General features: G+C 53.5%; 1 protein-coding gene across 4 annotated transcripts; it reads left to right on the forward strand.

Annotated features, from left to right (window-relative positions):
- The first annotated feature begins 365 nt into the window (after window positions 1-365).
- TOM1 (target of myb1 membrane trafficking protein) lies at window positions 366-39,899 on the forward strand. Of its 4 annotated transcripts, none has more exons than XM_027967700.2 (16): window positions 366-444; window positions 18,428-18,512; window positions 21,105-21,183; window positions 22,327-22,476; window positions 22,758-22,892; window positions 23,003-23,149; window positions 26,233-26,349; window positions 28,559-28,692; window positions 30,441-30,474; window positions 30,869-30,962; window positions 31,595-31,715; window positions 34,209-34,284; window positions 36,630-36,683; window positions 37,901-37,960; window positions 38,866-38,905; window positions 38,985-39,899. In XM_027967700.2, exons 1-16 carry the CDS (start codon window positions 393-395, stop codon window positions 39,137-39,139), a joined length of 1,533 nt encoding a protein of 510 aa, XP_027823501.1. In that variant the 5' UTR covers window positions 366-392; the 3' UTR covers window positions 39,140-39,899. The 4 variants fall into 4 exon arrangements, with proteins under 4 accessions (XP_027823501.1, XP_027823502.1, XP_027823503.1 ...); XM_027967701.2 differs by having other exon boundaries at window positions 36,630-36,668; XM_027967702.2 differs by lacking the exon at window positions 36,630-36,683.
- Window positions 39,900-62,209: the final 22,310 nt, after the last annotated feature.

Consider the following 62,209-nt stretch of genomic DNA (forward strand, 5'->3'; position numbering starts at 1 on the left):
TCTTTACTGACTGAGCTACAAGGGAAGCCCACGCAAATCATTTCCCGGGTCTAAGATTGGGTTTTCCAGGTGTTAAGAGCTCAAAGGCCACGCCCCTAAATCCTTCAGGACGCGTGGAGGGCGTGGCTTAGCGAAACCCACGCCCCCTCGTCGCCCTACGTACTGCGTGACGTCCGCCGACGCCTAGTTAACCGCAGTGAGGTCATCGCCCTCCGCCTCAGGGAGCCGACACTCCACGTCCGAGGCGGGGCCTGCGTCTAGGCTCCAGACTGCCTCTGCCCCGCCCCAGCCGCGCCTCCTCGAGGACGGTCCAGCGCATCACGTGACGGGTCCGCGGCGCTGGCGGTTGCTGTCAGCTGATCCCCGGCTTGGAGGCAGCGGCAGCAGTGGCGATGGACTTTCTCCTGGGGAACCCGTTCAGCTCTCCGGTGGGACAGCGCATCGGTGAGTCTCCGGGGCCCCGCGCAGGCCCAGCGCAGCACTCCGCATTCGACCCCGGCCCCCCAGGGTACCTCCAGGTCCCGAGTCACACACCAGAGGGAGGCAGGGAGGGGAGTGAGGCTGGCGTGTCTCTCTCAGACCCGGCCCCGCCCTGCCTCCCGCCTGCTTTGATTGACAAAAGCCACTGTCCACTAGGAAGCTTCGGATTGTGATGGATGCCCACGGAAGCCAATAAATAAAGAGGGGAGGCGGGCCCGGGCGGCCGCGGCTCAGCCAATGTGCAGCTGCTGGGGTCGCGAATCCAGGCAGAAAGTTTTAGGGGTTAAAGGGACTGCGTGGTTTTTGCAGTGTTTGGGTCCCTCGATGGTTTCTGTCATCGCCTCCCCCGCACGGGTTGCGCCACCTGGGCTCTTGCCATTTCCTTCCTGGCTCGTCTGGAGTTGCGAACACGGATACCTGAGAAGGGCTGGAAGTCCATTCTCAAGGACCAGGAGGCTGGGGCTTTGCGGCCTGGCGGGCAGGCGGCTGGGAGCCCTTCCTCCACCAAGCCGGGGCTAGACGCTAGGGAGCCCACCCCACGAGAAGGCCAGGCCAAATCCTCAGGAACTGCCGGCCATAGCCGCCTCACCAGCCGGCACCGAATGGACCGCGTGGAGTCGCAGACTTGGAGCTGGAAAGGATCTTCGAAACCACCTGATTTCAGCCTCCCTCATTTCTCAGCAGATGGGAGGCCCAAGCCCTCTGGGCGAGACACAGGCTCACTCAAGAGCCCAGGCTCCTGACTCTCTTGGCACCTGTTGAGCGGAGGCTTAGTAATGGTGCGGCGTTGGCTGTCTGTAGAGAGGATCCCTCCCCAGTGATTAGGGGATAATAATGATCCCTGCCTCCTTGGGGTTGTTTAGGTTAAACTCGTTCATAAGTGTGAAGGATTTAGTGCCTTCCACGTGGCAGATGCTCTGTAAAAGAAGGTGGTAATATTTATTGTTACTGAGACACCACCAAGTGCGGGTTCCAAAATCCTGAGAATGGCTAGACAGTTGGTCTCACAGACACTCATTCCTGCCCACCAACTCAGAGAGGACCCACAGGCCATGGCCGGGACACTTCTCCAGAACAGTCTGGTTGTGCTTCCTCGCCTGAATAAATCGAGGGAAGTACTGTGAAAGCCTCTCTCCATCTTTTTGATGATTTTTAGCCTTAAGTCCAGACTGGGAAAACTGGATCTTTTAGACAATACATTCTTTTCATTCTTGGTGCCTTAGAAGTCAAACCTCACTTAAGTCTGTTAACCCAGCTCTGTGTTGAAATCGCTGCCTGTGGCTGTTTGTGGCTCTTTTGAGGTTTTGTAATCAAATGTATTCAAGAGGATGCTGTCAGTAGAGTATTTACACACCAGGAAGTTCCTGGATCTGAGAGGGGCAGCTGCTCTCTCAGGACCCTCACCCACCTGCTACACAAACAGACACACACACTGATGAGTCATTGTTTGGGACTGAAAAGAGAAGGCAGTTCATCTCTTGTCTGTATTTCTCCAACTGCAGAAACCTCTGCTTTTATCACATGTCAAATTTGAGACTTCCTACACACCCACCCCCCAAAAAAGAAAAAAATTCTGGTTCACAGGCAGCCAAATATGCCTGAGTCTTTCTAGAAAAGCTCTTTGGGACTCCAGGCTTGAGGTAGTCAAACAAAAGAGCTTCTCTTCTTACCCTGAAGGGTTACCTGTCTTGGGCAAGAAATATTCAGTCCAAAGAGCATGCTACTAAACTCTTAGTCCCTTAGAGCACAGACCGTGTTTTACTGCAGGAACAGTCCTTATCCTAGGGCTCTTCTAATCCAGGGCTATCATCAGAATCCCCTGGAAGACTTGTTAAAGCATCAAAGGCCGGGCCCCACCCCCAGAGTTTGTGACTGTAGACCTGAGGTGGCCACCAGATTGAAAACCTCCATTGTAGCCCATCCCCTTCATTCTACACTGGAGACTGAGGCCAAGAGAGGGAAGGTGGAAAATAGGACTCACCCAAGACCCCAGTGATGTGGTCAGAAAGCTGAGAAGAACCCCTCTGAGTCCGTGAAATCTGAACCAAAGCTGAAGAGGCTCTAAAAGTACTATTAAATGAATAATGTCTGCTATTTGAGTTAATACCCTCAGTATTCCTTTTCTTCACCCCCGGGGTGTGGGGGAGCAACAGCCCTGATCAGCTGTAATTACTAATGACCTAGTATGAGCTGCTTTCATTTCTATAAACTGCAGGATTGAAATAATCTCTTCTCAAGCCTGCCGACTTCATCCCCCGGTTGAGCATAGAGCCCTGTCCAGTTGGCAGCACTGAGCACAGTAGGTCGTGATGGTCTAAATCAGAGCTCAGTGTCTCTCGACTCAGAAAGTTTCCAGTCACCCATTCACACCCCTTTCTGCTTGCTGCTCCCTCTGCCTGGAATGCCTGCTGCCAGTGCCTCCTTAAAGTTCCAGGCATCATCACCTACTCCAGGAGGCCTTCGCTGACCCCTTCAAATCCAGCCGTTGTTTTTGTGCCCTCCCATCACCCTAGCTCCTCAGGCTCACTCCCTGTCTGCCTTTGGGCTCTGCTTCCTGGGTGCAATGGTGGTTATGGCAGCATCCATTTCTCAGAGTGGTTGTGAGAGTGAAGTGAGATGCTCTCTGGAGAGGGCCTGGCACATTATTAGTTTGCAGAATACATCGTCATCATTTTTATTATTTTCACTGACGTCACACTAATAAAGCACCGTGGCATTCTGTTAGTAGTTGTGCGTGTGTTTCCCCTGCTGGACTAGGCTTTGTGAGAGCAGATGCTGAATCTTACTAATCCAGACCCTAGGTACTTAGCATAATGCTGACACATGACTGGAGGGAAGAAAGGAAAGTAACAGTTTGTGAGCAAACACCAGGTCCATACTTGTATCACAGTCCTATTGTCAAGCCCAAGTTTGTGTGCTGATGTGAGGTGAGGCCAAACAAACCAAAGCGGGAGTGTGGAGCAGAGAAAAGTGTATTACAAGGGCCAAGGAAGGAGATTGGGCTGTGCATGCTCAAAGACCCAAAACCCCATTGGTTTTCAGGGAGGAGCTTCTAAAGGCAAAATTAGGAGGAGGGTGGAACTCCAGGGTTTGTAAATATCTTCTGATTGGTTGGTGGGAGGTAACAAGGTGGGGCTCCAGGAATCTTAGGCATCAGCCTTCTGGTTCCATCCAGTCTGTGGTCTCCGTGCTTGTGCAGACCTGAAGTCACCATCATCCACCTGGGTGGGGCCCCAGCTCCTATAGTAGAACTCAGAGATGTGTATCAGATTGTCAAGTAAATCCCTCGAGAAGGAACTAGGACTCTTTTTTTATTGTTGCGCTATTGTTTCTTGATTGCTTTTCCTTTGTTTCTGGGTTCCCTCCCTCCCCTAATCATTAACTGAATCTGCCTTTTGGAACTCAGGGAAGATTTAGGAGACAGATGACTTTTCCGCAAAAACAAGAAACAGGGGACACTGAAAAGCTTTCGTACCCAGAAGGGCCCCGCAGGATACCAGTGGGGATACGCCTTTTCTTTAATACTCTTCAGTCTTGTGGGGAACAGGTGTGGGACAAGAAAGGGAATAAAGTTTTGAATAAAGAAATTAATATGAAGTTGACAGAGGAACTCAGTTTTAAGGGGAGTCTGTTTCAAGCATGCAAGGTTCTGCTGTTTTTTCCAATCACCAAAAGTAAGTCTGAAGGAAGGTGTCACTTCCAAGGTTTCCCAGCTTCCTAGAGTCGGGACCCAGACCCAGGTCTCTGCCTGCAGAACTGAGGTCCTCTCGCACCCTCACCATCCTGCCTCTGGCTGGTCAACACCTGTTTGGAATTTGGAGCAACCCAGCCCTCCAGCAGCCACAGTTACTGTTTGACCCACAGACCAGCTTTTCCGCTTGTGGCGCTTGCTGGGCCCTGAATGTTTCCAGGTCACTCGTGCTCAGTCAGTCAGTCGTGTCCAACTCTTTGTGACCTCGTGGACTATAGCCCACCAGATTCCTCTGTCCATGAGATTTCCCAGGCAAGAATACTGGAGTGGGGTGCCATTTCCTCCTCCAGATCACTAAAGAATCCACTGTCAACTAAAGAATATGCACAACCTAAAAGCTGAGGCTTTTAGGAGCCCTCACTGAGAACTACAGCCTTGGAGGCAGTCTCTCAGATAGCTCTGAGGGACTGTTCCAAAGAGGTCAGGGAGAAGCCAGGAGATACAGGAGTTTTTGCTGGGGGAAGGCAGATGGAGGGGGCGTGGGGGGACACACAGTCAGACATCAAAAGATGACTGCTAATCACAAAAAGCAGATACCTCAAATTAATGTTTTAGTGCTTTTCTCTGTGTGGGAAGCTGCAAGAGTCTGGGCTGTTTGAAGTCATTCCTTTGGTTTGCATCTTCACTATCTAGGCCCAGTATACTCTTTTTCTCCATCCTGAACTCTGCTCAAGGTGCACTTCAGTGAAGGGAGGGTGCACTGTAACCAAAGGCTTGATGGCCACAAGTGCTTTTGTTTACTGAAATGGTGGGTGATGCTTTATCTATCAGGAAAGCTTCCAGTGGACAGCAGCCTATGGCTGAAAGGACCCTAGATAGTGAGTACTAGCTGGTGTTGACACAGCCCTCTTCTTCCAAGGATTTTAAAACCCATCTCAGGTATTCTCTGATGACAGCCCTGGCTGGCCGTGTTTTAAAAACCCAGTTTTCCACCTCCAGCTGTCAGCTCACCCAGCACTTTGACTGGAGGCGCAGCTGACCCAGGAGAGCCAGCTGCAAACAGCAGAGACTCTAGACACAGGCAGTGCCTGGGGACCACCCCCTAGTCGTGGGGCAGGAGGAAAGCTCAGAGCCTAAGCCTGAACCCTGGGGTGGATGGGAGAGGTGAAAGGTCAGGGAGAGCCACTCTTAGCCCCATAAAGGCCAAGCCAAGGGGCTGCCAGAAGGCATCATAGATGGGAGACCATAGGCATTAGCAGGAAGAGAGCCCCACAGGCCCTCAGGGCTGCCCTTTGGGGAGCAATAAGTGGAAACCAAACTGGACATTCAGGTGTGTTGTCAAGGGGACGCCAGGCTAGGTGGCAGAAGACCTGGGTCCGGCTCATGTTCGCTCCTGACTGTCTCGTTCCTTCTCACCACTTTCTGTTAGGGACCATCACTCTCCCTCATTCACAGAGGACTGAACAACTGAGGGGACGGTGAGGACAGCGTAGGTTGATTCTAGAGAGAAGAAAGAAATGGATGGGTACTGGGGGAGGAGTGATGGAACCGATTCCATCACTCCAAGGAGCCCAGTGCCAGCACGGTTCACAGCAGGACTGGGTGAGCTCCCCACCACTGGAGGTATGGAGGGGAGGGAGGCTGTAAGCAGGATGTTGCGTGGCTGGCAGGGTAGACTGGACCAGGATTTGCAAACTTTTTCTATAAAGGGCCAGAGAGTAAATATTTTCAATTTTGTGGGCCGTATGGCTTCTGCTGCAATCCGTTGGCCTCTGCCCTCAGAGCACAGAAGCAGACAGACAATGTCAGTGAAGGGACATGGCTGTGTTCCAATCAAACTTCATTTATGGATACTGAAATGGGAATTTCATGTAATTTTCCTGTTATGAAATGATCTTTGGAATTTTTTTTTCAACCATTTGAAACTGTAGAGAGTATTCTTAGCTTGTGGGCCATGCAAATGCAGACTCCTTTTGGCACATGAGTTTATAGTTTGCTGACCTCTTGACCAGAGGCAGAATGATTGAGGGCATTGTGCTTCAAAATGGGGTCCCAAAGCATCCCTGTTAGAGATGCTTGAGAATGCTCCAATTCTGGACCCCCTGAGTCAGAATCTCTACCACTTCCTACTCTTAGCTATGGGGAGCCCTTGCAACTTGGAGCTCCGATTCCTTGATCTGTAAGTGCTGGCACCAGGTTAGAATCCAAAATTTGTGTCTTAAGGATAACAGGGACTAATATCTAGAAAGGACTTTGAGTCAGATGGCCGCATAGAGTGTGTTCCTGAATCAGACCAGGTGGTCCAAATCCTGGTTTATCCATCATCTGCTTTGTTACCTGAAGCAAGTTACTTAACCTCTCTGTTCTCCAATTTCCTGTCTTAAAAATAAAGATAATAATAGCAGGGATCAGTCAGGATTGGGAAGTTCAGCCATGTAGGGAGGTTCTCATATGGCCAGGTTGTGAAGCACTTGGCCCAGTGCCCACCAGACAGTAATTGTCCATAATTGTCAGCTGTTGTGATTTTCCCCAGGTGTTACCATCATTGCTGGGGCAGAGTCTAAGGTCGCCGGGGAGCCAGGGTACCCACCTAGGGCCCTGGCCCCAGCACAGCCTCTGTCTGGTCTTGGTGTTACTGGGAATGAGCAGTGGCAGCCACAGTCACAGACAGGTCAGGTTTCAGGCTGTGGGGTGGAGCCGGTTTTCACTTGGGAATTAAAGCCTTTGCCTGACCCTACAGATGGAACTGGTGAATAGGTTTTGTTCCCTCCCTGAGCTCAAAGAAATAAGAGTCAAGTCCCAGATTTCCGCCCTTCTGGTTTCAGAAAAAAACAAAAACCCTCAGTCTTCTAATTAGCCTGGGGCCATCACTCCCTGAAAGGCAGAGGAGTCAGGACAAGTTAACTCTTTACCTCCTTATCAAGGAAGTCTCTGCCTAAGCTAGCTCTCTCCAGACTTCTGCCCTTTGGGTCCCACCTTTAGTTTTATTTTCATAGTGTTTTCCTTTTATTCACTTACCTTTTTAAAGTTGGCCTTATCCAGTGTAATACATCCTGAAATCATGACTTTGACAAGCTACTCGACATTAAATAGGCAACTCTAAAAATGTCTTTTGGAGAAGGTGATGGCATCCCACTCCAGTACTCTTGCCTGGAAAATCCCATGGACAGAGGAGCCTGGTAGGCTCCAGTCCATGGGGTCGCGAAGAGTCGGACACGACTGAGCGACCTCACTGTCACTTTTCACTTTCATGCATTGGAGAAGGAAATGGCAACCCACTCCAGTGTTCTTGCCTGGAGAATCCCAGGGACGGAGGAGCCTGGTGGGCTGCCGTCTATTGGGTCGCACAGTCAGACACGACTGAAGTGACTTAGCAGCAGCAGCAGCAAAAATGTCTTTATGTTTGCTCATGAGCCCACCTGATCCCAGGTTTGCTCGTGATCCCAGATGGCGCATTTCAGCCACTCGGACGTAAGTAGTCTGAATAGGCTCAGAACATAGACCCTGCATCAGAAGATTTGGGTTCAAGTACCGGCTCCTCCCCTCCCCAGGCAAGTGACAGAACCTCCAAGGGGATTGTGCCTCCACGGACAAGGAAGACTTGAGAACTGGTAGAGACCCCAGAGTGCCATGAGGAGCCAAGCAGCTCTGCAGGACCCATGGGAGGAATTGGGCTTTACACCTGTGGGGAAAGCAGAGAAAGGAAGGAGGGAATCGGGAGGGAGGAGCCAGCCAGGTCACAGAGATTGAGACCGGGAGAACTGAAGGACAGGCGGAGATGTCCTCTGTTCACCTGGAACTTGAATACACTGATGCAGGATAAACCCTGGGTTGGTTCCCTTCATGTGTCGATTTTGGCCAGGTCATGGTACCCGGATATTTGTTGTTGTTGTTTAGTCACTAAGTTGTGTCAACTCTTTTGCAACCCCATGGACTGTAGCCCACTAGGCTCCTCTGTTCAGGTGATTCTGCAAGTAAGAATACTGGAGTGGGTTGCCATGCCCTCTTCCAGGGGATCTTCCCGACCCAGGGATCAAACCGGCATCTCCTGCACTGGCTGAGCCACCAGGAAAGCCTACACAGATATTTAGCCAAACATTAATCTAAATGTTTCTGTGAAAGTATTTTTTAGATGCAATTAACATTTAAGTCCATCTTTGAGAAGAGCAGATTACCCTCTATAATGTGGGTGGGGCTCATCTGACCAGTTGCATAGAAGAAAGACTGGCCTCCCCAGAAGATGAGATGCTGCCAGCAGATGACCTCTGTACTTGAACTGCATCTGTCTCCTGCTAGTCTGTCCTGAAGATTTTGAAAGGTTCGATGCTGTAAAGAGCAAAATTGCATAGGAACCTGGAATGTTAGGTCCATGAATCAAGGCAAATTGGAAGTGATCAAACAGGAGATGACAAGAGTGAACATCGACATTCTAGGAATCAGCAAACTAAGATGGACTGGAATGGATGAAGCAGAGACATTACTTTGCCAACAAAGGTCCGCCTAGTCAAGGCTATGGTGTTTCCAGTAGTCATGTATGGATGTGAGAGTTGGACTATAAAGAAAGCTGAGCGCTGAAAAATTGATACTTTTGAACTGTGGTGTTGGAGAAGATTCTTGAGAGTCCCTTGAGGAGATAAGTCCTGGGTGTTCATTGGAGGGACTGATGTTAAAGCTGAAACTCCAGTACTTTGGCCGCCTGATGCGAAGAGCTGACTCATTTGAAAAGACCCTGATGCTGGGAAGGATTGAGGTCAGGAGGAGAAGAGGACAACAGAGGATGAGATGGTTGGATGGCATCACCGACTCGATGGACATGGGTTTGGGTGGACTCCAGGAGTTGGTGATGGACAGGGAGGCCTGTCGTGCCTGGCGTGCTGCGGTTCATGGGGTCGCAAAGAGTCAGACGTGACTGAGCTGATACTGAAGCCTCCACAATAGCACAAGCAATCCCTTAAATCTCTCTATAGACAGATAGGTACATAAATACATACATGCCTACATACGTCAGTAACATCTTTTGCATTCGAGTTGGGGGAAGAAAAAAGAATGTCATATATGCCTTGGCCAGCCCCTTCAAACCTCTGTTTTCATAGTTTTGCTCCTTCTGACCTGGATGGTTTTTCAAAAGCCCTCTTTCAGCAAACTGGAATTTTCTTGAGTTTAGGTGCTATAGTTAGCTGTATCAACTTTAAAATTGTGGGTTGCCAAAGTTACGCCTTCTGTGAGGTATTTTTGTGTTCCTCTTGTGGCCTGTGGTTACAAAATGGCAGGGGAGAGGTAGCCAGGGTTTTGGGGAAGGGTGGCTCAGCAACTTAGGAGAATGATAGAACTTTCCACGTTGAATCTGGAAAGGGCTACTCACTGGAGAGTGGGCTTCAGGACAGTTTGCTGGCTGGGGGAAAAAAAGAATGGTTTCTGCATGTATGTGATTTAAAAAGCTATTTTGGGGGGATGCTTGAAATTTTCAAGCAATGATTTGGGGATTGATATTTCCAGTTGGTAACGTTTGTTTGGGGGCTGGCTGTTGTGCTGGTTGGGACGTGGGGCACATGAAGTGCCTTCTCCCATTTCCTCCTCACATAACCCTGAGGGTCGGTGCTTTAGTTATTCTTTCCCCTATTCTGCAGGAGGGGAACTCGGCACAGGGAGGTTAAGGAATTCACTCAGGTCACACAGTCAGCGAGTGCTCCCGTGAGGACTTGGACTGGGGTTTGTCTGTGTCCAGATCCCACTCTCCTAACTTTCCCACCTCATTGCTTCCCCTTAGAACTGACAGGGACCCAGCGGGTTTCCTTTGCAGTGGAAGTGTGTGGGTCCAGAATCCGTGTAGCTTGAGTGTGCTCATACTTCTTCTTTCTGCATTTCTGCACCCGCCCACCCCCAGCCTCTAGCGTATTGGTGTCCTCCTCCTGCTGGACTGCATGTGACAGAGCACGGTTAGCCGCTGCCAGCACTGCCTCTGTTACCAGAGGAGGAAACCTTCCCTGGGAGCCGCCAGAAAGTTCCAGTAAGCTCAGAGGCCAGCACTGGGCCACAGGGCCTCTTCTGACTGCAAGGGAGATTGGAACACCTAAATAGAGGACACCAGTGGAGAGTGTCTTTCACAGCAGCAGACTCTGTAGGGGTCAGGTCCATACCGCGGAGTGAGTAAACATCTCACGTAGTCCCAGGGTGAGTTAACATAGATACCGCCTCCCATGTGGACAGGTGCGTGAGTTCCCACAGTGCGTTTCCAGGAGGACAGCACAGCTGGCCAGTGTCCCAAGGGGATGATGGCTAGAGGTCACATCCAGAGTGGAGTGGTCACAGGAACTGAGGATGTAGCGCGGAGGTCAGATTAAAGAGGGACGTGGCACTTTTTAGGGCTTCCCAGGTGGCACTAGTGGTAAAGAACCTACCTGTCAAGGCAGGAGACATAAGAGACACAAGCTCGATCCCTGGGTCAGGAAGCTCCCCTGGAGGAGGGCATGGCAGCCCACTCCAGCATCCTTGCCCGGAGGATCCCATGGACAGAGGAGTCTGACGGCCTACAGTCCATGGGGTCACAAAGAGTCTGACATGACTGAGCTGACTGAGCACGCACGCAAGGTAGTTTCTAAAAATATTGGTAGGACTGGGACTTCCTGGCAGTCCAGTGGTCAAGACTCCACACTTCCAATGCAGCGGGCAGAGAGAACTAAGATCCTACATGCCACGTGGCATGGGCAAAAGAGTTAAAAAAAAAATTAAAAGTTCATAGGACTGCCAAGTGGAAGGAAGATTAGGATTTCTACACAGCTGCTACTAAAGGGTCTACAAGGGCCAAGGGTGGGAGTAGTTCATTTAAATTAAAGTGCTCTAAGGGCTTATTGTCCTGGTGGATATGGCCTCATCCTTCATTCAGTCATTCATCAAACACGTCCTGCAGGTTTTTCACAGGCCTGGTCATCCGGTCTGGTGTAGAAAATTCCATGACTCACAATCTCCAGCCTGGAGCTCACAGCCTAATGAAGGAGACGGAGAAACAAAGCAGTAGATATTGCAAAGTTACCGTAACACTGAACAGAGCTTGTAGTTTTGTCTGCGCAGAGTCCTATTGGCCCAGCATGGAGGGCAAGGCCCTCTGGGGATCCAGGCAGGCCCCATAAGAAGCAGGGCCCAGGCAGAAGCCCCGGGCAGTGGGAGGAGGAAGTGGGGAGAAGACCAGTCTCACACCACATCCCGCCACCAAGCTTTGCGGTACCCTGGCTGCAAGTGACAGATAGATACCCAGCCAACACAGCCGAGCCGGCCCCACATGCTGGGCTTACCTGGCAAGAAGTCGGAAGGTGGGAGGTTTCAGGGTTGGTCTGACAGCCCGCAGATGTCTTTCAACACCCAGACTCTTGGTCCTGGACGTGTCAGCTTTGTCTCCTGAGTGTGTCCGCTTCTCAGCCTGAGCTCCAGGCACCGTGCTCCCATGCTGGCTCCCAGAAGTGAAGGAAGGAATGAGCGAGACAAAACTCTCCCCTCCCCAGTTCAGCCCCGCAGACACCCCATGCTCCCCAGGGATCAGGACTAGGTGGCTTGCCCACTCCTGGACTGGGCACTGCCAGTGGGTAGCGGGGTTGTTGTTTTGGGTGGGGACAAGGGAGGAGGTGCTAGGGAGCAGGCTAGGGGTGTCCATGCCTGATTCCTTCCGTCCCGTGCTGAGGACTGGTCTTCCAGGCTGTTGGCATCACTGCCCTTCTCCTCTGGCTGCCTTGCTCCCTCCAGGACCCTCAGCCCACCTCCAGCTCCTGGATCTTTCCCGGTCTCAGAACAGCCTTTTCTCCCTCTTTTGGGCCCTTCAGACTGATCCTCAAGCCCCTTGTCGCTCCTCTTCTCCCCTGAGGTTTCATCTTGGAGTCTTTCATTCACCTCATGTTCTTCCTCTCCCAGAAACGTCCCTCCTTATCTCCTCCAGCCCAGCAGCTCATGCCCTGTGCTCAGCCCAGAAGGTACCTCCTCACTGGAACCTTCCCGGTTCTTCCTGCAGGTGCTGACCCCTCCCTGCGGCTCCCCAGTGCCCTGGACTGACCTCAGTCACATCACTTGTCCTTTTCCTCTAAACACATCTCTCCAGCTGTTTTCACTGACTGCTGTTGGGCCTCCCCAAGGGCAGGGATTCTGTTCATCTTTGTCCCTCTGGCACCTGGTGCAGGGCTGGATGAACAGGAGCCGCTCAGAGTGTGTCGTGGGAGGGAGAAGAGACGGGCAGGAAGAGGGCACCTGGGAGGCAGTGGGGAGGTGGGCAGAGGGGGCAAAGGGGCGCTGGGCCAGCGATGGAGGCAGACGTGGGTGGGGAGAGGGGCAGGGAGCAGAGGGAGGGGTGAGTACTACTTACAGTGAATTCCAAACAGCATATCATTTCACTCATAAATATTTCTGTGTCTTTTAAGGATATGGAAAAGGAATTGTAGTCAGAAACAAATGAGCCATAGTCACAGTACCATTACACATCTTTAAAAAAATTATGCTGATGTGTTTTTCAAACCCTGAAAACAGTGAAGACTAGAAGGGAGATCTCAAGGGTTCACCATGGCTCCTTTGAGCGATATGAGTAGGTGCCGTGAACACTGGAAAGGTGACAGTTCCTGAAGATCAGGTGGCCTGTGGGCACCCTCACAGGGGAGCTAGTCATAGGAGGAGGATCTGGAGAGAGCCCGTGGGCGCTCTGGGTCGAGCCGACGCCTCATGTCACTGCTTGCTTGATCATGCTCAGCTACCTCACCTTCTATCCCAGGTCGGTGAGCCCTGCCCCAGGCCTGGTCACGGTCAAGGTGGGACTTGAGCTGTCGGCCTCGCCCTTTAAGACACTTCATTACTGTTTGCAAACCGTATTTCATTGAATCTAGAAAGAAAAATCTACCAACTGAGTTCTGACAGGTTGTTATTTGTAAGCCACATCCCAGCAGCAGAGGGGCTCAAGAGTGGACAAGGGAGCTTAGGTCAGTGAAGCACGAGGAATCTTCCCCGGGACACAGTAGGGACGGGTGCTCAGCAGCGAGGTGGCCTGGAGCCTCGGCTGGTCCTTCCACAAACATTGGCTGAACCACTACTCTCTCTCCCACCAGAGAGTGGGCCTGGAGAGACAGAGATGTCTCCAGAGCTCGGCATCCAGCCAAGGCTGGCGGGAGCAGAGCAGAGGGGGAGCACACAGGTCCAGACCCCCCTAGACCAGCTCTGCATCCCCACCCTCCACTTCCGAGTGTGTGTGTGAGCTGTCCCCACACATGGTGTGGGCTGTAGGGTGGTGACAGGAGAGGAGGGTCCGAGGCTGACTGGCAGGGAAGGCCGGTCATCTGGTTGCTGTTGTCCCCAGTGCCAGTGCCGAGGGGCAGGATGAGCCTGGCACGGTTCACCTGGCTGGAGGCACGCTGCGGGGCTAACACTGGGGTAGGGCCTTACAGGTCTTCCCGCTGGCACATCTGAATCGCACACTCCTGTGCTTGTCTCAGCACCTGCTCTTTTCTGTCCAGGCGTTTTCCCTTCTGTGATGCCTCTGTGGCTGCCCACCAGCCTACAGACTTCTTGAAGGCAGGACTTGGCCAGCTCTGCTCACCAGTGTCTCCCGGGGCCCGGATGGCACGTGTTCAGTATGTCTGAGAGGCACGCAACCTAGTAGCTAAGAAACTTTTGGGGTTCAAACCTCTGCTTTGCGACATGCACGCTGCATGACCACAGGCAAGCCACTGGCTTCTCTGCTCCTCGGTGTCTCCACCCTCTGCCTTAGGGGCTGTGGTGAGCGCAGTGGAGCTGATGAGAAGTGTAGGGCCCGGGGCTTGGTTGTGCTGAGAAGCTGACAAGTGTTGGTGGTGAGGGGTGGGTTCTCACCATCTCCTGTGACCTGGTACCTGCCTGGAGGGGAGCCAGGTGCCCCAAGCAGAAGCCCTGACGTGTGAAAGAACAAGGGCAGCTAAGGGAGGGAGGAAGACCACAGCAGATCGTGGCCAAGCTCGGCCTCAGATGTCCCTCTCAGCCCCTGAAGAGATCTGGTTTTCAACCCTCGGGCAGTGGGCTATCATGGAAAATATTTAGACAGAGAAGAGCACTGGTTGGATTTATGTTGGGAGAGGAGAGTGTGAAGGTGATATTACAGGGCTGGGTGGGAGACAGGCCCGGAACCAGAGCTGCGACCGTGATGGCATAGGTGGGCACCTCTGAGACACATTGAGCAGCTGGGCCCCTGGGGACCTGGTGACGGAACGTGCAGGGTGGTGGGGAGGCAGCTCTAGGCTGCTGCCCTCGCGCTGACCTGGCAGGAGGCAGTCAGGGGGACGGGCACCCACAGTGGTGACCCACAGGTCCCCTGAGCCCCACAGAAATGGCCCCCTACGAAGCAGGGCTTCCCCCATGGCGGAGAGGGTGGGCTCTCCAGAAACTCAGGGTGCCCCCGGGCCAAGCAGGCTGGCTCCAGGGGCCTGCAGCTGGAGACCGCAGTGGCCGCCATCTGCTGCTCCCATCCCAGGCCATGGTCATGGGGCTCAGCAGTGACCTGCCGCTGCTCTTGAGCTGATGCACTGCACATTGTCAGGCCGAAAAGTCCCGTCGCCTGTAGGGGCGGCCGTCTTCTCCCAGCTTCGCAGATGAGGAAACCAAGACTCTGAGGCTCAGACCCTTGCCCGGAGTCTCTGAGTTCAGAGGTGAGGCCAGGCTTGTCTCCTCCAAAGCTGTGCCACCACTCTGGCTGTACCGGCACCAGCCCCACACAGAGAGGACAGACTGCTGAGCAGACAGACAGACGCCCCAAGATCCCAACCTCCACCTGCCCACCCGCATGATAGCCGGTGATTCACAGGGCCCGGCTTCCTCGGGAGCTGGGGGACAAAGGTACGATCGCCCCAGGGCCTCCAGAGGTCACAGCCAACAGCAGAGAGCTCGAGAAGTCAGCTGTCATTCTTTTGGAACTAGTAACCATTGTCAGTGTTTTTATTCCGCCTTCTTAAAATAGCCAGCTGAGTTACTTCTGCGGTTAAAACCAAGAACAAAACACACATCCCCAGATTCCTGTGGGTTTAAATTTCTGCCCTTAATAGAGCATACCCCTTGGACCTTTTTGCACCATTTTTTCTTTTTTTTCTTCTATCTTTTTCTTTTTTTTTAATCATCTGGTCAAGCTGCTCAGCTTATGGGATCTTAGCTCCCTAACCAGGAATAGAACCCGCGACCCCTGCATTGGCAGCACAGAGTCTTAACCACAGGACCACCCCACCAGGGAAGTCTCTGAACATCTTTATTGAGGAAGTCCTAGAACTATCCCAGCCCTGAAGGGAGGGGTCTGGGCACACCTCCCTTCTGCTAGAATTGCTCAAATGTCTCTTGTCTCCCTTCTGCCTCTTCCTCACCTCTTACCTGCTCAGACTGACTGCAGCACCCCCTTTACCCCAAAACCCTTACAAAAAGCTCCATCCTCCAAGTGGCTCCGCCCACGGCTGGCACTCAGGAACTAAAGAGCTTGGCCCTGTGCTCAAGTTGGCGTCAGACTCACGCTCCTGGGGTCCCACTGCACCCACCCTGATTCCTCAGGATGGCTTTCTCTCTCTTATAAATGTCCCATCTGCCCCCTCAACAGTCGCTTCTCTTTCCAAAATGATCATAATCCCTTCTGAGACCCAGGAGGAGGGAGGTGCTGTGGTTTTCAGCAGTCCCTGGGGGAGGTCATAGGGAGGAACCACCGAGGGCTGCTGGTGGAGCCAGGGTCCAGAAGGAGGGGGCAGATGGCCTGAGTGGTCTGGGTGCATCCTTCTGGAAAAGCAGAGTGCCTGATGCCCAGTGAGACATAAGGGCAGAGGCAGCTATAACCACCCTCCCTCACCACCGTGTGACCTCTCCATGCCTCAGCTTCCCCATTAGTTAGACAAGGGCAGTAGTGACACCTTATAGGTGCCAGGGCCCAGTCACCTTCTTTATGGAAACAGCTGGGTGTTACCTAGCAATATAACTTGGGAAGTGAAAATATCACCATTGTGGAAGAGCCTTGTAGGTCCAGCGGGGGGCTAAAGGACCTTTGAAGGATTTGGGAATGGATGGACACAATCACTTTCAAGTTCCGGAAAGTTCACTCTGGATTAGCATGGAGGATGGGTGAAGGGAGCAAGGCGGGGAGGTGGCCTGGCTGGCAGAGAGCAGGGCGGGGAAGGGAGGGGCTGGGATGGAGAGAGCATCCAGGGCTGGAACTGGCAGAACTCGGTGGATCGTTAGAGGCAGTCAAGACTTGGGTTGATGAGTCCTTCGCGCCGTGGGACTGGGGGTCACTGAGATGTGGCTTCTGAAGGAGGTGCTGTTCTGCATGGTTGATCAGCCACTGCCTCCCAGACCCTCGAAAGTAAGACCCGGCCCTCCCCTGCCTGGGGGTCACTTGTTAGCTCTTTCGGTTCTTCATATGTGGTTCAGTAGGCATGTAAGTCTCAGGGGTAGGGAGTGTGGCCCAGAGAAGCCACACCCAGGACATACTTGTGGGATGAGTAAGTCCCTCTTCCACCCTTTTAAAGGGAGCCGTTTGTCATCCCCTCCCACAGCCCTAACCCAGGAGCCAAGCAGCCTGCCTGCCTCCAGGTCCATACCTGGATGCCCAGCTGCCTGGCCCATGTCCTGAGCTACCCAGGCCTCCATCTAGCCTGCAGGACCCAATGGGGCCCCAGGGTGGAGCTGAAGTCAGTCTAGTTTCCAAATGAAGAGCATGGAAACCACTGTTTTAGGGATCTGACTATGCCAGCCCAGCCCAGGCTCTGCCCCACAGGATAGGACTGCCTGCCGGCTGGAGGAGAACCCTGACCAGTCTCAGAGAGCCTACTCATCTGTCCTGAGAGCTCGGCCTCTTTGAGCGCCACAAGGCAGGGACCATGTCCATCTGTCCACATTGCACCCCCGGCGCCTAGAGCAGGCCTGGCATGTCACCCCATGAGCAGGGTGGTGCGGGAACCTCCCCTGTGCCATCGTGTGTAGTAAGCTCTGGGTGCCTGGTCCACTGGGGCTCCTGGGAGATACCCCGCTGCGCAGTGCCCGGGGGCGCACCGAGGCTACAGGCAGGAGCACGCCTAGCCTGGAGCCGGGCTCTCAAGCTTGAGAACTCAGCCATGACTGGGGATCTTGACTAGTGTCCTAACCACTGATCCAACCGGTGGAAAACACTCATGTGCGTGCTTGACAGACGCGCAGGGGTAACGCGCAAGGCAGACTCTTGCCTGAGATGAGCAGGGTATATGCGCTCTGCTGGAGCTTCTTTTAAAGCTAGGTCTGTGTGGATGGAACCTAGAAGGTGCAGAGGTCAGAGAAAATAGGCAGTGTGAACGCAGGTTGGCGCTTTGCTCTTAATGTTTTTGAATGTCCTAGAATTTTCTCTTCTTGTTCATTGTCCACCCACCACCTCTCACACGAGAGCACATTGAGCAGATCTTACAGCAGAAGACCTCTAAACACGGCCTCTCCCAGCCTGGAGAATCTCGTAGCTGGCTGCCTGGAGACCTCACCCTAAGATCCAGACAGACAGAGTGGTTGCACACCTTTGTGAATATGCTAAATGCCACTGAAATGGTGAATTTTACTCTGTGCGACTTTTGCCTCAATTTTAATAAGAAAAAGACCCATCACCACTTACAAGCACCCGTTTGGCACCAAGTATCCTGTCGATGCTGGTTTGCATTACCAGATTCCCCTGGGCGGTTCTGCAGGGCGGCTCGGGGTCCACCTCTCTGTGGATGAGCTGACTCAAAGGGGAAGGCCGTGGCCAGGCCTTGTGGTAACAGAGTCGGGATCTAAAACCCCGTGTCCTTGGCTCTGGAGGTAAAGAACATCACTGGGAGATTTGAGAGGAAACTGAGGAAAAGGAAGCTGGGGGCAGGGGAGGCAGATAGATTGACTCTCCATTCGATGTCTTTTTGGAACTTTTTATACTTTGAACCTCAGAAGGGATTCCAAGTCCAAAGGTGATTAAAAAGGCAAGAAAGAACACTTATTTGCAGTATAAAACCAAACCTTGTCTCAATATTGTCATGTCAGAAATAAGCACACTGAGGCCAGGCCTCTGAATCCATCCGCTGCCCACGTGGTAGACTCAGCCAGGGCTTCCCTCCTGGCCTCACATGGCTCCTATAGGAATTAAGAGACGAAATGGGACGATGAAGGTGACACCATGTACATGGTGCTGGCCTACCTCGGTGCCCAGAGAGCAGGCACTGTCCTCCCCACTCCCGCTCTCTGAGTTTGTCCATCTGGGACCCCTGCACACCTCTGTGACCTGCAATTTCTTGTCCTCAGAGAAAGCCACGGATGGCTCCCTGCAGAGTGAGGACTGGGCGCTCAACATGGAGATCTGTGACATCATCAACGAGACCGAGGAAGGGTGAGGACGGCGGGGGGAGAGGGAGGCAGGCGGGGCAGCCACTGCAGCTCATCTTAAACATTTCAGAGCCGTGATCTAGTCTGACCATCTCATCGAGTGGGTGAGAGGCCCAGAGATGCCGGGTGTTCAGCCACCCAGCTGGCCCCTGGATGCTTCCCACCCAGCAGCCACAGCACAGCCTACTGGCTCTTCCAGGGACATCACCTGGGCAGCATCTTCGCAGGACAAAGCCAGCCGGAGGCTCCTAGAATCTGGAGGTGGCCCCGAGCCCCTTTTGCATGCCGTGGGAGGGACAGTGCATCAGGGATGCCTAGCTTCCCCGTGAGCAGGGACAGACTTTCATTTCCTTAAGATCTAAAAGCAGCACAGAGGGTCGGGATCACAGGGAGGCCAGTGAACATGCAGCGGAACTGAGAGAGGCTGGGCAGAGTTAGTGTTTCTGGAGCACAGGGCACGGCCTCCTGCTCGGGGTCAGGGCATCCCACTGAAACACGTGGTGTGGCGGAGGCGCCGTGGTCCCAGCTCCTGGGCTCTGACTAGCATTGCTCACTGGCGTGTGACCTTGGGCAAATCACTGTACCTCCCCAGGTCTTTGTCCTCAGAGACAAAGCTCTTTTCTGTCCAAGGCCCTGAGAGGATCAGAGAAGGGTACAAGGTCACTGTCCTTCTCATGAAAAACCAGGGATGAGGTGGGAGGGGTGTGATGACCACCGCCAGCCGGAGGAGCTACCAGAGGAGGCCTCTGTCTGGAAAATGAAGTTCAGCAGTTGGAGCAGGCTCTCAGCGCTCCCCGCGTTTCTCCCTGCAGTGGTCCAGTTGCCCGGCAAGGACTCCCTCACCATGTGGAGGGAACAGACAGGCAGCACCAACCTCAGAGCCAAGGAGGCTGTGGGCGTCTGCGGCACACGGTCAGGGCCAGTCAGGAGCGCTCAGTGGCTGCCAGAGCCTTCCAGTTCCCCGGCCGTGTGTCCTGGGCTTGCCAAGCTGCTGGGTGGGGACACAACCTCCTGCGTCTGGACTTCTGAGTGTGGCGGAGTGGTTGGGCAGGTGGTAGGGCTACTGAGAGGACTGAGGCAGAAAACCTCACAGAGCCTGGTTGTGAATGTCGAGGCTGGAGGTCACTGCGTGTCCTTAGAGAAGCAAGTCCCCATCTCGCTGTTGACGTCAGCAGAACTGGGGTCATACTTGTTCAGGTGCTGTTGATGTGAGTACCTCCTGAGTTCCAGGCTCTGCACAAGGCCCAGGGCATCCAGCAGTGAACGGGGCAGACACGACCCTTGACCTCACTGAACTTGTCATCTAAGCCTTTGTCTCTTGTCTACTGCTGCCTTGGGTGCGGCCTTCTTGTCGTCCACTTTGTGCCCTGGCAGAGAACTAGACCCGCAGGCCCATAGACTAGGACTAGACTCATAGACCCGTAGCCACAGGACATGGGCCAGAAATGCTGGTTCCCAGTTCGGCGCCCCTTCTCTGGTCACTCGGTAAGAAGTGGAGGCTCGTCCCTTCAGAGCGCTGACGTGGCCACAGGTGAGCCGCCAAGCCAGGAACAGAAGCCAGCTTCTCCCAGGTTGGAGCCCCGAGGGCTGCTGAGGAGCTGCCCCAGGGCATTGGGTTGAAAACCGCCCTCACGCCCCAGGGGCAGGGTCCCTCACCGGCCAGGGCCCTGTGGTCCTTCACCCCTCGTGTCCCCTGTGTCCCTGCCGCCCTCCACGCAGGTCTGTTCCCAGGAAGCCTTGGCTGCCTCCTTCACTCCTGTCAGGGAGCCCCCGTCGGGGCTCCCGACTCTCGGGCATTGCCTTTGATGGGTTTGGCACTGACAGCCCAGCACGTCCAGCCAACAGTAGGACAGCCCCTCCCCGCTCTCCCCAGCCTAGAAGTATTGCTTAAGCTCCTGCAATGCACCGGGCTCCGGGAGGGCAGAGTGTCAGAGGAGAAAGCCGCCCCCGGCCTCTAGGGGGTGTCCTCTCTAGCTGGGCAGCCCCCGGGGTGAATGCAGCCAGGAGATGAGGACTGGGAAAGGGTCATGAATCAGCAGGATTTCAGATGGGCTTTTACTCGGTAGGTGTGCAGGTTGTGGGCCACAGAGGCTTTTAGGCCGGAGCAGTCCAAGCAGTGTGGATATCCCCTGCACAGGGCTGAGGGACAAGGATGCGGGGTGAGGCGTGCGGATGGCCGTGGGGTTACAGGTGGAGTGGGGAGAGCAGCTGCCGTGCTCCCCTCCCTGCCGTGCTCCCCTCCCCACCGTGCTCCCCTCCCCACAGACCTCGCCAGCCCCTCCCTCACCTGCCACCACACGCATGGCCTCCTTTCATTTCCTCCCCACCTGGGCCGGGTCCAGACTCCTGCCTCTACTACCTGAACCACTTTCCCCGCTCCTTCCAGCTGAAACCATCTCAGGACCTTCACACTCATCTGTGGGCCTTGGAGAAGGTGGAGGCTTCCCTGGCTCCCGCACCCACCCACCCCTCTCCCCCTGGGTGGGTGAGAGCCATTCCCGTCTCCCAGCACCTCCTGATCTCAGGCACACAGCCTCCCTGTTGGATAAGGAGGTTCTGATCTTCTGCCCATCCTTCCTCTTGTCCTTCTGCCCAGTCCCAAAGATGCCTTCCGAGCTGTGAAGAAGAGAATCGTGGGGAACAAGAACTTCCATGAGGTGATGTTAGCTCTCACGGTGAGTGCCCCGTCCCTCCATCCATGGGGGACCACAGTCCACCAGGGGCCTGGCAGGACTCCCAGCCACCCTGGGGCCCTTCTTCCAGGTGGTAGCAGTTCAGTCACTAAGTCGTGCCCAACTCTTGTGACCCCATGCACTGTAGCCTACCAGGCTCCTCTGTCCGTGGGATTCTCCAGGCAAGAATACTGGAGTGGGTTGCCATTTCCTTCTCCAGGGGATCTTCCTGATCCAGGAATTGAACCCAAGTTTCCTGCACTGTAGGTAGATTCTTTACCAGCCAAGCTACGGGGCTGTGAGCAAAGCATTGGCCTGTCTATACAGCTGGCCAACATGGAGTGACAAGAGAGGCTATTTGGAAAAGTTCTTTCCATCCTACTGGTGTGGGGAACAGATACATGGAGGCCCACAGCCCTCCAGGGCACGTCATGGGACACCTGGGCTGAGGACCTGCCTGGTGACACAGAAGCTCAGTGCACACAGGCCTCTAGGGGGCAGTACCCAAGTTGAGTTCCAATTGACAACTTGGACTAATTGGCCTTGAGAAATGAACATGATGCAAATCTCAGAGGCCAAGGCCAGTCCTTGCCCACAGCAGGGCAGGACAGACATGAGCTGGAAGCCTGGTGGTCAGGATGGGTTTGGCTGGGGAGTGGGGTTGGGAGGACTCTGGCTCTGCCTCCCCCAGGCAGTACTTCTATTTGGATTAGTCCACTAAACTGAAAGCAAAGGCAGCTCCTGTCAGGAAGTAGGGACAGGGATAGGGGAGGAAGTTGAACACCTTTTTCCCAGGCCACAGGGTGACCATTTCAGTGAAAGTTCTCTGCTTTCTACCTGAAGAGCCACCTCCCTCTAGATTGTGCTCAGCTAAGAGGCAGCCTCAGGACAGGATTCTGTGGGCACCAAGGCCACTCAGCCAGGGACCTCCAGCCAGTACTCAGCCCTCTGCCCACCCCAGGCTCACCCCAAGCCACCCAGCCCCTGAATCCAGCCTTGAACCTGCTCCTCCATGTCTGGGTCTCAGTTGAGAAAGCCGCGTCCTCTGTGGGGTCTCTATGCTGGGACATGGGTTGGGGGTGAGGGTGGGGTCCTGGGTGCCCCCCGTCCTCTGCCAGGTGCTCACAGGCAGCACACGGCACCCAGGTCTTGGAAACCTGCGTCAAGAACTGTGGGCACCGCTTCCACGTGCTGGTGGCCAGCCAGGACTTTGTGGAGGGGGTACTAGTGAGGACCATCCTGCCCAAAAACAACCCACCCACCATCGTGCACGACAAGGTGCTCACCCTCATCCAGGTGAGTGCGGGCAGCCCGGGGCAGGTGGGGAAGAAGGCGCCCCCGTCAGTGCTGCTTTTTGTCTGTCCACTCCGGTTTCTCTCATTGGGACCATTTTGCTCATCTGCGGATGGGACTTCTGAATGAGGGAGCCTGGTTGGCAGAGGCCTGGCTGTCCAGGTGATGCTGCCAAAGGACCAGCGAGTCCAGGAGGGAATTTCTGCTCCCTGGGGGTGGCAGGCAGGCTTGCAGAGGAGCCACTGAGGAGTGGTTATCAGCCCTGTCCCTTTGTCCCCTCTCAGTCCTGGGCTGACGCGTTCCGCAGCTCGCCCGACTTGACAGGTGTGGTGGCCGTCTACGAGGACCTGCGGAGGAAGGGCCTGGAGTTCCCCATGACTGACCTGGACATGCTGTCGCCTATCCACACGCCCCAGAGGGTGAGGGGCAGTTGCAGGGGTGGCGGGGGTCACTCCAGAGGGGGTTCTGTGGCTGTTTCCTGGGGGGTCCTGACCTTCCAGCCTTGCTGATTCAGCCTGTTGCCTTCTAGACCGTGTTCAACTCAGAGACACAGTCAGGACAGAATTCCGTGGGCACGGATACCAGCCACCGAGGGGACTCCAACCAACACACCACACCCCTGCCCACCTCAGCCCTACTCCCCAGCGACACGCCCATAACGCCAACCCCTGAGCAGGTAATCAAACCTGGGTCACAGCCATGCAGGTCAGGCCATAGGCCCGGCACCTCCCCGCACATTAGGGAGGGGGCCCTGTCAGTGTGGAAGTACTCCAGCCAGTCCTCAGGCAGCCCCACAGGGGCTCACTATTTGGGAGATGAGGCTCAGAGAGGTCAGTTAACTTGCCCAGAGCCACACAGCGCAGTGAAGACAGGGCCAGGATTCAAGCTCAAGTCTGTGACTCCGGGCAGGCTGTGTCCTGCACCTGGGCCCTTCTCCAGACTGTCTCCTCTGGGGAGGCTTCTGGGCAACGCCAGGAAGAGGAACGACTCAGCAGACGGCCCCTCATCCACAGCAGCTCCACTCCCTGCAAGGGTTTGCTCAGGTGCTCACGTAAGATTTCATTTGAATAGAGGTTCTTGCTAAAATAATGGTTCTCAAATATCTGCACAGAAAAAATGTTAAACCCTTGTCTCACACCATGATACTTCCCATCAAGCCCTAAGAAGAGGATTGGGGTTGTATGTAGTGTAAGATCCTGGAGGCCAATCCTGGGCAGGGTTTTCTGGCGCCCCATGAGTAACTTTGCAGGACTTCTTCAGACCATGCCACTTGTCCCTCCTGCCCCTGAGGCCAGCACCATTGCTTCTGTCCTATGAGGGACATCCACAGCCATGCCCAGCATCTCTGGGTGTTCGGTCCGTTTACTTGTGGATGGGAGTCGTTCATGGCCTGTGCACCTGGGGTATCACTTCTGAGGTGTTTTACAAATGTCTACGTATTGTTTAGCCTCAGAAACAAATAAGCTTACCAACAGCCTTCACACTCAAACCTATTTAATTCTGTACTTCTAGCAAGTTATGAAGTCAATCCCCAGAGTTACAAATATTACTAGAAAAGTTTTCCTAATAAATAATAGGCCCAATAATAAAAAGTGCATAAATATTGTAAAATCACCCTGTGATCCAAAACTGATCTCAGTTCAGTTCAGTAGCTCAGTCGTATCCAACTCTTTGCAACCCCATGGACTGCAGCGTGCCAGGCCTCTCTGTCCATCACCAACTCCTGGAGCTTACTCAAACTCATGTCCATTGAGTCGGTGGTGTCATCCAACCATCTCATCCTGTCATCCCCTTCTCCTCCCGCTTTCAGTCTTTCCCAGCATCAGGGTCTTTTCAGATGGGTCAGTTCTTTGAATCAGGTGGCCAGAGTATTGGAGTTTCAGCTTCAGCATCAGTCCTTCCAGTGAATATTCAGGACTGATTTCCTTTAGGATGGACTGATTGGATCTCCTTGCTGTCCAAGGGACTCTCAGGAGTCTTCTCCAACACCACAGTTCAAAAGTGTCAATTCTTCGGTGCTCAGCTTTATTTATAGTCCAACTCTCACGTCCACATATGACTTCTGGAAACACCATAGCCTTGACTAGATGGACCTTTGTTGACAAAGTAATGTCTCTGCTTTTTAATATGCTGTCTAGGTTGGTCATAACTTTCCTTCCAGGGAGTAAGCGTCTTTTAATTTCATGGCTGCAGTCACCATTTGCAGTGATTTTGGAGCCCCCCAAAATAAAGTCAGCCACTGTTTCCACCGTTTCCCTATCTATTTCCCATGAAGTGATGGGACCGGATGCCATGATCTTAGTTTTCTGAATGTTAAGCTTTAAGCCAACTTTTTCACTCTCCTCTTTCACTTTCATGAAGAGGCTTTTTAGCTCCTCTTCACTTTCTGCCATAAGGGTGATGTCATCTGCATATCAGAGATTATTGATATTTCTCCTGGCAATTTTGATTCCAGCTTGTGCTTCCTCCAGCCCAGCTGTTTCTCATGATGTACTCTGCATATAAGTTAAATAAGCAGGGTGACAAAACTGATCTAACTTGGTTATAATTTTAACCAGTTTGCCTGAAGTCTGGCCTCTGTGTAGATTGACTGATTATGTCCAGTGGAAGAAGGTTCTTGCTAAACAAGACTGAGTAGCCTGAGTAGTCTAATTTCAGAGGGCCCTTCTGTCTTTTGGGACACGTTGATGTAACTCCCAGACTGCTTGTAATTAGGTCCCATCTGACCCAGACATGCGGGGTTTGTGATCAGTCATTTTTCCACTCGCTTCTACCAGCCAAATGTACCAAACATTTCACAGGTCTGGAAGGTGCTGGCAAACTGCAGTAGACTGTGTCTGCAGGCCCACTTCTTCATCTGTAAGGGGTGGGGGGTAGTGATATCTTTCTCATGAGACTGTGGTCAGAGTTAACTAGCAACACACGATAAGTGCTTGTCACTTAGAGGTGATCGGAATGGCAACTGCCTTCACAGGCACTGTGAATTTATATGATAACACTTGTATTCTGAAATAAACTGGGTCACCCAATTTAGAATACATCCAGCATTTCCCAAAATGTAGGCCACTAAATCTTAGACTCATGAGATAGCCCGTGATCAAAGGGTTCATCAATCAGGTCATGTCTGGCAACGTCCGCAAGGGTCCCTTCCTGGACGTTCACGGTGTCCATTGTCCATGAGGACACAGGACACCCCACAGAGCCCACGGTGTGAGATGCTACACCAGGGCACTTCCATCACCTCACCTGGGTGCTAAGACTCTGTGACTTGATGCGCAGCTATTTCCCAAGCCAGGACTGGGACCCTGGTTGTTGAGAAACTGCTCACACGCATACTCAGGTGGGAGGTGGCACTAGGACTTACCCTCGGTAGAATCTGGGACACCAGAGCAGGCTGGAGCAAGACAGAACCCCATCCTCCTAGGAGGACGGCCTCCCTCCTCTCCCCTCGGGGGAACTGCCCTTCAGGGCCTCGTTAGGCGCTGGCATCCATAAGATGCTGGAGTGCTCAGCTTCTTTCCTCCTGGCCTCTCCCTGCTCTGGGCACCCTGGCTTGGAGATGGTAACGGTTGGTAGCACCTGTGTAAGCGGGTCAGTGGGGATGGGAATAAGCCCCCCACAGGCCTCCTGGCACAAGGCTATCTATGGTCCAGGAGCCTGGAGAGAGTGCTAACAGGTTGGGCTAGTGGTGCCAGGCTCTGGGTGGGGCAGCGGCTCTGGACCCTAGCCTCACTCAGCAAGACCGACTGTGTGTTCCAGATTGGGAAGCTGCGCAGCGAGCTGGAGATGGTGAGCGGGAACGTGAGGGTGATGTCAGAGATGCTGACGGAGCTGGTGCCCACCCAGACGGAGCCGGCGGACCTGGAGCTGCTACAGGTGAGTGGCTGCTGCCCCTTGCTCAGCCTCCCCGCTCCCCACCACCAGGGCAGTTTCCATGGCGACTCTGGGCTCCTAGGTCACAGTGGGAGAGGTTAAAACCAGGGACTTCGGGCTCCATCAGATTGGAACTCAGCTTCTACTGCTTGACGGTGTAAACAGTAAAGCCCCTCTTATCTCAGTTTCCTCATATGTAAGATTGCTTTTATGGTTCACATTTGACATGAGAATTAAATAAGGCTTTGCATGTAAACACCCCTTCCTGTGCCTGGTTCCACATAGCTCCCAATCAGGGTCTTGAGGAAGGCTGGAAGGTGAGGTTTCCAGCCATCAGAAGAGGAAGCCTAGCAGGCAGGCATGAGCTGGGATCTACCGGCCAGGGCTCCCGTATGTCAGGTGATATCCCCAGGGTCCCCCCGCCGAGCTGGGCATGAAGCGGCTGTATGTGGGGAAAAGCACCCTCCCAATGGAGGTCATCCCTGGGTACCCCCGAGGCCCAGGAGCCACCTGAACCTGTGAGGGGACCGAGGGCTTGATGTGATCAACTCATTTGGTGACTTTCCTGCTGGACCCTCGCATTTCTGGTGGGCGGAGCTGGGTCATTCTCATCTCTCTGTCCCCAGGCCCAACTGAGCTATGTGGCCCTTACCTTACTGCAAGAGCCAAGGGGAGGAGTGAAGTTGGAGTCTCAGAGTTGGGTGAACCCACAAACATGAAGCATAAATGACAGAAGCCTGAGTGAGTTGGGAAGCAACAGGATTGCTGTAGTGCAGTTAAGTTCAGGTGTCTCATGCCAGGGCCATGTGGACGTGAGTGATTCTGTGGCCTCAGGAGGCTGGCTGGCAGACGGGGTGACCCTGGGACAACTGACAGGCGCTGAGCATGTCCCATGTGCCAGGTTCTGATGTGGGCACGTGATACAGGGTTACTCACTCAATCCTCCCCTTTCCCCCCATAAGGTAGATACTCTCACTGTCTCCATGTCCCAGGCCAGCAAACTGCTGAGGCAAAGGGATGTCATGGGACATGCCCAGGGTCACAGAGCTGGTCATCAGCAGAGCTGGGGTATGAACCCAGAGCCCTGGCTCCTGGGCCAGTGTCCAGTTGCTGCTTTTCCTCTCTTGCGAGGGGTAGGTGAGGAAGTGGGAACAAAGTCACAGTGTGCTTAGTCATGGCGGGGAGGAGAAGGAAGGCCCATGGGAGGCTGGAAGGAGTCTGGGCTGCCCTGCCCCATGCTCAGGGGGCAGAAGAAATCCCAGGAGAGGGTCTAAGTTGGGGAGGGGCAACAGGGTCTGCAAAGAACCAAAGTCAGTGGTCTTCATGATGCCAGGAGAAAAGTCTGGCTTGTGGCTGAGTCCACAGCGCCCAACAGCTGTCTGTTGGGACCTCAAGACTCTAACCTGGACCCCTGTCCACCTGATGGCAGGCCCCGGGGAAGGAAGCGCTCAGTCCTACAAATGAAAAGCCTGTGATGCTGCAGCTTCTTTTTTTTTTCTTTTTCCCAAACAAGCTTAAATACATAACACTAAGTGGTTAAAAGTCAGTCAGTGAGTGACCTGGTGACTAAATGCAGTGTGGGACTCTGGAACAGAGGGGAAAAGGACATTAGTGGAAAAGCTGGTGAAACCTGAGTGAAGCTTGTAGTTTAGTTAGTAGCGGTGTACCCATGTTAAGGTCTTAGTTTTGAAAATGCCAAACTAAGGTAAGGAGGGGCTGGGTGAAAGGGTTTACAGGAACCCCTGTGCTCTCTTACCTTGGGAACTTTTCTGTATATTTAAAATTATTCCAAAATAAAAGGCATTAAAAAAAGAAATTAGACTAATGAGGTAGAAATTTGGAGTGGGAGTTTGTGGATAATAGTTGGATTACCCAGTTCATTTTTATGCTTTGGTCACAAAAAAACCTGCCTGCCCCCTGATAAGTGGCAGGTGTTTCATCAGCCACCTTGCCCCAAATCAGAGATGGTGGCAGGAGCTCCATCTAGAGGTCCGCACAGAGCCAGGTAAACCCACAGCGCAGTTCCCATTTGGTTCTGTCCAGTGTGCTCCACACTTAGAAATGAGACGCCGGTGATCGTCCTTAGAACCCCAAAAGCTGTTCCCTGCAACCTCAAGTCCAGTGTGGAGACCGCTGCTTCTCCGGGCATCCGGAAGGGACAGCCTCGCTCCCAGTCCAGTGGCCATAGTTGAATCCCTTCCTTCCCCGACAGGAGCTCAACCGGACGTGCCGCGCCATGCAGCAGCGGGTCCTGGAGCTCATCCCCCGCATCGCCAACGAGCAGCTTACCGAGGAGCTGCTCATCGTCAATGACAATCTCAACAACGTCTTCCTGCGCCACGAACGGTAGCCCCGCCTCCGGCCCCGCCCCACCGCCTGCCCCGCTCCGGCCCCACCGGCTCCTCTGTTCACACCCGCTGACCTCTCATCTCCCTCCCCACACCAGGCCACCCGCCCAGTGTGCACTCTCAACTGTCTTCATCCAGCGCAGGCCACAATGCCCGCCCCCCCTCCACCCCTCCTGTCCTGCCACCCGTGTGTCTGCATCCCGCCTCCGCCTCCGGGCTAGCACTGGTGGTGGCTGAGCGCGCCGGCCCACAGCCAAACAGGCCCATTCTGTCCCTGCTGCCCACCCCCACCACCACCACCCCGCCCCCAACTGCCTGGCTCTGGGGCCCTGGACAAGTGACTTGACTTAATTAGGGCTCCTTGATTGCAAACTCGGTAAGCGCTTCTGGCTAACTTAAGCAGAAAAAGAAGTCATTAGGAGAACGGCTTTTACTGAATGGGTAGCTTTCAGAGCCCAAAGAAGAATAAAACAGTGAGCCCTCCCAAAGGGGCAGAAGGGCAGATGCCAGGATGGCTCAGGGGTCTTGGGACAATAATGCCTGGACCGTGATCCCAGGGTGTCACCCTGAATACATGGGCTCCAAACACCTCCTCGGGGGGTATCATTCTGTCCAAGAGTCGGCACCCTGGGAGACACTCAGATTGGCTCAGCTTCCTTGTGCCCACAGGAGTAGGAGGGAGGGGTCCCCTTGATCCTGGCAGTCCCACCAGGAATGGGAAGCAGTTCCTCAGAGGAGCGTGTAGGTGCTGGGCCTGCAGAGACAGCACACCCCCACTCTTTTCTCCTGTCTGTACAATGAAGCTGTGATCCCTTGTAGATAACCAGCAGCCCGTGCAGTTATTCCTATAAGGGCCTTGTCAGTCAGGCTGTCTGCACAGGGTGCTAATTATGCCTGCTGCCTCCAGCTCCCAGTTCATTTCATATGTTTATCCATCAGCATACACTTGCTCAGTGATTCTGAATCAGGTGATGGGGATGGGGCTGCAGCAGATAACATCTTCCCAGCCTTTCCTGCTCACTGGGCCAGTGGCGTTAAGAGCCCCTGCCACTAGGGGTGTGGGCTGGGGGGTGGCCCACAGGCCCAGTCTCGAGGTGACCAGGACCCCTCTGACACCCACTCGTCGGAGCTCGTGTTTGTCTGGTTGTTTCCGGTTTCTAATCACTCCTCAGTGTCTTTGCTTGATCCTCACACCTGGGAGGCAGGTTGCACTATCACCCCCTTGTTAATTGTTCAGAGGTGATGTAATTCACCTGGGGTCACACACGGAGGGACAGAACCAGGTCCAGAGCAGATCCCAGACCGAGGTCTTCAGCCCACCCAGCAGCAGCTTGGCCTGTCTAGGGTGGTTTAAGAGTCTCCATGAAGTAGTGTAAGAGATGTGTGTCCTCCTTACACCACTTTAGACACTCACCACATGCACAAATGTTTGTTACCAAACAAAGTCCAAAAAAAAAATCCACACCTTTACTATGTGCGTGCACTCCCTTTTCCTTTTCCTCTCTAGTCTCTTCCTGTTGTTTGTTTAATGCTAGTTGTAACTAGATAATCGGTCATCTAATTGGGACACTTGCTGGTGAAAGAGGCGCCCTGCTAATACTCCCCTGGGGCATACACTGGATTGTCCGGGGCAAACCTGGCCAGTCACCACTCTGTTTGTGACCCATTCCGTGGGTTTCGAGACCTGCAGTGGGCAAAGCTCTGGCCTGGTCTGTCTCCTTGACCCAGGTCTTTTCTGTCCCATAGGTTTGAACGCCTCCGAACAGGCCAGACCACCAAGGTAAGAGGCAGCTTCTCCATATTAATGACAGGGAGGGCTGTGCCCACCTCCCTCCCCAGGTATCCTGGCCAGAATGTGTCTTCTTAGCCAGGCTCTTAGAAAAGGCTTCTTCTAAGTTTTTTTGTCATTGTCCCTTTAGGGTAAACAAGGTTCTGCCACCAGCTGATGCCCTAGGGTCTTGTGAACCTCCCAGCGGGTGCAGCCGAGCTAGAGGCCAAGGGGAGGAAGAAAGACTCCCTGACGCCCAGTCATAGCTGCTGGGGGTGAGGAGGGGAGGAGGGAGCCTAATGACACACCCTCAGGCAAAGAATGCAGGCACCAGTGCTTCAGGGTAGGAGGGAATGAGGCTGCACCTCCGGTCAGAGGGTGATGGTGGCCTCTCCCCTCCCCACAGGCCCCAAGTGAGGCCGAGGCAGCCCCTGACCTGATCGACATGGGCCCTGACCCTGTAGCCACCGGCAGTCTCTCATCCCAGCTGGCAGAAATGAGTAAGTGCAGCACTGGGGGCTCTGGCCAGGGTACGTTACCTACCATGGGTGCCCTCTCATTACACAGTTGGGGCTGGAGTGCCCACAGCAGAATGTCGGCCCAGCCCCCACCTCCCCGGGGTCCCCTGCTGAATCTAGCTGTGGGGCTCGCGTCTCCCTGCACAGCTGGGATAAAACACAGGAGATTCTCCCTCCCAGCCCCATAGCCCCTGAGCCCGCTTAGATCTCAGAAACCCCGCTGTTGTGTGATTGCCCCTGGATCATCTGGTGAACTTGGACACGTAACGTGGACACCCTGGACCCCTCTTCTCCTGAATAAGCTTATGCACAGAGCGGGCTTAGACCAGGCCAGGCCCAGAATGGGCTCCTGGTGCACGTCAGCCGTCAGCACCATCGTCACTTGATCTGTTAAGTGTTATCGGCTGCCTGCTCAGAAGTAATTGAGAGAGAGGAGGTGAGGTGCCCGGTGTCCCTCAGCCAGCAGGTGGCCTGTCCCACCCATATGCCCTACCCTGCCCCACTCCAAGTTGCCCTGCTTCTCCAGAACCGACCTGGGCCTGGCAGGAAGCAGCCCAGCCATGACTCCAAGGACAGCCAGGCAGACCCTTCATGTGGTCTTTTTGTCCCCACAGACCTGGGCTCCAGCAGCGTGAGGGCTGGCCTGCAGTCTCTGGAGGCCTCCGGCCGACTGGAAGATGAGTTTGACATGTTTGCACTGACGCGGGGCAGCTCACTGGCTGACCAACGCAAAGAGTGAGTGCTGAAACCCACCCTGGGCTCCTGCGGTTTGGGTCAACCGCTGTCAGGGGAGGGCCTCTCTCCAGGTCCCTGAGCTCGGTGTATGGGTGGGCACACCAGCCCCTACCTGCACCCCCTCAGGATGGCAGAGTTTTTCCCCCTGAGTCAGTCCTACATGGCCTGGGATGGATGAGGGAGGGACGCCCATTGGGTGACGACTAGCTTGGTTCCAGAATCTTACACAAGCCGAGCAGATGAGGAAACAGAGACTCTGAGAGGCTGGTCATTTGCCCCACCTCAGGCAGCTAATGTTTGACAGAGTCAGGAACCCCAGACTGTCTGGTTCTAAAACGCAGTGTCCCAACCCAGCCCAGCTCCCCACTGCACTGTACATCATGTACCAAGCCCTCAGAGACTGGTCCAGTGATTTCTGCTATTCTGCAACCAGCCTTAATTTCCATGGAAGTTGCATTATCCCACTCGAGTCTGCCTGCCCTGCCCTCGAGCTTGGGCTCTATGCTTCCTGGGACTGTCCATTTTCAGGGAGATACTTTTAGCAGTGGAGGCCACATGGCCAAATGTCCACCAGGCCGGCTTCCCAGGACCAGCTCCATATGGCTGATCAGGGGACAGGGTTTGCTTAGGGCTGTTATCAGCCTTTTGCTTGTAACCCCGGGGCAGGTACCAGGTACCAGGTAACCAGGATGTAAAACCAAGGAAAGCACTGGACTAAGGGAACTTCTTGGCAGACTCCATTCCGGTCTCCTTGGGAGCTGTTGATAGGCCTCCAGAGGGCCCAGGGGTCCCCCATCCACTCTGGCCAGTCCCAGTGAAACCTGACAGGCTATAGCCGGCTTGGCTCATAGGGCTGCTCACAGCCCCACCCACTGGCTGGCCAGCCCTGCCCTGTGAGCCGAACCCTTGAGTCTGGGGCGGAGTTTGTGCTCCCAAGCCCAGATGCCCTGGGACCAGTGGCTCACGGTCACCTTGGAGGTAGGGGCGCAGTGAGGCTGCTGTGTGACTGGAGGCTAATGAGTCTGGTGGGACTTGCCGCCAGAAGGGTGGCCCGGCTGAGGTTTGCAGCTGTGCTGTCCCTACTCTGGGGAGCCCTGAAGGCCAGAGAAAAGCACACCCCGAGCTTGCCTCCAGAGCCTGCAGTCTCTTGGGATTGGGAGGTAGCCTGCCTGTGGGCCGCTGCTGTGCAGTGCTAGGCTGTGGATCAGTTCGTGTAAAGGGTCAGGCAGGGGTAGAGTGAGACACCCAGTTTTCTGGTTGGCTGCAGCCCCTTTGCGTGGTGAGCCATGTGACAGGGTTAACTCGCCAATTCCCATGCCCTCCTGGCTATCTCTGTTCTTCAGAAAGGCTGCCTGAGAATTTGGGGGTTTATTCTAGAGCCCCCTTTAAGTTGCCAGCCTACCCAGTCCCCAGGGAGGCAGGTTGGCACTATCAGAGCCACATGTGCTATGCTTGCGCTGGTCCAGCCCAGCTCCAGCAGTGTGAGGTGCTCCCCACCCACCCCACCTGGAAGAAGACCCCTCCTCCCTAATGGCGCAGGGCTTTCCTTTGAGGCTAGAATCCCAAGATTCTCATCTTCACCTCAACAGCTGACCCAGGGACTTCCTGATGGTCCAGTGATTGACTCCATGCTTCCAATGCAGGGGGCACAGTTTCGATCCCTTTCAGGGAACTAGATCCCACATATCATACATGACCACCAGAAGAAAAAAGACTGACCCAGTCTCACCTCCTCTCTGCCAGCAGTTCAGGGCAAGAATGACAGCTCTTCCCAAGCTGCTGGACCATGTCCCCGAAGCCTCCCTGGATGTCCCCCTCTGTAGCAGCCAGAGAGACACCAGCCCCCTTGTTAGCACGGGCTTTCCTCCCGCTCCCCCGAACCTTCACTGGAGACACGGCAGATCCCTCCCTCCCCACCCTCCTCTGCTCGGAGGGTACAGTGTCCCCCGCGTTTCCTCCCAGTCGCCGGGGCTGGCACCCCGAGCGCATGCAGAATCCTCACCCGCCGTCTGCAGGTCTGTTTTCAGCTGCAGAGTGCGGTTCCCCCGTTCACACACAGCCTTCACAGAACCACAGGTTCTGAAATTACGCTGTGGGAGCTGCTCTGGAGAGGGTCTAGATACGAGCTCTCCATGACCACGGGGTCTGGGACGCTGTGCTCATCCCTGTAGTGTGGCCAAATCCAGGAATAGGAGGTCGGTGGACTTGGTCTCTGACCCCCAACACCTCGCTTCTCCAGCCTCGCTCTGCCTGTCATACAAGCCACATGTCTGACCCAGGTTCCCAAAGGCAGGAAAGGAGACCTTTTGCTCCATCTCAAGGCAGGCCTGCAGATTGGTGCCCCTCTTGGGGCTCCTGCCCAGGCACATTCTGAGTCCACACAGAATGTGGGTCTAGCCCTTGCCCACCCAACCCCTTCCCTCCTCATGTCGGCTGGCATGTCTGGTATGGTGAGGGTGGCAGGTAATGGCCACAGTGGCCTCTGTATTTCAGGGTAAAATACGAAGCCCCTCAAGCAACAGATGGCCTGGCTGGAGCCCTGGATGCCCGGCAGCAGAGCACTGGAGCGGTAAGCAGAGGGGCCTGTCCAGAGGAAGGCTGGGCAGTGCTTGCCTGGCGGTGCCCCTGGTTTATGACAGGAGGTGTGAGAGTGTGGATGGGAGGGGCTCAGCACTGACTTGGAGCTGAGCTAGTATTCAGCCCCTCTGCCCCTCCAGAGCCCTGTTATCTGCAGGAATGTGGACAGAGAGGGGCTGGAGGACAGACCCTAAAACCACAGGGAGGCACCCAAAGGTGCCACTTGTATTCCATTTAACTGCTGGCATATGTGGAATGAAAGCCACTTGCCACACTGAGCACGCTGTACCAGCCACTTGCCCCCTTGGCAGGAGTTCCAAGGACAGTTCCCTTGCCTTTAAATTTGTTTCTGGGTGCCTTTTGGGCAGAGAGCGGTAGTTACAACGTGCAGGACCTGGGCGCTGGAGAGGCAAGGCCAGTGAACAGCAGGGCCAAGGAGGGGGTTGGTCACAACCCAGGGCTTCAAAGGTACAGGTGGGACTGGGCGCTGGAACGTGAAGCCTGAGGGGCAACTGGGAGGACTGGCTTCTCCTGCCTGAGGTGGGAGCCCTGGGCAGTCTGGAGCAGAGGTTGGCAGGGGGACATTTATCTAACTTGATTTTAAGAGGACTCAGCCTGGAAGCTGGGAGAGCAGTCAGGAGGCTGTGGAAGCTGCCCTGTCCTCTGGAATGGGGAGAGGGGCACAGGAGATGTGGGAGGGATTCCCAGCTGCATCCCCAGTGTCCCAGGAGTCATTCCCAGTCAGAACAGGGCAGGACCAGCAAAGGGCTCAGATGCCTCCTTGGGTGTGTTGTAGATCTGCCACCACGCAGAGTGCGTTTACGCCCTGAGTCTCAGAGCCTCCCACTTGGACCCTGTGTCCCCTGCTGAGTGAGCATTCTGTGTCCCCCACTTACTAAGTCATCACACAAACCCTGAAGGGGTCTCCTTTGCAGATGAGAAAGCCGGGTCCCAGAGGGGGTGAGTGAAACCACAGATCTCACGTCCTTCGCACAGTGCCTGGCACGTAGTGAAACGTTTTACCTTCATAGCACTGCAATGTGGTCATCTCACTTACAGAGGAGACACCAGGGCTTAGAATTGAGGTCATTTGCCCACGATCTCACAGCCATTCGTCTGTCCAGCATGGAAACCAGTGCTGGTAACGAGAGCCCCAGATGACCTGCAGAGCTCCAAGGAGCAGAGTTGCTCCCATGCTCAACCTTTCTTTTCCATGGGCCATCAGTCTGGCTCCAAGAATCCAACTGAGTGCAGACAGTAGGGAGCGCGTCCCTCCACCGCCACCTGGTCTCCCTTGGGCAGAGACTGGCCTCTCAGCCCTGTGCCTTCCTGCTACAGAATTGGGGTGGTGGGGGACAGATGTCACCTGCTAGGGCCGCAGAGCAGCTCAGGCACCTGACGAGCACTGGGACGAGGCCTCCTGGCTGCTGCCCCACCTGCCTTGGGACGGAAACACACACACCTCTGTCTGCAGAAAAGCAAGTTCTGCCCGTTCATCTTTGGTGACTTGAGAGATTTAAGTGAGTTCTACCAATCAGGGTACAACTTCCTCCAAAGTAGGTCATAGACATCTGCTCACGAGATGCTCAAATCTGGCCGAGGGCTAAGGTTTTCTCCCTCTCAGCTGTCAAAACACGATTCCAGGCAGCAAAGTACTGAAGGACTCAAGCGTCAACCCTGTAGGTGGCCGGCTGGTGTTTGCCCCCAGGGGTTGATGAGTCCTGGGAGGTGAAGATGCTGGATGGCCTGTGCCAGGCCCCAGGCTGGGTCTGTCTGGCTGGGGAAGACGATCACGGGCTGATGGGCCAGGAGCCAGGACCCTAGGCTTCCTCCCCTATCCATCTGCTCTGGGGCCCTGGGCATCTCCTGTTTGCCCATGAACAAACATGACGGGAAACAGGTACAGCAGTGCTCCTGACACTGGGTGCCCTTCAGAACTCCCTGAGAGCCAGTGGAGGGCGGCCTACTCCATCCTAGGACTGCTCAGCACACCCACCGGGATCTGTGGGCTGAAAGTAGTGGGGGAGGCTTTGCCCCACCCATCCAGGACTCTGGGGTCCCCACAGGGAGACCCCTTTCCTGTTCCCTTTCCCCAGCCACCACACCTGTACAGACATGGGCGTGCAGACACACACACACACACACACACATGCACACACCCCTCTTGAGGCAGTAGCGGGCCTGTGCTGGAGGAGGCTCCCAGTACACACACACACACACACACACCCCACACACACACCCCTCTTGAGGCAGTAGCAGGCCTGTGCTGGAGGAGGCTCCCAGTATACCAGTGACCTGGCCTCCCCACCACCTTCAGCACGACTCTCTCTCACCCAGATGGAAGGCGGCGGTGAGAAGAGCCTCAGTGACTGGATGGTGAGGCAAGGCATGGTGAGGACGGGCCAGGCGCACTCGCGGGGGCCTGCCCAGGTGGCGCCGGCATCACAACCAGAGGAGCGCAGGGTCGGCCGAGGGCCTGCGGGCCCCACCCAGCGCCCAGCACAGTCCCGCTCCCCCTGCTCTCGCTTCCACGGCCCCTTGGCACTGCCTCGGAGCAAGGCCTGGGCAACGCCTCTGGCAGCTGGGAGGTGCCTGGGGCACGTCTGGGTCTGGGCCACATGCCGGCAGAGCGAGCTGGAGGGTGCAGCCCAGAGAACTTGCTGCTGCTGCTGGTGCTGCTGGGAAGTCAGCTCTGCCGCTTCTCTGGGGTCCCCACCCGCTCTGGGGTCTCGGTGCTGAGGACGGGGTTTGGGGCCTGAGCTGGCTTTGGTTGGAGGAGGACTCGCTCTCCTTCTGTTTCTCAGAGTAGCTGAGTGGTAGCTCGCATTTCCCGAGCGTCTGCCCCGTGCTGGGTGCAGAGCTGCGTTCTTTATCTCCCTCGTCTCTTTAATCCTCACAACGACCTGGACCCAGACGGTAGGTACTGTCATCCTCTCTAACAATGAGCAGTGAGGGTGAGAGGAGCTAAGTCACCTGCTCCAGGTGCAGGAGCCCAGCCAGCTTCCAGTCTCTCTTACCCCAGAGTCTGTGCCCATAGCCTCCAGCTGGATTCTTCAGATGTCTTTCAAATGGGAAGACCCCACACCAGCCCTCAGCCCCCGCCCTGCGCAGGGCTGTGTGGCAGAGTCACAGTGGCCAATCGCCTCTGGGCCCACCAGCCTGGCCGCCTCTGGTCTTCTCGGCCCCTGCCTCCTCACTGGCCCTCCTCTGCCCGCTTCCACCAGGAGCTCTGAGTCTGCGGAGGGAGGCTTGTGGGGACAGCCCGCGGCCGTGCCCCTGCCCCAGCCCTTCTGCCTGGCTGCCCACTTCCTGGGATTTGAAGAATACCATGCCAGTTGTCAGGAGCCCCTCTCCATCCCCTGCTCAGCCTGCTGGCCCGCATCCGCCTCGCCCACAGCCTGGCACAGCGAGAACTCGGGGAGACCTCAGCGTCCCAGGCAGCTGGGCCAGAGCTGTCTTGGAGGGACTGCCATGATGGGGCTGGGCAGGTCAACTGGCCCCGTCCCATGAGTGAGGGGCTCAGGTTGGGCAACTCCCCCAGGGCCATAGCCAGTGGACTCAGGCTGGTGAGGGGCACTGCCCTGCCTCACCCCTGCCCTCCCCTCCAGATCCCCGTCACCCAGGCCTGCCTCATGGAGGACATCGAGAAGTGGCTGTCCACGGACGTGGTAAGTGGGGCCTGCTCCTCACCCACCTCACCTGGGGCTCCCATGTTCCCATGAGGAAGTGGCCGGTGTGGGGGCAGGGCCAGTGCCCCGTCCCCTGCTGCTTCCCAGTATTTCGCCTTAGAGGGGGAAGCCTCACACTCCTTGCAGCCTCTGGGGCCTCCCCTTGCCCAAGCCTGCTGCCTGCGTGAGGGCCCACTGTGGGCAAGACGGGCCGCCCGAGGGCAGCAGGGACGTGAGAGCCCTGAGCTCGGCACCTGGGGTAGCTCGGGGAGTGGTGCCAGGAGCCCCATTGTGCAGAGCGGAGACTGATGGGCAACTGTCAGGGGTGCTGTGCCAGGAGAAGGGGGCCCAGCACCCTCCAGAGCCCCCAGTGTGCAGGAGGGGCAGTCAGTCCAGGCCCCCTTCCAGGTTTCTTCCCCAGCCTCTGCCAGCCCACCGCTCATTCTGAGCACCAAGGATCAGGTGCCTGGGCACTTCCTAGCTCCAAGACCGCCTTCTGCAAGTGGCCAAGACCGTGTTTATGCCCACGGTCCATCCGTTTTGCCTAGTGGGTACAGGCTCACCTCCAGCCCTGCCCCTAGTTGAGCGTGTGTAGCTGGCACAGGTTTGGGTGTCAGCCTCTCCACCATGAGCGAGTCTGCCCATCCCTTTGGACACTGGAAAGGGTGGAACTAGTGCCCTCAAGGGCACCACACCCTGCCCCTGGCACTCTTCGGGAAGTCCTCCGCTTTAGCTTGCCAACAACCCCGTGAGTGTCACCAAGCAGAGAACTGAAGCTCAGAGAAGCCAAGTGACACCCAAGGCCCTGTGGCTCAGAAAGTGGTGGGGCCGAGGTCTGGGCCCTCTGGGTCAGCCGCTGAGCCCCGCCGTGCCCACAGCTAACCTGCCTCCTTCTGCCTTGTCAGGGGAATGACGTGGAGGAGCCCAAGGGCGTCACCAGTGAAGGTAGTAGACCCTGGCCCTGCCCACCCTTCCCGCACTCTAGCCTCGGAGCCCAGCCCCAGCCTCCCTCTCGTTGCTCTAGAATTCGACAAGTTCCTGGAAGAACGTGCCAAAGTGGCCGATCGTTTGCCCAACCTCTCCAGTCCCTCAACCGAGGGGCCCCCAGGCCCTCCACCTGGCACTGCCCTGAGAAAGAAGACCCAGGAGAAAGACGACGACATGCTGTTTGCCTTATGAGTGTGGGGCCTGGCGCCCTGCTGCCCGAGCCCCGGTTGTTCCCACACCCCGTGGCGGGGGCCTGTCCCTCCTTTGGTGTAAAGGCTGCTTGAGGGTGGCTTGTCACATAAGTCCTTCTCTTCCCCTTGAGGTTGGGGCCATGCTGCCTGGGAGTGTGGGAGGCAGCTGGATGAGCTGGGGGAGTGAGTGAGTTCTACTTTGGGGCCCTGGACACTCATGCCTCTCCTCCCACCCCCACCAACCACTGCGACTTTGCTGAGGACAGGAAGGCCCCAGGCTGGAGAGGCTGGTCGCCTGGTGGCCCAGTGTGACTCCCCTTGTCCTGGGTGATCCCCTCCCGGGACCTGCCCTCAGAGGAGCTGTCTTCAGAGCCCACACTGCCAGTCGAAGCCTAGCCAGAGGCTGGAGACAGAAGAAGTCTCTGTCGCAGCCTCAGGCCTGTTCCCCAGTGCCTGCCATGGAGCCCGAAGAGTTGGCCAGCTGTTGAGGGCAGGGCCTGTGGCTCTCTACTGAGAGCGCACTGTCCAGATAAGCTGCATGTGATGGGGGGGAGACCTCGCCAGCCCGAGGCCGCCAGGGGGCTTCCGGCGATGCTTGTAGCTCCTGGGACCCCCTATGACCTCCACTGCCTTGCCCTCCTTCCTCTGTTCCTCCCTCGCAGGGCTCCACCGGGCACTGGGCCACCCACCTGTCAGTTGATCCTCTTGAGTGGGAGAGGTGCCTTTCGTATCCCCAATAAAGGTAGAAGAGCACCGTAAAAGTGGTCAGTCTCCAGGAGGAAGCTACTTGGCCTAACCAGGGCTGGGCTGGGCTGGGCTGGGCTGAGGGCCGCCCACGAGACAGACATCTGCAGATAGGGTAGGTGCAGCGGCAGGACCCAGCCACACCACACCAGCACAGGCTCTGCCACCAGTTGCCTGCCAGGCAGTCCCGATGCTCTCTGTGGGCGACCTGTCCGCATCCTCAGGCCAGCCCCTGCCCAGCAGCAGGAGCTCTGTGATCACAGAGGTGGTGTGGGTGTGGCAGGCCACTGAGCCTGCAGGACGCAGCCACGCAGTCCAAGGCCCAGGTGCCAGGCTTTCCGTGAGCTCATGGCATCGAATCCACAACCATGGGTGAAGCAAAGTTGCATCTCGTTTTCCAGAGGCCGAGTCTCTGACTCGGTGGGTCGTGTGAGCTGCTCCAGGTGCACTAGTTAATCAGGTGCTGGGCACTTCCTCATGCGTCAGTACATCATCCGCATTTTTCAGATGGCAGCGCTGAGGCTCAGTGTGGAGGCCTTAGCACACGGCTCAGGAGCTGGGCCACAGGTCAGGTGCTGGTGTCAGTTCTCATCTCTGTGGCAGCTCAGGTGCCCTGGTCTCAGAGCACAGCCTTTTCCAGGCTGGAATCTTCACACCAGGCTCCCCGAGAGTCACTGCTTGAGGCACATGGGAGCCCCCAACCCAGCAACTCCTCTGTGGTAGAAGGGAAGGGGGCTGGTGTGGGGCTAGAACAATTGACCTGCCTGAAAGGTCAGCCTATGGAGGAGAGCAGAAGTCGGAATACCTGGGCCTGGGAGCCGAGTGACCGGAGTGGATCCAGGGGCCTCAGCAACCCCCATGTCCCGTGAGCAACAGGTGGGCTGTGTGTTCCGAGGCATGGCCTGGAGCCAGGCACACAGGAGACCAGGCCCAGCCAGCCCTCCATGAGGAGCTGGGGCAAGGGGAGTAGCTGCAAAGCAGGTACATGGGACCAAAGGTGAGTCCATCCGCCAGGCAGGGAGGAGGGGGCTCATTGTCCAGGCCGCAGCTCGGAGCGTGAAGAGAAGCGAACCTGGAGAAAGACGGCTGGATGTGACCTCTGACCTGTCTCCCCAGCCTGAACCACCTTTCTCTCCACACCACCCGCTGGGGAGCAGCTGTGTCCCTGTCCCTGGGCAACCAGTGTCAGCCTGGTCTGACAACTTTTTAGGACCCTTCAGTCACACCAAGCTTGACTGGTCTAAAGGTTACCTCCTGCATCCTGCAGGAATTAGCTGTGTCTGCCCAGGTAGTGGGAAGGCTCTGGTTCTCACACGATTAATATTAGGCATCTCCTGGATGCGGTCCAGCCTTGCCTGGCTACTCGGCAGTGACCCCCGTGCCAGCCCTGCCCAAGGATGCTCAGACTCAGAACGGGGGAGAAGCCAGAGTTGGAGTGCCAGGCTGGCACACCGTCCCCAGCACCTCTCCACCTTCTCCTGCCTCAGGTCACGCAGAGGTGGCCGGGTGCAGGGGACCGCAGCCGGAATCACCAGGCTGCCACCCCCCAACAGCACTCGGGACAGCAGATGGCTTCTAGAGGCTCCTTCCCGGGCTGTTCTGGCCAGTGGTCAGCAGCAGTGCACCCGACCACCAGCCTCGGGTGGTAGCTGAATTCTGTGTGGGAGGAAGGCCCCAAAGCACCTGCGTTTTGTGACCATCTTTTTCATAATACCCACCTGTATCATGAGGTTGGGAGCCTCTGGTGGTCAGATAAGAGGACTGTGGTGATAATAGGTGGGTTACCCCCCACCCCTTGGGTGGGGTGGGGGGGTGGGCAAGCTATGCTGCTGAGCTCCGGCAGGTGTCCCACCTGCTCACTGAGCCTCCAGGCCTCTGACTTGGGTCCCCCGGAGGCTGGGGCCCTTCCCCTGCAGCCCCCCAGCTCTCACCACCCCACATTGCTGTTGCGGGCCCTCCCCCAGCCTGGGCCTTTCCACACCTCACAATGGTCCTGTGGAGTCAGTGGTTTTGACCGCTGCTCTCGAGTGGGAAACGGGGTCGGGGGAGCCGGGAGCGAAGGGTGGGACCCCGTGCTCTGGACGCCACTGCCCCCGCTCCTCGCTGCCCCTGCTGCTCCAGGTGAGTGACGGCGAGCCAGGAAACCTTCAGTGGGAGCTCCAGGGGCTCGTGGCCTGTGCATGGCTTAAGTCGCCTGTTCTTTCCTGCGTGTGGGTACCCCAGTGGCACACCAGATGTGGTTCTGTGTACTGAGAACTCAAGAGGTGAATGTGCCACGCCCAGTGGGCCCCATGGGAGGGCAGGGGGTAGTAGACACAGGTGTAAGTTCCACACAAACCACCTACTCTGACGTGAAGAAAGCGGAGGCTGATGCCAGGGAACAGAGCCTGAAGGTCAGACAGGGCCCAAGGCCAGTGAGGTGGGGCCTGCCCCAGAGAGCCTGGCCTCGAAGGTGTCCAGGCTTCCTCTGGAGGGGGCAGCACAGTGCAGCCCCGCCTTAGGGCCCCTCCAGAGAGAGGGCCTCTGGCGCTGCGACGGGTGAGGGAACCCTGGCAGAAGCCACCAGCGCTGGCCAGGCTGGATCTCCTGGCACCAGGCCGTGTTTGAGGCCACAAGCCCCAGGTCAATCGCAGCATCAGGAAGCTGCCGGGCCCCACTTAAAGGAGGACCAACTGCAGGGGTGCCTTGGCCTGTGGGCGGGGGCAGGATTATCCAGGCGCCAGCGGCTCCTGCTGGGCCCAACTGCCTCGGAAATGGTACCCAGCCAGGGGTCTGGGGAGGTTGAGTGGAGCCAGTTAGGTGGGTAGGGAGAGGGGAAGTACGGACCAGAGTTGCCTTCAAAGCCCCCTGGCAGAGCCTCCACCGCTTTGCTCCCTCCAGGCTTCCCTGACCCACCAAACCCAACCCTGAGCCTGGACAGTGAGCCCACTTCCCCCCCTGCCAGTTGTCATACAATACCCAGTCGTGGTGCAGCCCTTCTGAGCTGTGTGGCTTTAGGCAAATTCTTAACTCCCTGTGCCTCCTGTTCTCTCACTTGTAAATGAGCTGACGGCAGTTGCTCCCTCATAGGGCTGTTGAAGTGAAGTCGCTCAGTCATGTCCGACTCTTTGGGACCCCACGGGCTGTAGACTACCAGGCTCCTCTGGCCATGGGGTTTTCCAGGCAATAGTCCTGGAGTGGATTGCCATTTCCTTCTCCAGGGGATCTTCCCAACCCAGGGATGGAACCCAGGTCTCCCGCACTGTAGACAGACGCTTTCCCGTCTGAGCCACCAGTGAAGTCCTGGTGGACTGTTACGAGGTCAATTAAGAGGCATAACACCTGTCAAGGAAATGTTCCAACATGTCCACCTCCAACCAGAGCAGCCTCTGCATCAGACACAGCCAGGCGCACTGCCCTGTAATTTCAGAGACCCCAGTTCAGCCTCCAGTATTGCTTTTCCAGTTCTCAAAGGTGCTGGCTGCCTCCCAGACAACCTGGGTTCCACAACAGCTGCTGCCCCTGAGTGGGGCTGTGGTACCTTGATCCAAGCAGTGGGAGAGAAGCAGGATCTGCCCACTGGTCTTGGATGGTCCTGCTGACTCACGGCGGGCACTTGGGAAAGCCTTCCCCCGGTCCCATCCCCGCCCTCTCCAGGGGTGACTCTGGCTCAGGGCAGTGTCCCACAGCCACCACAAGGTGGCAGCAGTACTCCATGTCCCAGGGCCAGTGGGGCCAGCGCCTCTGAGTTGACGAAAGGAGGGACCCGCAAGAGAGCCCTGGGTGGGCAACATGGAGCCTTGGCCCTCTGAGCTCCCCAAAGCTGCGAGTACCTCCTACAAGGTTACAGGGTGCATTCATTCCTGAGGGGACGCTCAGTGGACGCAGCATGCTGATCCACGTGCAATTCTAGTTCTACCTGTATTTGCATGATAGCACAAGTTTATACAGTCACAACCCAACACCACAGATCCCCTCCAGTTTTCCGTTCCCTGTGCCCCCCCTTTAACTGCAGAGCCTGGTTCCCGCTGCCCTTCATGTACAGACCTATTTGCTCAGCCCCGTGGGTAGCCAATCACCCTCTGCCCGCACGGGCCCAACCCTGAAGGTGTACTCACCTTCCTTGGATCCCGACATCCCTGGGTGGACCACCAGAACCCCTGCTCAGACCCCACCCTGCCTGGGGCCACCGCAGCACAGCCCCACCCCAAGGCTGCTTCCTACCTTGCCTGGTACTGTCTAATGACTTTGGACCAATTACTCAGGATGGAAGAGGAAGAGGGGATTTCACTTGAAGAAGCATGGTCGGGGACTTCCCTGGCAGCCCAGTGGTTAAGACCCCCTGCTTCCACTGTGAGGGGCTCGGGTTTGATCCTGGGTTGGGAGCTAAATCCCGCATGCCACATAGAACAGCCAAAAAGGTTTTTTTGGTTTTAGTTTTTTTTAAAAAGGATGGTCAGAGAAAGCCTCTCCAAGGTGATGTGTGAGTCCCATTGTCCCCACAAACCATCCAAATGTTTGCACAAATCTAGAATTTGCACCTCCAAACTACCATTGCCTGCCTCTTATATCACAAAAAACAAAAAGCCTTAGTGGGTTCGTGTGCTAGGACTGCCATAACAAAGTTCCACAGACGAGGGGCTTAAACAGCAGAAGTGTTTTATCTCATAGTTCCAGGCCGCGGGGGTTGCAGTGCCAACAGGTTGCTTGTCTGGAGGCTTCTCTCCTTGATTTGCAGACAGCCATCTTCCTTCTGTGTGCATCTGTGACCTCATCTCTTACACCAGTCATACTGGGTTAGGGCCACGAGGGCTACAGTCCATGAGGTCGCCAAAAGTCAGGCATGACTCTGTCTCTCACTTCACTAGTGACCTCATTTTATTTTAATTACCTCTTTGAAGACCCTGGCTGCAAATACAGTCACATTTTCAAGTCTTAGGGGCTAGGACTTCAACAGATGAATTTGAGGGAGACACATTCAGTCCACATGCTCAGATATACAGTGTCCCTCTGGCCATCTTCCTAGGACATGCCTGCTCTGCTTTGGCCCCTGTCCCAGAACAGGATCACCATGACCCACACCAGCTCTGCAGAGGGGTAACCATGTGTCACGCCCGCCTCCACCCTCTCCATGTCCCCTCCCCTGGTAGGGGTTCGAGGGCAGTTTAATCCATCCTTGGGCCAGTCTGGCGTTGGGGGTCGAAGAAAGCAGCCATGGGGGCCAGGGGCAGAGGAGAGCGGGAAGGAGGTGAAAGCAAGGAGACCACAGACACCCAGAGCCTAGGCCAGGGGCTGTCCTGGACCCCGTTGCCACCTGCTGTGTTTTAGAGCAGATCCAAGGGAGTGACCTGGTGGGGCTCCCTTCCACCCACCCTGGGGCACCAGGACCAGGCCCCTTCGTCTCTCTTTGCTTCTGACTCAGGACTCGTGGCCTCTCCCAGCCCCTGCCTGAGGCCAGCCTGTACCTCTTTCCCCTGTAGTCCAGCTGGCTTCATGCCGAGTTACAGCTGGCTGGGCCGCTGTGCTATCACAGAGAGGGAAACAGCAGCCTCGAGAGGGGAGGGGCCCTGTCCGGGCAGGTGTACTGCCTCGCTGTCCCAGCCCACCCCAGGAGCTCAGGAAGGCCAGGGCAGGGGCCTTATTTATGAGGCTAGAGGCTGTGCAGGCCTAGCACTGGCAGGGGGTCAGCAGACACAGTGGATGGTTCACACGGCCACTGGTTTACCGTGTGGTTTGAGGCAAGCCCTTCCCTCCCGGGGCCTCAGTATCCCCAGCTGCCAACCCAAGAGATTGACTAAGTGATCCTGGGACTCCCTCCCACTCTGCTCTTCTGCTCCCTCAACTCCCAAACTCCACAATCCTCTCTCTGAAAGAAAAAAATATACATATATGAGGCTGCTGCTGTTGCTGCTAAGTCGCTCCAGTCGTGTCTGACTCTGTGCGACCCCATAGATGGCAGCCCACCAGGCTCCCCCGTCCCTGGGATTCTCCAGGCAAGAACACTGGAGTGGGTTGCCATTTCCTTCTCCAATGCATGAAAGTGAAAAGTGAAAGTGAAGTCGCTTAGTCGTGTCCCAACTTTTAGCGACCCCATGGACTGCAGCCTACAAGGCTCCTCCATCCCTGGGATTTTCCAGGCGATAGTACTGGAGTGGGGTGCCATTGCCTTCTCCAAAATATATGAGGCTAGACATCCTAATAACAGAGGTAGCAACATGGGGTCTCAGGGTTCTTCTCCCGCTCCAGGACACACAGGAGTGGGAAAATGGCTGCCGACCAGGACAGCAGAGCAGGTAGGGGAGGCCCTGGGCCATGTTAGCTGCCCCTCCGGTGAGCTGGCAGCCCCAGGGGCAGAAAGGAAGTGAAACCCAAGCTGCGAACCTCTTTGCACTCACCACCCCCGCCCCAGCCCTAGGATAGCCCCTGAAAAGAGGAAGCTAGTGGTGCACCAGGAGAGTAACCTGCCCTTGGGCTGCACAGGGTAAGGGTGAGAGCAGCCAGTCCTGGGGCTCCTGAGATGGAAAGGAAAGGAATCACAGCTTCCCTGGCAACTCAGCGGTAAAGAATCCACCTGCTGATGCAGGAGACACGGGTTCGATCCCTGATCCAGGCAACCGAGCCCATGCACCGCAACTGTTGAGCCTGCACTCTGGAGCCTGGGAGCCACAACTACTGAGCCCACATGCCGCAAGTACTGGAGCCCTCGCACCCGAGAGCCCGTGCTCTGCGACAAAAGAAGCTACCTCAATGAGAAGCCCGCACACCGTAGTGAAGACCCAGCACAGACAAAAATAAACATTAAAAAAAAAAAAAAAAAAAGAATGTCCATCTTGTGGAGGAGAGAAGTGGGCTCAGAAAGGTCAACTACTCAATCCAAGGTTACACTGCTGGGAAGTGGACTGGCCCCTCTTCTTGGAGGAGAGAGTCCTACTGGGGGGTCAGATGAGGTGCATTTTATTCTGATACTGGGGCAATGCCTAGGGCTGCTTTGGGGCTAGAAGAGTCATCATGTGTGCAAGTCTGTGTGCACACGTGTGTGTGCATCATAAGTGCATGCTTGCACAAATAAATGTGTGTGTGCCCCTGAAGTGGGCTGGATGCACCAGTTAGTCTGCAGGAGCGTCCTGGTCACCTGCAGGAAGGGGGCTGCCAGGGTGAGGCAGTCTCTTGGGCCCAGAGTGATGCAGAAACTTGGCCAAAGTCACAAAACAAATCTGTGCTACAACCAGGATTAGAAATCAGGTCGCCCACAGATCCGGCCCAGCAGGAAGTGGGGAGATGACAGCAGTTGGGAGTCCCTCCGTGGAAACACCTCCTGGGCCCTCCCTGCACCCCAGCTCCCACAGAATGTTAAACCTCAGACACTATGTTAACCTCTCACCAAGGACTTCCTTTATCACGGCTTCTCCAGGACCTGACTTGCAAGTTTTTTTGGTCTCGGTTTTTTGCCTACAGAACACTTTGCAGTGCATTGAGGAGTAAATGCCCTACCATTTGTGTGTCCTAATCAGACTGCATCACATAGTGAGGCCCTTCTCATTCCAATCAGAAATAGCCCCACTGGGCCCATCCACTGTCTGGGGCAGCCCCATCACCCGAAGGGCAGGAGCCGAGGGCTGCTGCACCGTGCCAGGCGCCCACAGGTCTCGGCCTTCACCTTTGCCACACACGACCATTCTTGACCCCTGGCTTCTGCGCTGGCCCCTCCCTCGTGGACGCAGTCTGCTCCCCACCTCCCTCCTCGACTCTGTTGCTGAGTCCAAGCTCATACTGCTCACCGCGCAAAAGGCTGATGAATTGAGAGAGGAGTTGTCGGACAGAGAATAGTGACTTTGTTTGTAAAACCAGACCAAGAAGGTGGTGACTAGTGTCCCAAAGAACCATCTTACCTGAGCTAGAATTCAGACTTCTTTTTTAGTGAAAGAGAAGGGGGTGTGGTTGAGTGTTGCGAACTTGTTGGTACCGGAATCCTTTGTCCTAGCTTATGCATCTGGTCACGATGTTCCTATAAACCTCCAACAAAACAAGTGTGCTTTTTTGTGTGTTTTGTGTGTGTTTTGTATTTTGGGGGAAGTACTCCTTCACCTGCCTCCAGACCCAGCCATCAGACACTATGTTCGTGACCCTTCTTTCTAGGCCCGTCTCTTACTAATAATTTTTTTTTAATATCTATTATCTGTTTGGCTTTGCTGGTCTTTGTTGCAGCATGCAAACTCTTAGTTGTGGCATGTGGGATCTAGTTCCCTGACTATGTATCAAACCCAGGCCATCTACCTACATTGGGACTGAGGAGTGTTAGGATTGGAGAAGGAAATGGCAACCCACTCCAGTGTTCTCGCCTGGAGAATCCCAGGGACCGGGGAGCCTGGTGGGCTGCTGTCCTGGGGTCACGGACACGACTGAAGCGACTTAGCAGCAGCAGCAGCAGCAGCCACTGGATCACCAGCGAAGTCCCAAGACACATGTATTCTCCGTTCTGCAGCTTTTTATCTCTATGTGAATGGAAAAGTGTTATCCCTTTAAAGGTCAGAGTCTTGAGAATGAATTATCCCATATTTCAGTCTACAGGCAGCATTCTTTTAGTGACTAACTTGTAGCAAAAGCAACAGAATAGACAGGTTAAATTGAAGAAACAGATCCAATATGGAGTCAGGTTTGTTCTTCTCTGTGACACCTCCAGGGGCTTCCCAGGTGGCGCTAGTGGTTAGAACCCTCCTGCCAATGCAGGAGACGTAAGAGACTTTGATTCAATCCCTGGGTCAGGAAGATTCCCCGGAGGAGAGCGTGGCCACTCACTCCAGTATTTTTGTGTGGAGAATCCCATAAACGGGGGAGCCTGGCAGGCTACAGTCCATGGACTCGCAGAGTCAGACAAGCAACTTAACACACGTGCACACATGACACCTGCAACCCAGGCTATCAAAGTGTTAGAGCCTCATTTGTCCCACCCTCTGTGACCCTTGAGAACCTCAGCTTTTAGACCTGGGCTTGTGGTGAGAAGCCCCACCGCTTGTGCTCCTCACCCCTCCCCAGTTACTCCCCCACCAAGAGCTCCACCCATTGCCCACCCGCTGAGGATCAAGAGAGACCCTGCTGAGCCTTCTCAGATGCTGCCAAGGTGCTTGAGGACCAGTCGGGGTGGTCAGAGACCTCCAGGTGAGAACACCCAATGCCGTCCAGCCTCGCCTCCATCTCTCTAGCCATGCACCACCGGTCCGTCCACCATCCCTCTATTAGTTCATCCAACCCAAATGCCAGTATAGCCTCCTTCCTTCCATCACCGTCTATCCAGACTGCATAGATGCCTGCCACACAGGGGACATCAAGGGCCCCCAGTGAGGGCTGCAGACACAGGGACATCACACAGTAAGGACCACGGCAGCAGCCACTGACGAGAGATGAGGACCTTTCTGTCTTTCTCATCTCCACCATAGGCCACCAGAGAAGAAAGGGATCCAGAGAAGAGAGGAAAGTGGGGGTGAAGGAGCAGGCCACCTCACCCCTTCCAAATCTCTGCAGCAAGGACCTCGGAGCTGAGGGATGAGCAGGAGCGGAGTGGGAATTGGATGAGAAATTTAACTTTGAACCTTTTCATGCTTGAAAGTAACAAGAGAACTTCTCTGGGGGTCCAGTAGTTAAGACTCCGAGCTCCCACCGCAAGGGGGGCGGGTTCCATCCCTGGTTGGGGAACTAAGCTCCCACATGCTACAGAGGCTTGGCCAAAAAATAAACAGTAAAAAGAAAGTTAACAAAACTGCTGAAAGTGTTAAAAAGGCTGCAAATGGGAGGCTGGGCACCATCAAAGGTAGGAGTTGGAGAAAATGAGCAAAAGTCACAGTCAGGTTTGTGAACTGTGACGGGATCTTCAAGCTTGCAGGGCGGCCTGGGGAGAGCGGAACTGCTCTGTGTATCAGAGGAAGATGAATCCCGCATTCCAATGCCCACAGCCTGCTCCCTCTCCCGGAGAAGGGGGAGCCCAGAGTGAGGTGGGGGAGCCCAGAGTGAAGGGGGGGAGCCCAGAGTGAGGGGAGGGAGCCCAGAGTGAGGGGGAGGGGAGCCCAGGGTCGGGGGGAGCCCTGGGGGAGGGGAGGGGAGGAGGAGAGGGGAGCCAGGGTGACCAGACCAAGGGTTGAGGAAGGTCTGGAGAGGAACTCCTGGGCTGGGGGAGGGGAGGGGGCAGAGCTCCCCTGAAAGTTCCAGGAGAACAGACCTATCTAAGGTGCCCTGTGCAGTGCCTTCTGTGCGGCACTTCACCCCTTTCTGTGACCCCGAGATCTGTATGTTCCGCTCACAAGTGTTTGTCAAGATGGGAGTTTTATGGAAATGGAGAAGGGACCAAGTTTCTCATCTGAGTCAGCACTGTACCGAGGAGAAATCATTCAGGGAGAAGCGAGAGCGAAGGGGGAAGTGGTGAAAACATGAGTGTCCAAGAATCTCTGAAACTTCGGAGGATTTTGAACTTCTACTGGGCATAAAGTTAGAGGATTAAACCCAGCAGCTCTGCCTTCTGCCCAGTGAATTCCTCATATGCAGCCAGAATAAATTGTAAAAGGCAAAGCTGTCCATGTTTTATAACACCTGCACCCCAAAACACAAACACAAAACGCTCCACTTGCTCTCAGGTTAGGGCCCACTTCTGGCCTGACCTGCAAGGCCCCTGGGCTCTGGGCCCTGCCACACGCTCCAGATCCTCTGCCCTCTTGACACCCAGGCTGGTTTTCTCATCTCAGCAGTTTCCCACCCTACTGACCACAGGGCCTTTGTACATGCTGTCCTCTCTAGAACTGCCCCACCCCACCCCAACCACCAGTTAGCTCACTCACCCTCCAGCGCTCAACTCAGACAAGCCACTCCTGGCCAAGTCATCCATTCATTGTGGAATTTACCGCACCGATTACACTGGCAGAGAGGAATGGAATAATCACAAGATGGCTTGGAATCCATACCTTAGAATAATCATGATTCATGTCCTGGTGCTAGGCACACCTCCCCTGAGTATGTTTTCATTTGAATCCCAAGGTGGAGGTCTGTAATTGAAGTGACAGCAGGGGATGGCTGTTGAATAGACAGTCAACAGTGTCTCCCGTATTACCATACACTGCACCCTCTTGCAGGGTGGAGGGGGCTAGCATCTGTTTCTGGAAGGGGAGGGAATGGGCGGGCGTCCCAGGTGGCACAGTGATAAAGAATCTGCCTGCCAATGCAGGAGACACAAGGGACTCAGGTTCAATCCCTGGGTCGGGAAGTTCCCTTGGCTTAGGAAATGGCCCACTCCAATACAAGAGCATGAATGAACTCACCATGTCTGAGGGCTGGACTCAGGCTGGCCTGAGGAGACTGTGGGCTGTGTGAGGTATAACAGAGGCTTACTGGACAGCTTGTTTTTCATATGGGTGCACTGCAGGTCTTCTTGGGCTCCAAAATCACTGCAGAGGGTGACTGTGATCATGAAATTAAAAAGCAATTCTAGGATGAAAGCTATGACAAACCTAGACAGTATATTAAAAAGCAGAGACATCAGTTGGCCCAAAAATGTCTGTACAGTCAAGCTATCGTTCTTCCAGTTCAGTTCAGTTCAGTTGCTCAGTCCTGTCCGACTCTTCGTGATGCCATGAATCGCAGCATGTCAGGCCTCCCTGTCCATCACCAACTCCCAGACTTCACTCAGACTCATGTCCATTGAGTCGGTGATGCCCTCCAGCCATCTCATCCTCTGTCGTCCCCTTCTCCTCCTGCCCCCAATCCCTCCCAGCATCAGAGTCTTTTCCAATGAGTCAGCTCTTTGCGTGAGGTGGCCAAAGTACTGGAGCTTCAGTTTTAGCATCATTCCTTCCAAAGAAATCCCAGGGCTGATCGCCTTCAGAGTGGACTGGGTGGATCTCCTTGCAGTAGTAGGGTGCAAATGTGAGAGTTGAACTATAAACAAGGCTGAGTACCGAAGAATTGATGTTTTTGAACTGTGGTGTTGGAGAAGACTCTTGAGAGTTACTTGGACAGCAAGGAGATCAAACCAGTCAATCGCAAAGGAAATCAGTCCTGAATATTCATTGCAAATATTGACGCTGAAGCTCAAGCTCCAATACTTTGGCTATCTGATGCAAAGATCTGGCTCATTGGAAAAGATCCTGATACTGGAAAATACTGAAGACAGGAGGAGAAGGGGGCAGCAGAGGATGAGATGGTTAAATAACAACACCAACTCAGTGGACATGAAATCGAACAAATTCCAGGAGACAGTGAGGGACAGGGGAGCCTGGCATGCTGCAGTCCTTGAGGTCTCAAAGAGTCGGACACAGTTTAGCTACTGAACAACAACGAAACTGCAGGTGAAATTATGTCCCCTAGAGCACACAAAAACCCCACACAAGAAAACCTCCCAACTCAGCAATAAGATTTTTCGTCTCATCCTCTGACAGAATTCTGGTAAAGACCAGTATGGAGTCATAGACCACTGCCATCAACTAAGCCCTAATCTGACACCCAGTCTTTGCTTGCTCACCCTAGTAACAGGGCACTTGCGACTTCCCATAGAAGCCCATGTCACCTGGCCAGACCTCCAACACTGACCCACCATTAAGCCAACCAAAAAATCTGATTGGCTTATTTTTTAATGGGAACAAAGTTTCGGTTTAGGATGATGAAAATGTTCTGGAGATGGACGGTAGTGATGGTTGCTCTAGAATGTGAATGTACTTAATGCCACTAAAAGCTACACTTAAAATGGGTTGAAAGGGACTTCCCTGGTGGTCCAGTGGCTAAGGCTCCTCGCTCCCAATGCAGGGGGCCTGGGTTCAGTCCCTGGCCAGGGAGCTAGATCCCACATGCCACTACGAAGATCGAAGATCCCCCCATGCTGCAACTAAGACCCAAAACAGACAAATAAGTAAATATATTTTAAAATGGTTAAAATGGTAAATTTTATGTTATGTATTTGTATCAGAATTTTTTAAAGTGCATTGCCTCTGGGCTTCACAATTTATAAGCTTGTGTACTTTTAAAGTAATCATTTAAAGGTTACTCTAAAAAGTCTAATTAACAGTTAAGGCAAACCCTTAGGTGCACCTCACCCTCTTTGATCCTGATTTGTTTTCGTTCAGTCTTGTCCCCCTCAGCTAAGAAATCTGGGCTTAATAATTCCAGTTTCAAGTCCTGCCTCTGCCCTGAAGGGACTACAGTCACTGTGACCCTCCCCTGCAAGGAGCTTACTACGTGCTAGGCTCTGCGGCTCTGAAGATGCCTCAAGGAATAAGTCAGAGCCCTTGTCATCCCAGACACACAGAGAACACTAGGACTTTTTTTTTTCTTTTTTTTTGGTACAAAGCTACAGGCCTCCAGTCTACGTGAAACCTGGCCCAGCCCTAAAGGCCTGCAGGGCTGGCCCATGATGTTTCATCCCTGAAGACGTCACCTAGCTGAAATGATGACAGCGGCAACGGACGATTCTGGTTCCTGAACACTCCTCACCTGGAATGTTTGCGGGGTGCAGCCTGCGGCCTCCTGGAAATGTTCGCTGACACAGGACAGCCTGGGGATGTACCGAAGGACAGGAGGCAGGAATTGCTATCTCTGAAATCTTATCTAAGTTCAACCCCACCTGACCCCCCCAGGAATCACAGACCCACCAAACAATCAAAAAACCAGATGGAGACCAGAAGGAAATGAAACACCCAGCTAACCCAAAGGGTTCACACTGGCAGTTTGTGGGCCTTGTCAACTCTTATAGGGGGATTTTTTTTCAACTGGGTTTTTTGTCAATGTTACACACACACACACACACACACACGAAAATGTCAAAATTCTCATTCGTCTTTGAAAAATTAATACATGAATGAGGATGTCTCTCATGATGAGCTGGCCGGAGCTGAGTTCCAATCTCGCTTTGGGTGAGGCAATCATCCCAAACCCTTAGCTTCCCTTACTCACACAGCCTGCCAGGCCCCTGGAGGCCTCTGTGTTCAGGTTTTCTCATCTAATCCCAAATCTCTGTGTCACAGAGGAGTTCAGTGAAGCCCAGAAGGTGAATGACTTTCCCAGTAAGATCTAGAATCTCAGGGGTGCCACCCAGGGCCCATCCCAATCCTCTAAAGAACCTCCCTACAGGCTCCGCTGATGCTCAGCGCCATGGGGCCCCCTGTATGGGGAGGGGAGCAGGTGGTTCATTGGGAAGTCTGAGGAGATGGCCAGTCGGGCGGCTTGTCCAGCCAGAGCCGAGCCCCTCTGCAGGGGCCGCAGACAAGTGCGACGCGGTCCTTGCCCCTCACCACAACTCCTGTCTCCCCTGGTCTCCTGTCTCCATCTCTCCTCACCAGCCCTGTGAGCCCTGGTTCTTCCTCTGTAAAATGGAAGCCTTGTGGCAGGCAGAACTGAGGTCCCATCCCCTGAGTGTGTGGGAAGCAGCAGGTGCGAAGGTGGAAAGGCACTTGGGGAGGAGCATGGGAGAGAAGTGGGCTGACAAGGACAAAGAGGGAGGAGAGACGAGGCGGCCGCCAGGAGGAGAGGCCCTTGGGAAAAGAGTGTCGATGGTTATGGGGTATCAGGATGGACCAGGGGACGTTGAGGTAAGAAACAATCCCTCCTCTCAGCCACTCCACTGTTTTACTTATTTTTCCCCAATTTTATTTAGATATAATTGACATAGACATTTGTATTAAAGGTGTACAATGTGATCATTTTATATATATATATAGAGAGAGAGAAAGAGAGAATATGGATAAACAACAAGGTCCTACTGTATAACACAGAGAATTATATTCAATATCCTATGATAAACCGTAATGGAAAGCAATATTTAAAAAAGAATGTGTATTTATATATACATTAATATATATCTGAATCACTTTGATATGTAGCAGAAATTAACACAACCCTGTAAGTCAACTATATTGCAACTAAAAATATTAAAATTTAAAAAAATAGCTTAAAGGAATGGGGTGATTTTTTAAATTTGTCTTAGCCAGGTCTTAGTTGCAGCACATGGGATCTAATTCCCTGATGAAGGGTCAAACTTGGGTCTTGTGCTTTGGAAGCGCAGAGTCTTAGCCACTGGACCACCAGGGAAGTCCTAGAATGAGGTGATTGAGGGAAAAAATAGTTGACCCATCATGTGGAAAAGCTTGTTTTAAAAACTTTTTTTATTAAAAGGAAAATAGTTAAAAATTTTTTAAAAAACCACACATCCAGAGAAATAATTTCTTTTTGCTGAGCAATTGCAACAAGTCAGCCACAATGCTGAATATCTGACATGGGTAACTTCGTTTCACACAAGCTAGGAGGTAGACACTGTTAGTATCCTCATTTTATGGATTAAAAAAACCCCAGGCCCAAAGACATAAAACACTTGCCTAGATCACCCAGCTTATTACTAATGAAATTCATAATTGGTAATATGGTCTAGATATGTTTAACCATCAGGCTTTATAAGGAAGCAATAGCATCGTTTATAGTAATAAATCCTATTTTCCTTTGCTTAGTGAGCATCTCCCACTTGACACAAAGGCACTTTTCCTGAAAGTGCTACGTAATCAATCATAGACCTAATAAAGGCAAATTAAGAATCTGATAATAAGATGTATCTAAACTCTGCCACCAACTAGCCAGGTCTCAGTTTCCTTATTTTACCTTGTGGGTTTAACAACACCACATGGTATTTTTGCCAATGCCCAAAATTCTTCAGTTCAGTTCAAGTCAGTCGCTCAGTTGTGTCCGACCCTTTGCAACCCCATGAATCGCAGCACCCCAGGCCTCCCTGTCCATCACCAGCTCCTGGAGTTCACTCAAACTCACGTCCATCGAGTCCGTGATGCCATCCAGCCATCTCATCCTCTGTCATCCCCTTCTCCTCCTGCCCCCAATCCCTCCCAGCATCAGAGTCTTTTCCAATGAGCCAGCTCTTCACATGAGGTGGCCAAAGTACTGGAGTTTCAGCTTTAGCATCAGTCCTTCCAAGGAACACCCAGGACTGATCTCCTTTAGGATGGACTGGTTGGATCTCCTTGCAGTCCATGGGACTTTCAAGAGTCTTCTTCAACACCACAGTTCAAAAGCATCAATTCTTCAGCGCTTAGCTTTCTTCACAGTCCAACTCTCACATCCATACATGACCACTGGAAAACCATAGCCTTGACTAGACGGACCTTTGTTGGAAAAGTAATGTCTCTGCTTTTCAATATGCTATCTAGGTTGATCATAACTTTCCTTCCAAGGAGTAAGCGTCTTTTAATTTCATGGCTGCAATCACCATCTGCAGTGATTTTGGAGCCCAAAAACATAAAGTCTGACACTGTTTCCACTGTTGCCCCATCTATTTCCCATGAAGTGATGGGACCAGATGCCATGATCTTAGTTTTCTGAATGTTGAGCTTTAAGCCAACTTTTTCACTCTCCTCTTTCACTTTCATCAAGAGGCTCTTTAGTTCCTCTTCACTTTCTGCCATAAGGGTGGTGTCATCTGCATATCTGACATTATTGATATTTCTCCTGGCAATCTTGATTCCAGCTTGTGTTTCTTCCTGCCCAGCGTTTCCCATGATGTACTCTGCATATAAATTAAATAAGTAGGGTGACAATATACTGCCTTGATGTACTCCTTTTCCTATTTGGAACCAGTTTTTTGTTCCATGTCCAGTTCTAACTGTTGCTTCCTGACCTGCATACAGGTTTCTCAAGAGGCAGGTCAGGTGGTCTGGTATTCCCATCTCTTTCAGAATTTTCCAGTTTATTTTGTGATCCACACAGTCAAAGGCTTTGGCATAGTCAATAAAGCAGAAGTAGATGTTTTTCTGGAACTCTCTTGCTTTTTCCATGATCCAGCAGATGTTGACAATTACATCTCTAGTTCCTCTGCCTTTTCTAAAACCAGCTTGACCATCAGGAAGTTCACAGTTCACGTGTTGCTGAAGCCTGGCTTGGAGAATTTTGAGCATTACTTTGCTAGCGTGTGAGATGAGTGCAATTGTGCGGTAGTTTGAGCATTCTTTGGCACTGCCTTTCTTTGGGATTGGAATGAAAACTGACCTTTTGCAGTCCTGTGGCCACTGCTGAGTTTTCCAAATTTGCTGGCATATTGAGTGCAGCACTTTCACAGCATCATCTTTCAGGATTTGAAATAGCTCAACTGGAATTTCATCACCTCCACTAGCTTTGTTCATAGTGATGCTGTCTAAGGCCCACTTGACTTCACATTCCAGGATGTCTGGCTCTAGATGAATGATCACACCATCGTGATTATCTGGGTCATGAAGATCTTTTTTGTACTGTTCTTCTGTGTATTCTTGCCACCTCTTCTTAATATCTTCTGCTTCTGTTAGGTCCATACCATTTCTGTCCTTTATTGAGCCCATCTTGGCATGAAATGTTCCCTTGGTAGCTCTAATTTTCTTGCCAGAATCTAATCAGGAGAAAAAAAGACAAATTTAAAACATGGGACATACATTTTCAAGGCAACTGACCTGACTCTTCAAAACAATTCTTTGCGAGTTAATGTCACAAAAGACACTAAAGAAACAACCAAGAGGAAGACGTGGACCTTGACTGGGTTAGAAGGAAGGAAGCTGTCATTTAAAGAACTGTTTTGGGGGCTTCCTGGGGAAATGGAAGGTGGACAGATGAAGGACGTCACGGAGTCAGTGGTCACTTTATTTATTTATTTATTTTTTTTTACTTTATTGTGATAGTGCTACTGTGAGCCCTTGCTCTCACAGATAAAAGGTTATGAGATCTTCAATTTACTTATAAACAGTGCTGGTAAAAGGTACAGGCATACCTCTTTTCACTGGGATTGCAGATACTGCATTTTTTTTTTTTGCAAATTGAAGGTTTGTGTCAACCCTGTATTGTCAAGTGATGGTTAGCATTTTTTAGAAAGAATTTTTTTTTTTCATTGAAGTATAGTTGATTTACAATATTGTGTTAATTTCTTAGCTGTACAGCAGACTGAATATATATATATATATTATATGTATTATACATATGTTTGTAAAGCTAAGAAATTAGCATTATAAATATACATATATATACATTCCTTTTTAAATATTCTTTTCCATTATGGTTTATCACAGGATTTTTTAAATGTTTTTTATTGTGGTAAAAGTCACATAATATAAAACATACTGTTTAACCATATTTAACCGAACAGTTCAGTGGCACTAAGTACATTCACACCATTGTGAAACTCTAGCCATCATCCATCTCCTTCCTAAACTGAAACTCTGTCCCCATTAAAAACTAACTTCCTACCCCTCCTCCCCACCCACCCCCAGCCCCCCACATCTACCAGTGTACTCTCTGACTCTACGACTGTGACTCTTCTAGGAGTCTTGTAGAAGTGGAATCTGCACCTAACATCTATGGGCTTCACTGGTGGCTCAGATGGTAAAGAATCTGCATGCAAGGCCAGGTCAGGAAGATCCCCTGGAGAAGGAAATTCTCCAGAATTCTTGCCTGGAGAATCCGTTGGACGGAGAAGCCTGTCAGGGTATAGCCCATGGCATTACAAAGAGTCAGACACGGCTGAGCGACTGAACTGAACTGAACTGAAGCGACCAACACTTTCTTTCCATTTCAGTCTCTACTAAAGTGCAATTTTTTTGTCTTTACTGAATTTGCTATGATATTGCTTCTGTTTTATGTTTTCTGTTTTTGGCCATGTAAGATTTCAGCTCCCTGACCAGGGACTGAACCCACGTGCCCTGCAGTGGAAGGTGAAGTCTTAACCACTAGACCACCAGGGAAGTCCTGGAGTGCATTTTAAGGTTAACTGAATTTATGTCCTAAGCACAGATTGTACCTTCTTCTTTTTCCCTGTGCTATACAGTAGCTTCTCATTTGTGATCTTATACATAGTAGTGTGCATACGTCAGCATCCTAGGATATCGGGTGTAGTTCTCTGTGCTGTACAGTAGGGCCTGGCCATTTATCCACTCTTTATAAACAAGCTTACATTTGCTAACACCAACCTCTCTCTCCATCTCTCCTGCACACCTTCTCCCCGCTTGGCAATAGTCCATTTTCTCTGTGAGTCTCTTTCTGTTTCATAGATAGGTTTATTTGTGTCATATTTTAGATTCCACATATAAGTGGTCTCACATGGTACTTGTCTTTCTCTGACTTATTTCACTTAGTATGATAAGGAAAGAATTTTCAAATTAAGGTATATACATCTTTTTTTTTTAAGACATAATGCTATGGCACACTTAGGTTACGGTACCGTATAAATATAACCTTGATATGCACTGTGCGTGCTTGCGTGCTAAGTCACTTCAGTCGTGTCCAACTCTTTGTGATCCTATAGATTGTATCCCGCCAGGCTCCTCTGTCCATGGGACTCTCCAGGCAAGGATACTGGAGTGAGTTGCCATGCCCTCCTCCAGGGGAGTCTCCCAACCCAGAGATTAAACCCATGCCTCGTATGTCTTCTGCATCGGCGTGCAGGTTCTTTACCACTAGCGCCGCTGGGGAAGCCCCTGATATGCACTGAGAAAACCCGAAAAAATCATGTGACTCCCTTGATTGCAACTTTTCCCTTATGGTGGTGATCCGGATCCAAACCTGCAAAGATCTCCCAAGTTCTGCTGTAAAAGAGAAAAGGAGGGAGAGAAAGAAAAGCAGCGAAGTGTCACCAGTGTGTGACCTCAGGGAAGGGTGTGCTGTTCTGTTCAGCTTTTTCAGAGGTCTGAAATGCTTCCACAATGAAAGGGGAGAAAGCGGGCCTTCCCTGGCAGTCCAGAGGTTAAGACTTCACCTCCCAGTGCAGGGGCTGCTGGTTTGATCACCTGGTTCGGGAACTAAGGCCCCAAGATTCCACATGCCTCTTGGCCAAAAAACCAAAACATTAAACAGAAGCAATATTATAACGAATTTAAAAACTCAATAAAGACTTTAAAAAAATAGACTTAAAAAAAATTTTTTTAAGGGAGAAAGAGGGATTTTCCTGGTGGTCCAGTGGTTAAGAATCTACTTTCCAATGCTGGGAACACAAGTTCGATAACTGACCAGGGAGGAGTAGAGATCTCACACGCCACAACGCAACCAAGGCTGCACGCCACAACTAGAGAGACGCCTTTTGGCCACAACTAAAGAAGCCGGAGCACAGCAACAAAGATTTGGCGTGCTGCAACAAAGACAGAACAAAGCCAAATACATTTTAAAAAAATTTTAAGGGGGAGCGTGGGGAGAGAAGAGGTAGAGGAAGGTGGAACTGGACAAGCCTGATCTCTCAGGGTCCCTTGGGTTTTAGAGTCTGGGACCCTGTGTTCATTTGCTAAGGATGCCAGGACCGTGGTTCACAGACTGGCTGGCAACACATTCATTCTCCCAGTTCGGAAGGCTGGAAGGGTGTGTCGGCAGGGCTGGTTTCCTCTGAGGCTTCTCCCTTGGCTTGCAGGTGACCCTTCCCCTTGCGTGCCCCTAGGGCTCTGTGTAGCTCTCCTTTTCCTAGGAGGACGCCAGTCACAGTGATTATGGCTACCCTACAGGTGTCGTGTTAACTTCATCTCCAAACACAGTCATCTGAGTACTGGGGGTTAGGGCTTCAACATATGGATTCTGGAGGGACACAACATTCCCTAAGTGCTACCAAGTCTAAGTTCATATTGCTCACCGCACAACAGGCCAGTGCATCAAGAAGCAAGTTGTTGGGGCAAGGAATAGTGACTTTGCTTGAAAATCCAGCAGATGAGAAGATGGTGTCCCAAAGAATCTTCTTAGCCTAGTTATAATTCAGGTGTCTTTCTTTCCTTTATTTATTCTGACTGTGCCGGGTCTTGCAGGGGCTCAGACTTTTCTCTTGATGTGGAAAGTGGGGGCTACTCTAGTTGCAGTGTGGACTTGTCCCTGCGCTTCACGGTAGGGCCTTGTCGTTTACTTATTTTATATAAGGAAACACTTTGCCTCAAGGTGTTCCTTTTGTTGATATTCACAATGCTAGGTAACCCAGCCTGTACCTCCCTGACACCCCAACTTCTTGGATTATGTGGAAGCACCCTGTTTTCTAATTTTCAAATGCAAAGCTCCCAGCTCCCCCTCCCCCAAGGCACTGCTTGTTGGGGGAGCTCACAGTCCCCCTAGCCACCCTCCTTTCCTGCTTCTGAAACTGCCATCTCTTTTCTTCTCCTTCCTTCCTACCAAGTCCTGTACCTGAACCTGTGCCTGAGGATCTGGGGTGGTGGTAGAGAATTTCAGGGCACACAGCACAGGCAGCGCTTTAAAGTTGCATATTTGTTGCCTCTGCCCACAAGCCCAGTGGCCACTCAACCTTTCTCACCCTAAACCTCAGTGTGGCAGCAGGGCTGTTTTCTGACTTTCGTGGGCTGACTTTCCAGCTGAGGCTGAAGGACTGTCTCAGAAGCCCCTCCCTCTTCACTCTTTCTCCTTCTGCTTCACCTTTTCCTTTCAGACCCTGTGGGATGGGTGTGGGGCAGGCAAAGTGTGCTCAAAAATAAAAAAGACAAATCTCTGATATGAATTATGCCCCTCCTCTAGGATGTGAAATCCACTAAGGTTGTTTTTGTTTGTTTTAAATACTCATCTTTCCCTTCTGACGAAAGGAAGGGAGGGAGGGACAGAGGCAGGGAGGAAGGAAGAGAAAAGAAACCGAAAGCAGCCCAAAGGTTTATTGTAGTGCTGGCTATTTTAACTACATTTTGAAGGAATGAATATGCCCACTCAGTGGATTTTTGTGTAGCTTTTGAAATGAGGCTTACAAGCTGGTTGTGATAATTTGAGAAAGCAGTTAATTAAAGGGGGGAGGCACAAAATAGACATAATCACAACATACAGAATTTGCACAGAAAAAGGCTGTAAAGAAAGACACCTACTTCTTAAACTGTGGTCACTGTTTTTTACCTTACATCATATTGTATATTTACTCCTTTGTGAGTATGCTACACTTTGCCTAGCATATTAACTCTAATTTTCTGCAAGTGTGAGATTACAAACTTCAGTGAGCCAAGTGGCCATGCAGTACTTTCAGATGTTGCTGTAGTTGTGTCCGACTCTTTTGCGACTCAGTGGACTGTAGCTCCCCCAGCTGCCTCTGTCCATGGGATTTCCCAGCAAGAATACTGGAGACAGTTGCCGTTTCCTTCTCTAGGGGATCCTCCCCACCCAGGGATCAAACCTGCATCTCCTGCAGTGGCAGGCGGCTTTTGCAGGCACTGAGCCACCAGGGAAGCCCAGTACTTTCATAAGTGATAGGTAAAAACAGATTCTTTTTTAAATGTATTTATTTAAAATTCAAAGATGATAACAGATTCATGAAATGGTATTAAGTGAAGGGAGTTTATCTTTGTTCCTCAGTTTTAAGATGGAGGAACTGAAGACCCAGAGAGACAACCAAGTGTTTACTGAACTG

The sequence above is a fragment of the Ovis aries genome, chromosome 3 (assembly GCF_016772045.2).
Source record: "Ovis aries strain OAR_USU_Benz2616 breed Rambouillet chromosome 3, ARS-UI_Ramb_v3.0, whole genome shotgun sequence".
Lineage (NCBI taxonomy): Eukaryota > Metazoa > Chordata > Mammalia > Artiodactyla > Bovidae > Ovis > Ovis aries.

Excerpts from the sequence above, each read along its gene's own strand:
- TOM1 (XM_060414128.1), top strand. The coding sequence starts at position 393 with ATGGACTTTCTCCTGGGGAACCCGTTCAGCTCTCCGGTGGGACAGCGC. Across the intron at positions 28,693-30,440 it reads GTCTTCCTGCGCCACGAACG|GTTTGAACGCCTCCGAACAG; the intron begins GTAGCCCCGCCT and ends TCTGTCCCATAG. Across the intron at positions 37,961-38,865 it reads AGTGGCTGTCCACGGACGTG|GGGAATGACGTGGAGGAGCC; the intron begins GTAAGTGGGGCC and ends CTGCCTTGTCAG.